Below are 72,089 nucleotides of genomic sequence, written 5' to 3' on the forward strand. Positions count from 1 at the left end.
GCTTTTCGTCAGGCCACATAGCCCAACTTCTTCAGATAATTAGACAACATAGGGCATACACTATATAGGAAGTGAAAAGGAAGTGAAAAGTCAGCTGGTTCCTGAATCAGCAGGAATCAGCTGTTCTTAAAGTGACAACCATTTTCATTCATTACCTAAAATATATAGCTTAAACAGCTCTCATCTAACACATTGTTTTAAAACAATATTTTAAAATAATAGATGAATAGTGTAAAAAAATCTAAAACCAATAATTATCTATTATGAAATATTAATGCAGTTAAAATTAAAATTAACAGTGTATGTATGTATGTATTTATATTTTTGTTTTTATGTTCGAGTATAATAAACCTTAAAAGCATGTAAATAAAAACATGTAAGTAAAAAACAGCAAAACCTGACTTCAGAAGCTGAAAGTCAAATACACTCTAAGACAATAGCATGCATAGACCATTTCAAACACAGCATAATAGTCAACACCTAACCAAATTTTTAAGTTGTAGAATGCACTTAATTGAATACATTTCGTTAATGCCCGGAGGGTAACATGCAAAGGTCCATAATTGCCAATTCAATTCTAATTTCTCTAAGAGTAAGGAAAGAGGCCCTCCTCTAGGGTCATAGGCAATACAATCTATAGCCCTAAAAGTAAAACCATGGGAGGGTGCTTTCATAATGTGCCTGGCCAATGCGTTCTCTGATTTGTTAGACCTAATAGCGTATGTGTGTTCATAGACCCCGTCCCTAAGCCTTCTATCAGTTTTGCCGATATAGAATGCAGGACAGGTGTGACATTTAGCCAGGTATACCACTCCCTTGGAGTTACAATCAAATTTGTACTTAGTGTTGTATTCAAAACCTCTTCTACTAAATTTTATTCCCTGCTCCATATATTTACAATAGGGGCATGACAGACACTTGTTCATACCTACATGGTTAAATGTAGCAAAGTTTGAGTACTGAGTTTCCACTAGATTCTTTAAGTTTTTTCCTTTTCTATAAACTATTCTAGGGAAGTCAATAGGACCTCTTGGTAAATGTGTATCCATGTTTATCAAGTCCCAATTTTTCCTTAAAATATTTATAAAGTCATAACTGTGTATACAATATGTAATAAGTCTGTTTTCATTTTCATTTAGTGTCCCATCCTGTAATGTACAACTGTTTGTTTCTAAACTCTGGTTACTTGATAATATTGCTTTGTAAAAGCCCACTTCTCTTTTATTTTTCACTTCCTGACAAATTTCTTGTAGGAGTGAAATAGGATAACCTCTCTTTTTAAACATGTCCATAAGTGTTGAGCATTCTTCAATGAACTGGTTGTCATCCATAACCATTCGAGCTGCCCTTACAAATTGGCCCTTAACAACCGAACGTTTTTGATGGGCCGGATGGCAGCTACTATAGTGAAGAAATGCATTTGAGTATGTTTCCTTTCTATAAATCCTGGCTTTAAAACATTGATTTTGTCTATCCTTACTTAAATCAACATCCAAATAAGCAATTCTATCCTGTGAAAAATTATATGTGAATTTTAAGAATGTACTAGTGTTGTTTGAATAAGTTAAAAAGTTAGAAGCCTCCTGTTGGTTACCCTGGAACAGGATAACTATATCACCCAGGAAACGTATATAATATTTAATCTTACTTGTGTATGTAGTTACACCAAAGACATGTTCATGTTCCCAGCAGGCCATTACTAAATTTGCAAATCACCACTCCTATTTTGTGTAAGTAGTATCTGTTGTTAAAAGTGATGTAATTGTTGGAAAGAACTGTGTCCAATAATTCAGCCATCAATTTTATTTCATTCTGGGGGGCACCCATATCATGTAATAATAAACTCACCCATTCAATTCCCTCTGTGTGGGGAATTGATGAATACAAGTCTTTCACATTTATTGTAAGAAAGTTTAAATCATCTTGGTATTGTAGTTGGCTTATGTTGTCCAAAAATGTCCAAGAATCTTTACAAATGTACTTTTGTTGAGATACATATTTCTTTAAAGTGTGGTCAATAAATTTAGAGCAAGCATAAGTAATACTTGCTCTAGCGTCAACCAATGGTCTCATGGGTGGATTGTCTATGCTTTTAGGTATTTTTGGTACTCCAAAAATAGTAGGTATCCTTGGGGCCAACATATGTAAATAATTTGCTACAGTCATATCTATCCTTGCTTCAATGAATAATTCTTCAAGAAATACCTTAACTCTTCTATAAGCTGTGTTTAATTCATTCTTTGATACCTCCTCATAAATGTCATTTTCTAAAATGGTCTGAATTTTATTGTTATAATCATCCAAACTGAAAATAACTATGCCCCCTCCTTTGTCTGGTTTCATAGTCCTGACGTGTGCTTGTTGCAGATACATAAGTACTTGTTTTTCTTCCTTGGTGATGTTATAGTTAAAATTAGTGATGTATTCATTATTCATCTTATTTATTTTATGAAAAATATCTAACATACATATTTTTTCAAACAAAGCCATGTCTGGATGGGGATGGGGGCAAAATGTACTAGTAATATAAAATGGTGTGATAGAGGATGGTGCCTCTCCCAGTAATAAGTTTAAATTCAGCTTCCTAATGAATAATTTAAGATCAATAATAAACTCTGCTATGTTGGTTCTACATGAAGGAACAAAAGTGAAACATTTTGCTAATAAATTAGCTAAAGTAGTATCAACATGAACGTCAGAGTAATTAAAAATCTTAAAGTCCCCAGTGGAATTGTATACAATAGTAACAAGTGGTTTGTCTAAAAGTACATTCTCTTCATCTGGTTTCTCCTGCTGCGTCGATTCTGCAATGGAAAGATCTGTAGTGTCCACATTAGTATGTTCACTAGTTACTGGTTTGAATGATAGGAGGTTTTCTTCGTGCCTTGCCTAAGGTTGTACCCCGAGACAGAAACTTGAAAATCCTGATTGCAAAAGCCATTTTGGCTTCTTGGACCATAGTGGGCATTGTGGAAGTTATTACCCTGGTTAGCTGCATTAAGTCTATTGATTTGAACCCCATTTAAATTAGTCTTGTTTTTTATGTTGCTGTTGTTGTTATTACCTTTCTTTTTGGGTATTTGTGTCCAGCTCTCTTCAAATTGGTTCAATTCATGCACGTCCGTAGCTCCGCCAACTCCCCCTGCTGTCGTACCCTGACTTTGGTCCCTAATGTTACCAAAGTTCGTCTGGGACAAGGGAGGTGCTGGATATGCCAAGCCCTTATCATAGGCTTCCATGTCATGATTTAGTTTTTTGACTTTGCTGTTTTTTTAATTTCTCAAGGTAATGGTCAATAGTAGAAAACGATCTTTCATATTCATACTTATAATGAATATATGGGTTCCTTCCTACCTGACTCTGGTGACACCCCTATAGGTCCAACACACCAAGGTGGCAAGAATGACAGATTTTATTCTAGGTGACATCTAGGCAATAGCACAACCACAAACAAATTATTTCAACAGGGCACCAGTTAGCAATAAGGCAAGGTGAGATATGCATGCAGTAAAAACATACATTCACCCCTTTCCTGAGAACTCAACAGAAAAAGGTCTTGACCGTCAAGCATTTATTTTATTTATTTGTAATTTGATTACCGCGGAAGTCCACTGGACCGAATTGACCCATTTTCAGTGGGGGCCTGGGGAGAAAAGCTCCAAGATGCATTATACAATTTAGATACAACTGATAGTTAATATTAAAGATATTATGTAGAATAGTTACTCATAAATGCAGTCAATAACATGGATAGTTAACAAATTAATTTAGCTTGAAGGTAGGGATCATACAGTTTTATTTGAGGAAAACGGATATGTGTTAGGTGTGGAAACAGTTTACATACAAACCTTTTAAGAAAATGTAAATATGCTTTACATACACACATCAACAGTAGAATGCTATTTACAAGGTTTACAATGTTGGGCTGTGTGAGGGTAGCTGTAGGAGGTGTTGAGAGCTTAGAGAGAAGCTATAGAAATTGTTGAGAGCTTAGACAGGCTCATAGGAAAATAACTATGAGAGTTGTAGAGCTTGGGAACCAGAGAGAGAACCCCCTTTGATTAGGCTGGGTGAAGGTAGGTACATTTCCATTTAATGGACAGGTGTTTGAATAGTTGGGTTTTGAAGTTTTTTGAGTTTGGTATGGTTCTTAGTGTGGAGGGAAGGGAATTCCATGTTTTGCCTAGTGAGAAAGATAGGAGAAGTTGGCCAGCAGGATGTTTAGGTTTATGGATAGTAATTAAGTTCTGATATTCAGATCTGAGAGCTCTGTTGGGTGCATAAGGGGGAAGGATATTAGTTAGAGTGGGACATTTTGTTGGGTGAAATATGAGTCTATGTGCAGTAGTGAGTTGGAGAGTCTAGGTAGTTTGGGAGTTCAAGCCAGTTCAGGGATTTTAGGGTTAAGCAGTGATGGGTGGCATTTTTAGATTTAGAGGCAAATTTAGAAATTTTGTTGTAGCAGTTTTCTAGTTTAGAGGTGATAGAGGAGGACAGGTTGGTTAGGAGAGGGGCTCCATATAATAAGGAAGGAAGAAGATAAGTCGAGGCCAGAGTTTGCCTGGTAGAGTTGAAGAGAAAATGATTATTCCTATACAACATACCTAGCTTTTGGTGGGTTTTCTTAATATTTTGTTGAATATGAATATCAAACTTGAGGTGTTCATCTACAGTAATGCCAAGTAGTTTGGCAGAGGGGACCACTTCTATAGGTGAGTTGGTTTGACTATAGACTTTGAAGTTGTTTTTATTGTAGGATAGGGTCTTTGTGGGAAGGAATAGTAGAATCTTTGATTTATTTGCATTGAGAGAGAGGTGGTTTTGGCACATCCAGTTTTCAGCTGTTGAGAAGGCAGTTTGGGTTTTAGTCAGCAATTCAGAGAGGTCTGAGGCAGAGCAGACTAAGGTTGAATCATCTGTGTATTGAATGATTTTAGCATCAGGAATAGCAGTGTGAAAGTTATTGATGAAGATGTTAAAAAGCATTGGCCCAATGATGGATCCCTGTGGTATGCCAGTTGGATTGTGGAGATTGGTAAGAGCAAAGCAATGGGATGAAAGTTTGAGATGCTGGTATTTTTGCCTCCATTATGAAGAGGAAGAATATAAGCTGAGCGCCAGAGTTTGGGGACGTAAGATTCTTTTATGGATCGGTTGATAATGATGCTGATTGGGAGAACAATGTCATCAGCAGCACATTTTAGGAAGGAAGAGGGAATATTGTCAGGAGCGTTAGAGCAAGGTTTAAGTTTGGACAAAAGTTTTTTTATAAAGATAGTGGAAATGGATTTGAGTTCAAACAGATGAGGTGAGTTAGAAAGGGGAGAGTGAAGAGCAGTTGAGTTATTATTGGGAAATGTCTTGGTGAGGGTAGTAATAGTTTCTATGAAAACTGAGTTAAATTCAGAGTCTAGTTCAAGGTCAGATTTACTTGGATCAAGACAGAGATTATTCTTGGAGCCTGGATTGAGGAGTGAGTTTATTGAGTTCCAGAATTTTTGGGGGGTTTTATTGTTATTGGACTGAAGTTTGATATAGTAGGATTTTTGTCTTTGGTGATTAGACATTTTGCACAATTGTGGAGCTGTTTATATTGGAGCAAGGTATTGGCCAGTTTATTCTTTTGGTAAAGCTTCCATAGTTTGTCTCTGTGGTACATAATCTGTTTTGTCCCTTTGGATAGCCAAGGAGCAGTTTTAGTTTTTATCCTTTTGTTTCTTAGTGGGGCGAGTGAGTTTAAAGTATCAAGGAAGATAGAGTCAAAGCATTCTATAGCCTTGTCAAGAAGAAGGATGTTTAGAATTTGCCAGTTCATTTGTTTGAAAGTATTTGAGAAAGCAGTTGGGTTGAAGCTACTGAGGTTACGAGTTTGAATGCATCAATACTGGTTTGGGGAGGAACTAGTTGAGCGATGCATAAAGGCTGGGAGGTATTCACTAAAGGTATCAGGAATTGTGCTAGAATTGGTTATTTTATTTGGATCTGAGACTAGGATTCAATCTATAGTGGATCCGGGAGGGTTTATTTTGTTAGGTTGAGTGATGGAGAGGATTATTTGAGTGAAGTTATAGAGGTTAGTGGATAGACAGGGAGAGGGGCAATTGATTTTATTCCAGTCAATATTCACATCACCAAGGATATAAGTTTCATAGTTAATTTCAGTAGAGGCCCATAGGAGAATATTTTTGAGTGTAGAGATATTGTTACTAGGTGAGATATATAGAACAATGATGCCGATATTTTTATGTTTATTTAGTTTTAGAATTCCAGCAGTTAGTTCAGTGTTCTGGAATTGAGGAATTGGAATTTGGAGGGGAATTAAGGTAAGAAGGTTGGAGTACACTAGGGCAGTGCCTCCACCTTTTTTATTTAGTCAGTCATTTCTGAGACAATGAAATCCTGGGGGCAGAATCTCAGAGTTGGAGATAAATGGCTTGAGACAGGTTTCAGATATGGCTAAGATATCTGGTTGGTTATGGCTTCACCAGGCTTGAAATTGGTGCACTTTGTTGTTTAGACTTTGTGCATTAATTGTAAAAATCTTTAGAGTGTTGGGATAGGAGGAAGAGGGTAAGGGATGAGTGTTGTTAAAATAAAGGATGTAGGACCAGGGTTAGGATGGATATCACCAGCTTGGACTAGGTTGCTGAAGGAGATATTCTTTAGCCATATTGGTCTGCCAGGCATGAATTTTGGTAGACTGGAGCAGGTGACAGTGTCTTGACTTTAGAGGAGAAGAGTTTAGGGTGAAATAGGTGCAGAGGGTTGGGCTGAATGAGAGAGGAGGAGATAGAGTGGAAATGGGAGTAAGAGTAAGGGAGAAGGTGGCTTTGTATGGTAGTTATCTTTGTAGGTGGTATTGGACAAGCATATGTGGAATATGAGGTAGCATAGTATAAGGGAAGTAGGACCATAAAGAGGAGGCTGGGGGACTGGAGGGACTGGAGGGTGTGATAACTTGAGGAGAGCATGCTGGAGCAAAGAGAGAGTGGTATGAGTGATTAGGAAAATAGAGAAGGCTATGAATAAGAAAGGGTTTAAAAAGTGATGGAGGCATTCTAGAGAATTAAGGAATGAGGAAGGGAATATAATTATTGGGTGGAGTACAGATTACAGAGTTTAAGAAGGATGGCTATGGGTGGGAGGAGTAATGAGGGGGAGCTGGTGTTGGGTAATTAGGGTGAGAGGGTGGAGTAAGATAGGAATAAAGCTAGGAGTACTGGAGGCGGGTGGTAATTGGGGGTAGGGTAGGGGAGAGGAGTGAGCCCATACGGCGAATGGAGTGGGAAAGAACACTACTGTCATGCCTGCCTGGGCCACATAATCTGACAGTTCCATCACATCTCTTTTCATATGGTCTAGGGAGATACATCTGAGGTCATTCACACCCACATGAACAACGAGTCATAGTTGTAGTTGTCATGGAGTGACCTGAGTGCATATGATGTGGCGGATCCTGGCACCTGATAGACAGCTGACTGCCACCTTCTCCTTGCAAAGCTGAGTGAGTGGAACATCAGTGCTACTCATGATTGAGTTTCTTATGATTTAGTAAATTGGTCAACGTCTTTTGCCGTAAGAGTTTTGGTTGAGGGGCAAACTGTGGTGGTTAGCTATGGATTCTGGGGTTGGTGTTGTGTAGTGGCGGTAGTGTGTTTCTGTCTTGGGTCGCTTGTTTGGGTAAATTTTTATTGTGTGCCTCCAAAGGTGTGTGTATGGTTTGTGTTTGTACGTGAGGGGTTGTGATGGTTTTTGGAGGGCTGGGTGTTCTATGCAGTGAGTTACAGGTGTTGACCTTCTCCTGCTGACCAGCTAGTCACTACATTATTAGCTTTTTAAGGCACTGCTTAACCTTGTTGTATACATAATCTCCATCATTCTAAGGTGAAACTGTATGTCTGGATGCCATTGTCTGCATGTATCAAGATAGCCAGCTGGCTGTACTGATGGTATTAATTGTTTTGTCTATCCACTGTGCATGAGCAGTGCACCATATCATGTTTGTGTCTTTACCAGGGCCAATTATGTTTGCTATACCTTTCAGACCTATTGAGGTTTAGAATATTGATGCACTTTATCCTAGGCTCGGTCTGTATTACCTGTCATGTACAAGTCTTGGTTGTTATTGGACACAGTTCCTGGAAGCACGGAAACATATTATCAAATAATCACACACAATTACTCATTGTTTGGCCCAGAGGGGCTTACAAGCATAGCCAGGTGATTAGCCCAAGGTCAGACATGTCAGCTCCTGGATGACCCTGTCCATCATGGACACAGGTGGAATGCCAGGTATGTATTGCTTCCAATCCAGTTTTCCAGCAAGCACTTTCAGAGGGAGAATACCCAACGGGGCTTGAGGTGTAGTGATTGTGTTGCCAACCTTCTCAGTGCCAGTAATACTGTCATGAGAGGAAAGAGCAAAGACTATAGCTTCTTAATGTTACTGCATGCCTCACAAGTTGTGTTCCTAGGTGGTAGTAGAGGGTTGTCTGGCTCATGAGGCAAATGTTCCACAGTCTCACAATGGCCATAGCAACCAGACATGCAGGGGAGACCATCGTAAAATGTCCACCCATATTTCACAGAATCTGAGAGAGTGGCCACAGGGAGCTAAAGGGATACATGGGCTGAAGGTCCGACAGAAGTACTAGTCTGTTCGCACACAACGCCTAATGGGGAAAGTATTTTGCTGGAATCAGATTCTAGTAAAAGAAATATAGCCAATCTTGCCATCTCCTGTTCACATTACACATTGTATAGCACCTTGTGTGAAACCCAAGTGCTTGAATCAAAACTCTGAAGCTTTGAATGGCAGTTGCACTTTAAACAGGCTACTAGCAAGCATTAATAAAGGACTAAGAATATATGTAATTGTACTGGTATGAGAAATTAAGTGTTACTCCTACCATGTTTGATAGACTTGTCTTGGCAGTTGAAAATATGGGCTTCTTGCAGCAGTAGTAATGCATACTTGATTTGTTTAGTCTCAGTCATTCTCTCCGACATCCATTTGTCTCTCTTGAATGATCACTTTTTGATTGTCTTAGTTGAAGGGACCTTCATACTAAATGGGAGTGGAAAACATGGTGCAGGCAGCCTGGCTTAAATGTAGGTCATGGCTATGCTAAACCACTACTGGAATGAGGCTTGGTGGCCATGGTTCCTTGGGTGCTGCAGTACTTCCATACTGCCTTGCAGACGATGAAATTAACAGGAAGCATATACAGTTTTGTGGATTACTGTGCAAAGTTCTATTTGCAATCTGTACCTGCATTGCTTGTCAGCTTTGTTAGCACACTTAAGACAGTGCCTCAGCACATGACATTAGAACCATACATGAGTGGTTTAATGTATTGAGGAGCAGTATACCTGCAGTGGTGTGCTGGTACTCAATATTGGATGGGCTCACTTGTGTCCAATTCAAAGTTTTTTGAGTCATTGAATGTGTGAAGGTTATCTGTAAAGTCAATTCCAGCAACAGAAGTGATTAGCTGCCACACAGTCTAATGAAACCATGTTGACTAGGGTGCTTGATGCTTATTATGGTAGCCAGCAGCAGATGGGGATGTAGACATGTAGGACACAATGCAGGAGGTGAAACATTTTCATTCTTTGGATGACCAATTATGACAAGTTTTTCTGGTTGTATTCTCTCCCATAGTACAACTGGCCCCATGAGTTCTCAAGGAAAGAGTTCACGACAAGGATATCAGTTTGAGCTGACATATGGTCCGGGAGGGCCAAAGAAGAAGCGTCATAGAACCGCCAACAGTGATACAGAGCAGGAGTCAGTGGAGCCTGATGTGTCTAATCTGTCAGACATGACATGGTGCTTGTGTGACCAATGCAAATTAATGAACACATCACTTGAATGCCAATGTTGTGTGTCTTCACAGCGTACTTTCCAGAAAAGGAGAGAGATAAGCTCAGAATCAACAAATCCATGTATTACTATGCATCCACAGTTCCAAACGCATGCTTATTACCTCACGTGCTGCAGATGATATTCAAGCATCAGTATATACTTAGATAAGCACAGTGGAGCAACAGGTATGACTGTGATTGTATGACTCCACTGTTCAGTGGGTGGCCAACCTAATGACCTCCCATTGTTAGTTTAAGATTTCTGTGAAAATATAGGTGGCAGAAGATAATGATGGAAAGAATAGTGCCTTACTTGTGTGCCAGTAACTCAGGGCATGTAGATGTGCAAAAGTTGTATGGTAGCAGTGACTTCCAATGTTGAAGGTGATGTGGCATGGCAGCTGTGGTCTATCAAAGACTATAGACAGTGCTCAGGAGGTGTTGGCTAAGAATGGACAGGTGTACCAAGGTGTTCCACTGGTAGCTGTGTATTGACATTCATTTTTGTTGTTTCAGGTTGTACCGTTTGGTGGCATATAGAGCCTATGTTCTGTGAGTATACAACAATTGCAAGCTTGGCTTCAGCAACAGAGTCGTCCTCCCCGTTTGTGTGGTGTCATATGTATGAAAAAACTTTCCATCCAAAGACATAGATGAGGGTTACACTGGGTTTCTTCCTTTTGAGGGACTGTGGGTTTTTAATGAGGGCTGAACTTACATTCCCCAAATGTAAAGTTGTACAGCAAAACTGAGTGGCTTCAAAGTGAATAAGAGAACACTTCACATTGTAGTGCTTCTATGCCATTCGTTATTGTGATTTTGGATGAGTATTAATAAATTGGTTGAATCATTATCTGACTCAGATTTGTGAGTACATGCTTAATTTCAACACTCTATGCATGAATACCCTGTCTCCAAAGGTCAACCTTGTGTATACTTTAAACAGTTTAGTATTTTTACAGCTACCACCATGTGCAGAAGACTGGAATGATAGTTTCATGACTGCAACCGGTATTTGGACACCATTCAGCCTTACAGGGAATGAAATGCACATGTAGATACAGGTAAAGGCTTACTTCTTGTCATAAGGAAAATAAGTATTACACAGGTACTGCTGTTGCACAGGCCGGTTATGCAGTCAGCGTGTAATGCTGCGAGGAAGGAGTCCATAGTTCATGGTGTGCTTAACTCCACGGGCTTTCAGTGGCATCTGAGAAAGGTGTGATAAGGTGTGAGACTGACCATCAGGAAACACGCAAGTGTCTGTGAGTGTCCCAAGATGGGTAGAATTACCATTGGAAGATATGTAAGTGGAGATTAGCTACAGTTGATGATGTCCTGGCAAACATGTATATGTAATGCTAAGTATTGGGTGATGTAGCTTATTTATCGATGTATCTCTGTTGTGCTTGGTTAAAAATTAGAAGTTATGTACTCACCATAACGTTCCATCTGAGTAGGTGTATTCATTTGTCTGCAACCTGTGGGTTATGGATCCGATATCGGATCCGAACCGGCATGGTTTTCCAGCTATGGATCCAAGCTCTCAGCTCCTCCCCTCACCCATAATGCCCTGCTCTACCCTCATGACCTCAGATCGAGTTTGCCAAAGCAACAATACCCTAAAAAGGGTAACAAGGAATATGCAGGAAACTGAAAGGCCAGGGGGATAGGAGGGCGGGATGGTTGCAGACAAATGAATACACCTACTCAGATGGAACGTTATGGTGAGTACATAACTTCTAAATCTGAAGTAGGATATTCATTTGTCTGCAACCTGTGGGACAGAGTCCCCAGCTACCTGAATCTTGGGCGGCCATCATGGAAGGATATTCCGGAGCACCGCTGAGCCAAAGGATGCTCTACCCCTAGATGCAAGATCCAACTTATAGTGGGAAATAAATGTATGAGATGAAGCCCACGTGGCTGCTGCACAAATATCATCTAGAGGAATCCTAGCCTTGAAGGCTGCCGAGGTAGATACTGACCGGGTTGAATGGGCATGAACACCCCCGGTGCGGGCCTTCCTGACGCTTGATAAGCCAATAAAATGCACTGTGAAATCCAGCGGGACAGAGAAACTTTAGAAATTGGCTTGCCCAAATTGAATTTTGCAAAGGAAATAAACAGCTGGTCGGATTGCCTATGACCAGCTGTCCTGTTGAGATAAAATCTAAGTTGCCTGTGAACATCTAGTGAGTGTAGCTTATATTCACCTTTGTTTTCATACTTAGGGAAGAAAACAGGGAGGTTAATGGATTGATTGATGTTTGCTTCAGAAGCGATTTTAGGAAGGAAGGACGGGTTGGTCCTGAGGAGACACGGTCCGGATGAAATACCAAGTAAGGAGGTTTAGCTGATAAAGCTTGAAGTTCAGAAACTCTCTTGGCTGATGTAATGGCTACCAAAAAGGCTGTCTTGTAGGACAAAAATTTGAGATCCACCGTAGCCGCTGGCTCGAAAGGGGGAGCGGTCAAGGCCTGTAGGACCAAAGAAAGGTCCCAAGGAGGAACTGCTTGTTTTATAGGGGCCTGAGAAGGAAAGTACCTTTAAGAAATGTTTTACACAATTTGGCTGACATAAGAGGATTAGAATCTTGACCAATGTGATAGTGAGAAATTGCCGCCAGTTGAACTTTGACTGTGGAACTGCTGGCACCATCATTAAAGAGAGAGGTTAGAAAATCAAGCACTACAGGGAGAGGAACCGTGAAGGGATTCAGGCCTTGCCGCTCCGCCCACACAGAGAAACGTTTCCATTTGCTTCGTAAACCTTTCTAGTGGATGGTTTATGAGCCGCCACCAAAATAGCCTTTACCGTGAAGAAATACCGGAGTCCTTATCAAGAGTGGAACTGGAGCAGCCAAGCGGTCAGCTTCAGGTTGTCCAGGTTCGGAGGAGGAATGCAGGATGGATGGGATATCAGATCCGGGATGGGATCTAGAATCCAAGGAGGATTCACCGAGTGAGACCTTAGGAAGGGGAACCAGATCTGTCGAGGCCAGAATGGAGCAATGAGAATCATTCTGCAACCCACCCGAGAAGCTTTCTGAAGAACTTGCAGCATCAGAGGCAAGGGTGGATAGGCATACAGAAGACCGGGTGGCCAAGCATGCACCAGAGCGTCTCTTGGGGTACCTCCGGGAGGAGGTATTAGAGCGAAAAAACTGTCGCACTTGGTGTTTGAGGGAGAAGCAAAAAGATCGCATGAAGGGGTTCCCCACCGTGCGAATATGCGTTCCGCTACTTAACAATTGAGAGACCACTCGTAAGGGGTCAGAATGGTGCGACTGAGCTTGTCCGCTAGGATGTTGGACCGACCCGGAATGTGCGTTGCTATGAGAAAGCGATTGGTGGAGATTGCCCATTCCCAAACTCTCATGGCCTCTCGACAAAGAGGGTAAGACCTTGTTCCCCTTGCTTGTTGATGTACCAGACAACAGACATATTGTCCGATTGAATCGCAATTGTTCCCAAGGGAAGAAAGTCCTGAAGTGCTAGCAATGCTAAGAGCACTGCTCTCATCTCTAGAACATTGATATGCAGTAAGGTCTCTGAATCGCTCCACGTGCCTTGGACTGTCCGGCCCAAGTGCCCCCACCCGAGGCGGAGGCGTCCGTGGTCACCGTGGCGAGGGGAGAAGCACAAAAAGGGCGGCCTTTGTGGAGATCCGGGGAGTGGAGCCACCACAAGAGGGACCGCTTGCAAGCCTTGCTGATCGCTATGGGATGATGCATGGGGAGAGCAAGGTATGACCACTGTACTAAGAGCGTCCACTGTAGAATGCGCATATTGAGCCTGGCAAGAGGAAGAAGTGCTATAGCCGATGCCATGGACCCTAGAGCCCTCAGGACCAACTCCGCTGGAACAGAATTTGAATGGAGAATGGCCCGCACCTGGAGCTGCAGATTTAGAACTCTGTCCGCAGTGAGAAAGGCTTGTAAACTCCTTGTGTCTAGTCTGGCCCCTATGAAATCTAAGAGCTGTGTGGGCGCCAGGTTGGACTTTTTTGTATTTATTGTGATGCCCAGAAATGGAGCAAGATGGAGAAAGGAGTCTCGCGCCAAGAGAAGTAGATGCCTTGTTGGGGCGGTAAGGAGCCAGTCGTCCAGGTAGGGAAAGACCTGCACCCCCTGAAGCCTCAGGTGGGCCACTACCACTGCTAGTACTTTGGTAAACACCCTGGGGCTGTGGTGAGACCAAAGGGAAGGACCCGGAACTGGTAGTGACTGGCTCCCAGCCGAAGCGGAGAAACCTCCTGGAGCGCCTGTCCATCAGGATGTGGTAGTACGCGTCCTTGAGATCTATCGAGCACATCCAGTGATTTTCTCCCAGAAGGGGGAGAATAGATTGCAGAGTGACCATTCGGAATTTTTCTTTGGGGACTGCCAGATTCAAGAGAGAGAGGTCTAGGATTGGTCTTAGTTCCCCGTCTTTTGGCACTAAAAAGAATCTGGAGTAGAACCCTGATCCGATCTGGGGGAACGGGCTGGATGGCTCTTTTCTTTAGCAGATGGCCAATTTCTGCCAAAGCGGCCTCCCGTTGACCGGGTGGGATGTCTGGGAGGGACTTTAACTTTGGAAGGTGAAGGAAAGGAATGCAATATCCCCTGGATATGATTTGGAGAACCCAGCGGTCCGATGTTATGGACTCCCATGCCGCTAGGTGCCCCGAACGTCCCCGACTGCCTCCAGAGTAGAGCAGTCGGGCAACCCTCAGGGTTGCTGCGGGCCGTTCAGAGAAAGGTTCCCTGGACCCGAAGTTTCTGGGAGCCCCTCTGCCTCTAGGGCGGCGTCCTCCCTGTCCTCCTCTGCCACGGAAGGACTGGTTGTCCGGAGCAGGCTGGGACTGCTGCGACTTCGAACCACATCTTCTTCTGACCCTTTTGGTTCCTAGAATAGGGCCTCTGGGGTGCAGAGAAGCGGATTCGACGGCAGACAGCGTCTTCCGTCCTTCTCGCTCTGGGTCAACGCTCGCGAACGGTCTTGCCAAACAGAGCAGAACCATCAAAGGGGCGTTCGCAAACGACGCCTTGAAGGGCTCAGAAAAATCGCAGGACGGAGCCAGGCCTGACGCCTAGTGACCAGTCCTGTCCCGCAGCTCTAGCGGCGCCTCCGCTGCATGGGAGAGTAGCCGCATAGAAGTATTTGTAACTGACCTAAGAGTGGCCATTTTGGTGGAGTGCAGAACTCTGTCCTCCTCCGAAATGGACTCAGGGGGGGATGCAGCGTATTCCTTAATAAGATCTCGCTGCATCCGAATAACATGTGCCAAATAGTTCAGCGCCCTTACCGAGAAGGTCGCCGAACTGAACATCCGCTTCCCAAGCGGTCCATCATCCGAGACTCCTTGCTCGGTGGGTGGACTGAGGACTCTCCTGAGCCAGTTCCCTCTTTGTGGCCGCCGCCATCAACATGGCATCTACAGGAGGCCCCTTACTCCAATGGGTCCTGTCGGAGGGCGGACTAAGGATCCTATCCGGTCTTTTGGGAATTGGCTCCACGGTGTCCGGTTCCTTCCACGCCCTGGTGGTAATAAGGTCCACCAGGGGTCGGCAGGGGGGGACACCCAAGAGGTAGACGGGCCCGTTTCAAATGCCTCCAAGAACACGGACTCGTCCGAGGAAGACTTGGGGGCAGACCACCCCCCCCTAATACGGAGTATTTCCATGATGTCTCCATAGGAGACATCCTCGGGGTGACCGTGGGAGCCTTCCCTTCCTCCAAGTCCGTGTCTTCCATGAGAGACTCGGGAGTCAATGTGCCTCCTTAGACGTATGCTTGCGAGGGCCTCCTCTGGGGGCTGTCAGAGGAGTCCTCGCAGCAGCAATTTGCTCCATAGGAGCAACTTGGGGCACAGAAACGGGCTGTCCCAGGGGCCGGATGGTGGAAGCCTGGCCCAGTGCAGAGGGAGCGGACGGAGCCGAAGCAAGTGCCGGGGTCCGGAGACCCTCAACAGAGCCCTCTCCACTACATCAAAAGCCGGGGAGCCGACCTCGACCAAAGGATCCGACAATCGGCTCCCTCGATCCGAAGAGTGGATCGGAGCCGGCGCGGCACTCGGATCCGGCGACAGTGCGCCCGACACAGACGGCGCCAAGGAGCACTGATCCCCGGATCCGGCTCGGATCCAGGCTCCGAGATCGGGTCCGACGCACTCGAGGGCAGGGTCGGGTCCGGTACCAAGTACTATCGGCTCCGACCTTCCCCGCCCGAAGCTGCTCGGCTCCAGTTGCTCCGAACCCGGATAGCGGGTCGGAGAAGGAGCAATAGGCTTAAAAAAGGGTGTTGAGCTCCCCCCCGGAGGGGGGGGAGGCAAGAGCACTCCCATCTGCATCTGGGCCTGGATGAACCTTCTCATCATCCGGTCCAGATCAGCATCAGAAAGGCTATGGGTAGATCTCGAAGAGGCTACCAAGGTAGGCCTGGAGTGCCTCCTCGATAGCCTCAACGGAGATCGGGTCTCCTCCTCCTCAGGACCCGGAGAGAAGCACACAGGGGACCGGAGCCGAGAAGGAGGAGACCGAACCGACAACGGAGCCGGGGGAGAAGCCCGCTTGGCTGGCGGGGCCGAAACAGAGGTCTCGGCCCGCCAGGTGCTTCTCCCTCCGGTCCTTTTTGGCAGCATCCCTCTCCTCTCCAGAAGCGGGAGTTTGAGTCCCAGGAGCAGGAGGGGGTGCCACAGGGGGAACAACTGCAGGAACAGTAGTCCCCGAAGGAGCGGAGGCCGGAGCCGAGTCCGGCGGTAAAAGACCCGCCAAGACCAGCTTGGACCTCCGCTCCCTCAGTGCCCTGGGGTTGAACCCTGCACAAATGGAACAACCAGATGTGAGGTGTTCAACCCCAAGACACTACACCGAGTGTGGCCATCAGCCGAGAGAGCTTATGGCCACACTCGAGCATTTCAAAATATAGATTTAGGCTGGTCAGCCATAATCTATAATACCTAAAGTTACAGAAAGTAACTTAAACAACAAAAAACACACACAGGCCTACACACACACTCTACGTACAGCGAGGGGAGGGAATAAAAATTATTTACTTTAACTTAAAATAAACTCAAAATAGTCTATATTAAAGGGAAACCTAATACTTTCACACAAATTTAGTCAAAGAATCAAAAAATTTTCTATTTTTAAACAAGAAAAGAGTTCACTTAGCTGAGAGCTATGTACCCACATCCAGTTACCAGCGCGGCAAACAAGATCTGAGGTCATGAGGGTAGAGCAGGGCATTATGGGTGAGGGGAGGAGCTGAGAGCTTGGATCCATAGCTGGAAAACCATGCCGGTTCGGATCCGATATCGGATCCATAACCCACAGGTTGCAGACAAATGAATATCCTACTTCAGATCGTGTATTGAATATGAGTTGATCCTGTACTGTTTTTTTTTCTTCAGGTGAGTGCCACCATGCCAACGTGTTTCGCCTATGCCTGCCATATTCGCCGAGACAGTCTGCCATCGCTTTCAGCGTGACATTAAACTAAGTACACGATGGGTGATTAACTGTGGGACAGATGTCGGAAACATAGGCAGGTTTGTGAAAGAAGCGATCAGTGGTTCAAAGCCATGTCATTTCCTGTGCTCAAAACATTTTGTGGAGAACCAACCTGAGCTGGACTTCAAGAGTCAGCTACTTCCAGATCACATGAAGCCAAGGCATCCAGACCATCAACTAATTGCAGAAGCTGTACTGACACTGATACTGATTTTACTTTTTCAACTACAAATCCTAGAAAATCTTCAGAACAGCGGCTGCAGTGCAAACAGCATGAAACTGTAAGAATAGTGGCCTATATTACTTTGTTTTGGATAGTTGCATTTGCTTAGCGTGACATGTAGAGTATGTTATAATGCTTCTGGTGTATCACTCAGTAATGCCTTTACTATCCCCTGCAGCTTATTGAGGAACTTCTCAGTACAACCAACCCTACTTTGCCAGATGTTGTGAATGAACAACTGTATGGGCAATGCAAGGCAAATTTAATTTCATTTTCTGGTCTACATATATCTGGCTGTGATAACATCCATGGTCAGTGTTATAATGTTACGGTTGCCTGTTTTGCTTGTCACAGACAAAGAGCCAAGTCCAGAGGCTGAATGAAATTGAGACAGTAGATGAGGAAGTAGAGCCTGCTGTGGCTGAAGATCACCTGGAAGAGCATCCTGTGATAGCAGAACCTGTAGAGGTAAGTATGGATGAAGACCTGTGCTATATGAACTGGTGACAAAGCATTTGTGTACTGTTCAGATTATGGCTGTTGCAGTAGGCAGGAGAATTTAGTTTTGAGATAAAGATGTGTAGTGCTGCAGTACACATTGTGTGTACTGTGTGGAGACAGGTGAAGAATGTGTATTTGCTGTAGTGTCCTTCAAGGTAGAGGATAATACCATGTGTAGTGTGAACTACTGTAACTGTTTAGGGGATTGATCATCACTGAAGGACTTTGAGTACTGCAGCAGTGTTAACAGTGGTGGTACACAGTCCTATGCCATTTCCAGAAGGTGTTCTATTGGAATGATGGATTGAGCTGCCCTAATGAGCACACTACCTGTTTATAGTTGCTAGAGAGTTACATGTAGTAATGATTACAAGTAATACAATGCTAATGGTCATAGTAATACATCCGACTATGTCACTGACAGTGACATTGTGAAGGATGCAATTGTGAATTGAGGAGCATCCTTGGAAAACAATACTGGTAAATGCATTGATGTCCAGAATCAGTTGGTAATAGTAGTTGTGCTTATTTTATTTAGCTTATGATAGCCTGCAATGAAGTGTGCATTCCATGTGATTTTCTTCTCTTTGCAGGTACAAGTATATGAAGAGGTAGTGGAAGCCATCAAAATGATTGGAGTGGAAAGGAAGACAGTAGCATGCCAAACAAAGTTACATAAAAATAAAGGCTGCAGTGTAGGAGTTCAAGCAAAGTTGCTGGAACAGAATACAAGACCAGTGAAGCTGCAGGATGCAGCTGTACAGTTTCCAGAGGTTGGAGTGTCACTGTTGTGTTGATGGACCACACATACAGCTGCAAATCACAAGTTGTTCAGACTAAAATGACAGAGTCTGGACCACCACAAGATCATAGTTTTAAGGATGAGGGCACCTGTAGCACAAGTCTCAACCCATGTCGTCAATAAGAGGATACTTGTAGTGAAGCAGCCACATGTAGCTCAAGTGCCTACATGTCTCTTCAGCTGCAGGCTTGAAGCAATCCAGTCAAGCTCACACCAGAAATACATAACAGCAGCATGCTGAGTGACTTCTCAGATTCTCTGTGGACAAATGATATGGAAAAGGATCCAAATTGGAGCTACCCTTCTGACAGCATGACTACCAATGAGATGGAAGACACAGTAGTGGAAGAGGACAAAGATGAAAAGATGATAAGTGAACGAAAGATCATTGTTTTTTGAGTCTTGCCTTGATTTACTGCTGTTAAAGCTGACCTGCCCGGAATGCCAAAGTCCTGTCGTGGAAGTGGAAAAAAAACTAAGTTGGGGGTCATATGTACCTGTGAAGGTGTCCTTCATTAGTGGACATGAAGTTCTTCAATGACAAAGTCAACCATTAATAGGCCGAATGCCTGCTGGCAACTTACTACTCGCATCGTCAATTTTGTTTAGTGGAAGTACATATGCCCATATTGCACAATTCTGTGCATGCTTCGGCCTAGAGTTTATTAGTGAGATGACCTTGTATGCCATTCAAAGACAATATTTGTTCCCAGTACTGCAGCATAGTTGGAGAGACATCAGAATCGTCCACTGGCAGATACAGAGGGAAAGAAAATAAGGTTAGGTGCTGACAGGCGGTGTGATAGTCCAGGATATTCAGCCAAATACTGCTGCTATAGCATGATGGACCTGGATTCTGGATTCATCATTGATTTTGCACTTGAGCAGGTATGCACAGGAGTATATTCAGTGGCACTGGAGAAGAAAGTTTTCAAGAAGTGTCTGTCTAACTTGCTGTCAAGAATCTTAAGGTAAGTCTTGTGGCAACAGACCAACATCCAGGGATAAGATTTTTGATGCGCAAGGAACTCCCAGCAATGGATCACCAGTTTGATGTGTGGCATACGGCCAAAAGCTTGACCAAGAAAATTGCAGAAGCTGGCAAAAGGTGAGGAACAAGAGAATTGCTGCAGTGGTGCCACAGTATTTCCAATCACCTGTGATGGTGTGCTGAAACGTGCAAAGGCGATGAAGTTGTACTACAGGATAAATGGTTGTCGTTGCTCTACCATGTAACAGACCAACACAGCTGGAGTGGCACAAAGAAGGTTTCATGTTGCAGTCATGAGATGCCAGTTGTCGACGGAGCTGAGAAAAAGTGGCTGGATGAAGTTGATGCATGCTACAGTGCATTGAAGAGGATTGTTTTAAATCGAGTTTTTATTAAAGATTTAAAGCAGGTTACCAAGTTCTGCCACACCGGCAACCTGGAGGTATTCCATGCATTACTGTGCAAGTACTGCCCAAAGTTTGAGCATTTCAGTTTTGCAGGAATGAAGGCACAAATCGTTTTGGCCATCCTGGATCACAATGAAAACCTCCATCATGAACAAGCTGTGGTCAGATTCCTTAACCGAAAGTCAGCAGCAAAGGGAGAGCTTAGATACAACGTGTTGTATCAGATGGCAAAGCAAGAATGGGTAGCAAAACCAATTTTTGAGAAACAAAAGTTTGACTACATCTATAACCTGATGATGGAGGCCATAAAAGCCAAAAGAGGCATACTGGAAACTCAACCCATGTCAGTCCTCACAATTCCGAGGAATATTGCTCGGTGCGAACGTCCAGAGAAGACGTGTGATTGAAAGACATATTTCTAGATTTGGGAAAAGTAAGGAAGATCCTGGGTAATAGACTAAATGTGCAAGTACAAACTGGGTAAGTACAGTTTGAATCATCATTTTTTCTACTCTACATCTGTTTTACTCATTTGAGTTTACTCGTATACATTTTTACCTGGATTTTGAGTGCATATTCTAGATGGTTTAAATGTGTCTGAGTCATGTGTCACCATTAAACAGTCAGACCAGGGTTTGTTACCAGTGTAGTGTAATGAATTACTATGATCCAATGTAATGTCCATAACGGCCTTACAATCATATAATCATAAGCTATTGTCCCCGTCCAGGCGATATTTGTTGGATCATCCCAAGGTTAAGTTACCATTACCCATCCAATTGTATGAATTGCAGGTAAAGCTGTAGAAGGAGGTGCTCAGACATTCTGATTTCTGGTGGCCAGGTGGTGTACTCTCAGTGGGACACCAAAGTTCATCTGGCAGGTTATAGTATTGTCACATACCAAGGGAAGGTCTTTACAGCATGAAGACAAGGTGCCTTCAGACTTAGAGGCAAGGCAGAATTCATGTATGACTTCTGAGTATAAAACAGAAGTGACAGTGATTTGATCAGATACATATAGGACAGATGAAGGTCTTTATTCAGAGGTTGTCTTCTGCCAGCCTGGGCATCCACAGGACCCCACTATTTGACTTTTACTTTATGAGAAATAGCAGCAAGCAGAAGAGGTCCGAGGCATGCTCCCTGTGGAAGACCTCTGGTTATTGGTCTGCTGGTGAAGGTGCATTGCCCTAGTTGTCCTTTGGGTGTAGCAACGAGACAGTTTGCAACCTACCACACTATTGCAGGCTTACCTGGCTGGGTGAGTTTGTCAATGATGTCAGGGTGATGACTAATGTCAAAAGGTCTGCAAAGATGCATGTAGGATGTACACAGTGCAGTCTATGAGTTTCTCCATGGGCTTGCAAATAAGGTTAATCAAGGAAAAAAGGTATAGCCCCTTGGGTGAGTAGATTCAACTATCTTTGTTGAAGGGGACAAAGACCATCTTTCAGTCAGCTGTGATGAAGCCATTGCTTACACTATTACTGCACAAAGTTGGTACTAATTCTGGTTGGAGCCAATATATGACTCAGCTGGGTGTGTTGTCTGGTCACACCGTTGCTATGTATTTGTGCTTATAGAGGGGGATTTGAGATCTGCTCTGCAGAGATACAATTTGGGGGATAGATATGGATGTCATGTCATACATGTCATGGCAACAGGGGTTTGAGGTTCTCATGTGACCAGTCAGCTCAGGAGGTTAACTATATCCACTACCCTTAGTGTATGTGGTAGCAATTGTAGTTACATGATCGCAATAGTGTGCCTTTCATTACCAGTAAGTGTTGAAAGTAAAAAACAACTTCTTGTTCATACTTGAGGAATCAAAATCGAGTTTGGAGTCTTTGTTTTGTAGAACTTCACAATGTATGTGCATGGTAAAGCTGTAAGAGGGAGCGTTGCCAGTTTAGCACACACTGACTGTTGCTATGAAGACATTATTTCTTCATCGTATGGTAAACAGTGAGAATGCCACGTGTCCACCTGGCAGGCTGGCTCATCCTTGAGCTTATTATGTTCCCATCAGTTATGACAGGGTCAGTACAGGTAAACAGGTGATGGCATAAAGCATCCGTGTAGATATGTGGCTAGTTACCATGCCCAACTGAGGGGAGATGTGTATGTGAAGGTCTTGTAAGTCCCTGACACTACACCCTTACTGGGCTGCATGTAGACTCTGGTGTTGTCTTGCTGATTTGTAGGTGACCTATGGCTATTGAGTGTGTTTACTGTCATGTTAATTGTAACGTGCTTATGTATTATGCTGTATTGTGATATGTCAGTTAACATTGTTCAATAGTCTAGTCCACTTTAACAGGGCATGTGGAAGAAACACCCAGTGCAATACCGAACATTTCAACACGTTCTAATGGTAATATTAACAATGGCCAAAAAAGTAATACACTTGCCAATAGGCTTCTTGTGCCTTCGTTAAATGATTTTATCAAAATTCCATTTCAATTCGGCTCTGGTGATTCGAGTAATAACAGAGTTGAGCAAACCTTAATGATTAACATTGTTTCTCACTTAACAGAATTTGACAGTAAACTACTCAAATATAAAAAAAATTGCAGATTGAAATCCTTTATTTTAAGGAGTGTATCAAATATAAACTGTTTCCGAAAGGTTTAAGGCAGTGGAAGTATCCTTCCGGTCTTATTAAGAACTCTGAATTTCATTTACAATTGTTGGGTACGTTTAACAAATAGGGTCTCTAATTTCTTGAAATTCTTATTACTAACTATGACAAACAAATGACTGAATTGAAGGCACAATTAGAAAAGCTTGAAAATGACATTAAGACTGATCCTGAGTTTAACAGATACGAGTATGATTTTAGGAGAATTTTTTCAATCATAGATTCACTTATGGCTAAGATTATGGATACAAAAACCTGTAAATTAAACAGGGACAGGGCTGCATATGATCAGAACATCGCTTATCCTGAGCCCACTTCTAATCTCAATAAAGCTCTACACAATTCTGTGGTTACCTTGGAAACTGACAACCAGACATTGGCTCATTTTGATGACAGCATTAACACCAGTTACATCAATAATAATCAGGGTAATTCACCAGTCTGGCGTAGTGAGAGAATTAAAAACAACCAACAACGCCAGTATGGTGGACAGTCCAATGGCTCTAACTCTCACAACGCTGATGGACAGTTTCTTCCCCAAGACGGCAACAGAACGACCAACAGGGTGGGATATATCAACCGCAATCCCAAACAACAGAGGAGAAGAAACAATCGCCGAAAGAGGTAGTTCATGGAGATCAGCCAGATCACTTAACTATTTACAAAAGTATTCAAAGTGACTTTAACATCTATAATTTTAGTTCAATCAGTATTCCACAATGCATGGTTGAATTTTTAGGAAAAGGCTTTAATTTTGTGCCGAGCTTTAAACCTAATTTAGCTAAAACTATTTGCGATTTATGTGCACAAAATGAATTTAAATGTCATGTTTGATAACAACACTAGCATAACAACAAATGAGCGAGTATCTAGTGTATTTAATCCCCCATTACAGGGGACTTTAGCCCTGTTTGAAAGAATGACTGAGATGCATTTTAGAGCTCTTTTTAATAATAATAATTGTTTAAGTCAAAATTGTAATATTTCAAAGGCGGAAAGGGAATTCATTGCTTATGTAAAAGTGCATAATGTTCGAGTAATACAGCCCGATAAAGGTGGGGGCATCATTTTTATGGACGAGGCAGAATATAGTAGAAGAATGCATAATGTTGGTTAGTGCTAACTATGAAAAAGTTTCTTTGAATGAACTGAATCAAGCATACCAACGTATTAGAACATATTTGAGTGATTTGTTCATAGAAGCCTCTATTTCCATAGATACTTATTAGTATCTAAGTATGCCAGCACCTTTAATACCGGTTATGTTTGGTACACCTAAATTGCACAAATATTTAAGTGATCCACCCCTTAGCCTCATCATTGATGGACGTAAGTCCATCACTTATGCTTGTGCTAAGTGGGTGGATTCTAAACTGAAGTTGCCTTTGCAGACAGAATCACAAATTTGTCGTGATTTTTGGCATTTTTTGGAAAACCTGAATAAATTGGCATTTGATTCATCTTATAGTTTCTTGACTGTCGATATTAAAGATCTATACACTGTCATTCCTCAAGATATTGGTGTGGAGTGGGTGAGAAAATTCCTTCTACTTAAACAAGTAGGAGGTGATGAAATAGATCTTATCATTGCATTACTAGTATTTGTCCTAAGCAACAATTTCTTTATGTTTAAAGGAGGATATTTTCTCCAAAAATCAGGGGTAGCCATGGGATCCCTGTGTTGCAGCAGATTTGCTAATGCCATCATGGCATTTTGGGAGAGAACATTTCTATTTCATAATTCCATCTTTAAAGAAAAAGTTGCATGGTACACTAAATACCAGGACGATATGTTTTTCATCCTGAAGGGGGATGCAAGTGATGCAGACCATTTAGTTCAGATCATGAAATCTTTTACGAATTTTCTGGAATTTACTTTTCAGTTTAATTGTTTGAACATTACATTTCTAGATATTAACCTTAGTAAGGATGTAATGTTTAATAGGTTTGTAAAACAGATTTATAGGAAACCCACATATAGCAATACCTTTCTACATTTTCAAAGTAATCATCCATACCACCGAAAGAGAGCGGTGGTTAAAGGTCAGTTAGTTAGAGCTTCTAGAATGACATCTTGTGATGATGACTTTTTGTGGGAATGTCAGATTTTGAAAACAATGTTTATCAACTGTGGTTATCCAGTATCTCTTATTGACCACCTTATTGATGAGGTTCAATTAAAGAGGAAAGTAGGGCACTTTAAACCTATTTTGTTAAGAGGTTATATTTCTGACAGTGAAATTTCTAGATCATTAGGGGTATTATCAAATGACCAAAATATACAGGAGAAAGACAGCCATAACTATATTACTAGCTTCTTGACCCAATATACAGCTAAGGCATTTGAACTTCGGAACACCTTGACTAATAATTGGGATATCATTTTAGAGGGCCATGCAATTATGAATCTGGTGGGCACGAGACCCTTGGTAACTTTTAAATGGGGCCCAAATTTGAAAATGCTGTTTGAAGCCCCTAGTACTAAGTATAGACATGCTCAGGGGATGTTTAAATGTGGATGCTGCAATTATTGTAAGCACATCCAGATAGGGACATCTGTATGTATTAGAGGGACCAAATATTCCATTAAGGGAGGATTTACTTGTGACAGCCAAGGAATAGTTTATTTTGCTTTTTGTAGATACTGCTCCACTTTTTATTTAGGTAAAACTGAGCATCCATTTAAACAATGGATATATGAACATCTTTATAGTATTGCTAGGAATATCAGTACAAATGCCCTAGCTTGACACATAATGGAGTTTAAAACACACAGTTTTCAATTTACTATAGTGGACTGTGTTTGTAAATATCTTTGAGGTGGTCCTTGGAAACTTAAGCTTGAAGAATGTGAATTAATGTGGCAATTGCAGACAAATGCATATATTTATCCTGGACTGAATGAAGCATGTTCTATTAAGTGCTTATTAAAATTGAAAGCATTGGACAGGTAAAAAAACAATGTATGTATTGATGTTTAGGTGGTTATATGAGTATGTTAGCTTTGTAAAGATAATATTTTTAATAAGTATGCTTTTGGTTGATGGTAGAAATTTAATAATTATTGTAAAGCACTATAATAATTTTTCTTGAACAGTATGATATGAAGAGAATTAATAGGATAGAGTGTTTTAATGTTAATTTATGTGTTGCTGTATTGTTTATTAACTAGGGAATATTCCTTTAATAGTGTTGGATTTATGATTGATTCTGTTAATGAGCAACTGATTTGTTTAATTGGTTTAATTACTGATCCTTTTTAAACCATGTTTAGCTGGGTAACATTGTCTGAAGAAGTGCATGAGAATATCTGTACGAAAGCGCTAACAATAAACGGTCTGTGTGGTTTTACCTTCTTGCTATTATTTTTGTTTTCTTGGTTTGAGTTTCAGTTACATTGTTCAGTAGTTGTGCATTAGTATTCAACAGGGACAATTGTTCTTGATAGTTGAAACTGGAATAAATGAGTAATCAGTGAAAAGCATAATTGTATTAATCCTATGTTATGAATGGGGTGGCCATTGTTAACAGCAGCCACATGGAAAGGATTATTTTTTTGTTGGAACGTGACTAATAACTGTATGTTTGGCTTTCTTTACACAGTGCCCTTGCCATGTGACAGTCATAAAACAATGACATGGGTTTTGGCAGAAGTGGCAGAGTGAGTCGCGCTTGTCTTGTATTGCGAGTGGTGAAAGAGCAGCTGAACAATTAATGAAATATATGTTACTATGTTCCTATACGAGTTTTCTTTTCAGCATTTGTCAATAGTTATATTGGTAATATATACCTGTAGGCTGTCTTGTACTGAGGGCATCTGCTATTGAAAAAACTAAATGGTAACTGCTGCTAAAAATAAATATATGTCCAGAAACGTAACATTCTAGGTGTGAGGTTGATTACAAATGACAAATGTCCATTTCAGTTTAGTGATGTGTAATGCACTTGTGTGAGGGGTTACCGTACTCAAATGTAGTTTGTCAAGGTTGAAAATACCGCATCATGCAAGCAGGCCACATGTAAAGCTTAATTTAAATATTTTTCTATGTGTGTAATTTGTGTGAAGGGAGTTAGCGTGCACATTCGCATCCTTGTGTTACATGCTGTGTATGGGATGTGTTTACTGGCAAGTAATGTTTGTTGTGGATGAGTAGCGTCACTGATGTATGTTCATACACTTTGATCATAATTATGTACAGTAGAGTCTGACTGGGTAAAGGGATGGTTGGTGATGAGCTTGTCTGAAAAGGATTATAACTGACAAATGTGGAAAAGAATGCTAGCAGCCTTATCACAAGTAATGGCACATTAACAGGGGTGGATAATGGCGGCATTGATAAAAGATTGTGCGTGGAGACAGTGGGTGCTGGCCAGTTCACAACCCCAGTAATGAAAGGGTTGTACAACTGCCATGAGCAACCAGAAATGTCTGAAGATGTAGCAATTCTGTATATAACCATCTGTGTAGTACTGTCTAGAATTGTACTGTCAAGTGTTTTTCACCACAGCACCTGCTTGCAAATAGTGCTTAGCGGAGCTATGTAAGTACCGTTTTTTGACTGGTATATACAGTGGATATAAAAAGCTTACACACCCCTGTTAAAATGGAAGGTTTTTGTGATGTAAAAAAAAAATACCACAATAAATCATTTGAAGTTTTCCCACCTTTAATGTGACCTATAACCTATACAATTCAATTGAAAAACAAACAAATCTGTGGTTGCATAACTGTGCACAGCCTTAAAGTAATACTTTGTTGAAGCACCTTTTCATTTAATTACAGCATTTAATTTTCTTGGGTAGGAGTCTATTAGCATGGCACATGTTGACTTGGCAATATTGGCCCACTCTCCCTTGCAAAAGCTCTCCAAATCTGTCAGATTGTGAGGGCATCTTTTGTGCACACCCCACATATTTTCTATTGGATTTTGGTATGGGATATGGCTGGGCCATTCCAAAACTCTAATTTTCTTCTGGTGAAGCCATTCTTTTGTTTACTTGGATGTATGCCTGGGGTCATTGCCATGTTGAAAGGTGAAATTCCTTTTCATCTTCAGCTTTCTAGCAGATGCCTGAAGCTTTTGGGACAAAAGTGACTGGTATATGGAAGTGTTCATAATTCCCACCACCTTGAGTAAAGCCCCAAGTTCCAGCTGAAGAAAAGCAAGCCCAAAGCATGATAATGCCACCACCATGCTTCACTATGGGGATGGTGTTCTTTCGGTGATGCAAAGTGTTTTTAAGCAAAACGTACCTTTTGAAATTTTGGCCAAAAAGTTCAACCTTGGTCTTATCAGAGCATAACACAATTTCCCACATGCTTTTGGGCAACTTGATGCATTGTTCAGCATAAAAGAATTAAAAAATGGCGTAAGCTGTTCTCTTTTTAGTTAAACACTGGACTGACATCCAGGGCAAGGGACAGGAGTTTGGACCCACTCTGGGAATGCTCGAACACTCTGAAAGTCAGACACTGTGGGTGAATATCTGTCTACATCTAATTCAAATGAATAATAAACATTACTGAAGTAGAGATCCTAAGATCTTAAGAGTTTGGATCCTAAACTAATCTATGGGGGCAGTGAAAGCTAACACATTCTGGCTAGGCTTATAAATGCCTTCAGGCAGATAGCCTAGTACCTACCTATGAACTTATGAACCTATGAACAAATCAGGCAAACTTCCAGTTCTGCATCCATGATGACATACCCAGAGGTCATTCCAGTAGTCAGACCAGCAAGAAGAGTTCCAATAGCTATGCAGGATAAAGCTAAGACTCAGATGGATAAAATGGTGCAGCAAAGTGTAATTTATCCAGTTACAGAAGGTTTATGGCAACAGTTCATAAAAAAGGCACAGACGAAACCAGAATATGTATTTACCCAAGAGATTTGAACAATGCATTGAAGAGACCACATCAGCCAATGTGCACAGTCGAAGAGGTCACAGCCCTAATACTGAATGCCACTGTTGTTTTCTGTCTTGGATGCAAAAAGTTCATTTTGGCAAGTGATGCTTGATCTCAGATTCTCATTACTAACTACTTTTGGTACCCCATTTGGCAGATACAAATTCCTAAGGATGCCATTTGGAATAAATTCTACAAGTGAAGTCTTTCAGCAAGCAGTGGAGCAATTTTTTTTCAAGTTATCCTTGTACCATAATAGTAGATGATTTACTAGTTGGAACAATGGTGAAGCAGAGCATGACAGAAACCTAAAGTGAGTTCTAGATAGAGCACGTGAAGTAAACTTGAAGCTCAATCCTCTGAAGTTAAAATTCATACTACCAGAAGTTACATATGTAGGTCATTTATTTACCAGTACTGGCTTGAGATCAGACCCGACCAAACAAGCAGCTATCTTTGAGATGTCAGCACCAGGCAATATTCAAGCTCTACAGAGTTACCTAGGCATGGTCAACTATTTTAGGCAAGTTTATACCAGACCTCAGTAAGTTGACAGCACCTTTAATAGAGCTGATGCACAAAAATGTTGCATGGTCATGGTTAGAGCAGCACTAGAAGGCATTTGAAGACCTTAAGCAGAATAGTGCCCCCCCCACCTACATTAAGATACTATGATGTCAATACACCAGTCACTCTTTTCTGTGATGCTTCAAAATTTGTTCTTGGCACAGTTATACTTTGAGAGGACAGACCAGTAGCCTTTGCATCTAGAACACTTACCCAAACTAAGATGCAGTATGCTCAAATCGAGAAAGAACTTTTGGCAATAGTATTTACATGTTCCAAGTTTCATGATTATATTTATGGTCGAGCTATTCAGATTGAAACTGACCACCAACCTCTAGTTACTATTCTAAAGAGGCCTATGCATTCAGCTCCAGTGAGATTGCATAACTGATGCTCAAATTGCAAAAGTGCAACTTCAAAATGGTCTATATGAAAATAAACTACTCTATCTGGCTGATACCTTATCCAGATCACTCAGAAATACAACAGAACAGCTTGACGCAGAGAATTTTGACTTTGACATGATTGCAGTGTGTAATTTTTCTACCACTAGACTTGATGAGTTAAGAGATCACACCAAGACTGATCCAATTTTGCAAAATCTCAATCACGACATTAATGTTGGATTGCTGTCAAAGCAATCTAGTTTACTACCTGAAGTGCAGACCTATTTTCCTTGCAGAGATGAAATGTTGATGGAAGATGGCATTATTTTCAAAGGTCCTAAAATTATTGTTCCTGCTTCCTTACAACAAGAATATATCCATATTTTGCATCGTGGTCACTCAGGTTCCATATCTACTAAGAGAGAGCGAGAGAATTAATATTTTGGCCTTCATTACCGAAGGACATTGATAAAGTACTTTCTTCTTGTTCAGTATGCAATAATACTAGACCACATTTGCAAAGAGAATGACTTCAGCTAAGTCTAGTTCCTGAACTAGCTTGGTCAACAGTAAACACTGATATCTTCGAGTGGGACAAGCAACCCTACTTAGTATTGATAGACTCTTTATCAAACTGGTTTGAGACTAATCTACCACCTAACCTAACAAACGCTGCTGTTATTGCTAAGTGGAAACATCATTTCTCAGTCCATGGTAGTCCACACAAAGTTATCTTTAACAATGGTACTCAATTTACTAGTCAGTTGTTAAAGAAATTTGCAAGAGAATGAAACTTTGTACATGTTACTAGCAGTCCTGAATATCCACAGTCAAATGGTCTAGCTGAACGTGCAATGCAAAGCAATTACTTGAAAGGTCAAAGTGTGACAATACTGATGTCTTTTTGAATTTACTTAATCTCAGAAACATACCCGGTGACGATATTCTTGGCTCACCTGCTCAAAGACTTCTATCCAGGCAAACCAGAATGATGCTACCTATTAGTTCCAGTTTATTGAAGCCTAAAGCTAAGAACAATAGAACCATAAAGGCTCAATTATTCAAGAAGAGTTCTATCCAGAAGGCAGTTATGATAAATCGAGTGGATTTCTTCATCTGTTGAGGGAAGGAGAGACAGTGAGAATACAAACAGCGAAAGGTTTCAACCAGATTGGTCAAGTTACAGGTATATAAAAGCTAGTTATGAAAATAAAATTGCCAACGATTCCAAAAACAACCACAAGGCATTCTATAGTTATGTCAAAAATCTAAATTGCAATGCTCAGATCTGCTCTGAGCTACAACAGAATGGCATTAAATATACTGATCCCAAGGATATTGCCAATATCCTGGCAGATCGATTTAGTGCCAACTTCACCCCACTCTCACCCCCCTAAAGGGCCCATCTCAATACCAAAAGATTGCCAAATTCCGATAATCACAGCCACACAGGTAGAAACAACACTCTCCAAAGCTAAGAATACAGCATCCATGGGACCAGATGACATCCCAGGCTGTGTACTACATGAACTACAAAAATGAACTGGCACCCCACCTAAGTGTCCTGTTTAATCACAGCCTCACCTCAGGCTTAATGCCTACTGAGTGGCACACAGCTACAGTTATCCCGCTCCACAAGGGAGGATCCACCTTGGGTCCTGGGAACTACTGTCCCATCAGTCAAACAAGCCTGATCTGCAAGGGCATGGAACGCATTTTCGTGTAACTTATAAACAAAGACATTGGCAACCTTCAAACACTGGATCCCACCCGGTTTGGGTTTGTGATGGGCCGATCTTGTCTCCTGAATCTGACTGACTTCTTTGAATCAGTCTCCAGAGCTGTGGATGAGGGTAAGGTGGTCCACACAGCCTATCTGTACTTCACCAAGGCCTTCGACACCATCCCCCACTCTGGAATCAAAGATAAACTTAGTAAGCTGGGCATAAATCCCTACATCACTCGATGGGTTGCCAACTGGCTTACTGACAGAACCCAGACTGTAAAAGTAGCAGACTCTGAATCCAGCTCCAGACAAGTGACAAGTGGAGTACCTCAGGGTTCAGTCCTGGGACCACTCTTGTTTGGCATCTACTTATCTGAAGTACAAGCCAACACTAAGGGACTCTGGCTAACAAAGTTTGCAGATGACTGCAAACTGGGAGCCATTATAGAATCCCCAAATTATGTGGATATTCTACAAAAGGGCCTTACAGAAACAGATGCCTGGTGCCAGAGCCATGGGCTCAAGCTTAATGCCAAGAAATGTGTAGTTATGCTCTTTTGAAAAAAAGATGTACCCATGAACTACCACATAGGTGGCAGGACACTAAACATTGAAAGTGTGATGAGAGACTTAGGGACACAAGTGGACTGTGGTCTCACTTTCAATAACCACATTGCCACAACAGTCAGGAAATCCTTCTATGTGGCACACCCCATCAATAAGGGCTTTTCATCCAGAAAAAAGAGGTCATTGTCCCATTGTACTCATCCCTCATTAGACCCATTATAGAGTATAATAAGAAGTTATGTACCTACCATAACGTTCCATGTTAGTTGTCTTCTTCTCACCTTCTTTCTTGCTGGATGGGTTCGGAGCCAATCCTCGGCTCCGACTCAGCCAGTACTAAAGCTCGAGAGCTAATTCCACCGGCTCGAGGCTCCCCTATATCCCACAATGCTAGGTGGTAACTACTCAGATCTCGTTTGATAGCTATACCAAGCAACCCTAGTCTCCATAGAATGGAGTAGGGAAACCCACCTCAAAACAATCTGTGTAAAAGGTATCGCAGACCTCAGAAAGGATAAAAGAGGTGGAAGAACGTGTGGGAATGATGACTTCCAGAGGAAGAACACAAACTGAATTCCTGTCAGTCTGTCCAGGCTTGGGGGAAGGAGGGTGGGATGCAAGAAAGAAGGTGAGAAGAAGACAACTAACATGGAACGTTATGGTAGGTACATAACTTCTTAATGTTAAGTTGTCAATCTCGCCTTCATTCTTGCTGGATGGGACCGCGTCCCTAGCACCTTATCCCGGGTGGCCTATCGGAACAGACTCTTGAGAACAGTGGAACCAAAACTGGCACGGCTTCTGGAAACCATGTCCAATTTGTAATGTGAAATGAATGTATGAGGAGAAGCCCAAGTGGCTGCTGCACAAATGGAATCTATTGGCAGTCTATCCTGAAAAGCTACAGATGTAGCTAATGCCCTAGTTGAATGAGCTCTAGGTCTTGAAGGTAGTTTTTTGATGTCTGATCTCATAGATGAAGGTAATTGTAGAGGTGAGCCATCTAGAGAGGGATACTTTAGTAACTGGAAGGCCCAATTTCCCTTCCGCATATGACAGAAACAATTGATTAGATATCCTGAATTGTTTAGTCCTGTCTAGGTAATATCTAAGTTGGCGATGAACATCCAAAAAATGTAGCTTTTGTTCCGACCTGTTTGAATAGTTAGGGAAAAAAACGGGAGATCAATAATTTGGTTTAGGTTTGTTTGAGAGGAAACTTTAGGCAAAAAGGATGGATTAGTACGGAGGGATACCCTATCTTTGTGAAAAACTAAGTAAGGAGGATGACTGCACAGAGCATGGAGTTCAGATACCCTTCTCGCTGAAGTTATAGCTACCAGAAAAAGTGTCTTCCAAGAAAGCAACTTCAGAGAACATGAAGCTGCCGGTTCGAAGGGGGGAAGGTTTAAGGATGCCAGAACCAAGTTCAAATCCCATTGAGGCGGGGGGTCTTTGATTGGAGGTTTGAGAAGAAATACGCCCCTTAAAAAGGCCTTACAGAGTTTGTGAGCCATGATACTAGACTCTGAAACACCAACATGAAAATTTGATATGGCAGCCAATTGAACTCTAATGGTAGATGCAGAAGATCCTAAATGAAAGAGTTCTGCTAGAAAGTCTAGAATAGACTGGATAGGTGCAGTAAAGGGATCTATGTTTTTGATGTTGCCCAAAAAGAGGAGCGTTTCCATTTGCTACTATAAATCATCCGGGTAGAAGATTTATGAGAGGCTATCAAGATATCTCGGACCGAGCGAGATATTGAGGGAAGCCTGGCTAAGGTTGGAATCGGAGAAACCACGCTGTGAGGTTTAGAGAAGGCAGAGATTGGTGCAGCTGACCCGATTGGTGGGTTATCAGATCTGGTACTGGGTCCAGATGCCAAGGTTGCTCCAAAAGGTAACGATGAAGAAAGGGAAACCATATCTATCGAGGCCAGTAAGGGGCAATGAGAATCATTGTCACTCTCAAGGCGATGGCTTTCTGAATTAGTTGAGATATCAGTGGAAAGGGGGGAAAGGCATATAGAAGTCCCTGGGGCCAATCGTGGACTAGAGCGTCTCTGGTGGGATGGCCTGGTAATGGGAAAAGAGTGAAGAAGTCGTGACACTTGCTGTTTTGGGGAGTAGCAAAAAGATCGCAGCAAGGCTGGCCCCATCTTAGGAATACTTCTTCTAGAACTGATTTCTTTAGAGACCACTTGTGGGGCATGAGAATTGCTCTGCTCAATTTGTCTGCAATAACGTTGGATTTCCCGGGAATGTGCATTGCTATCAGAAAACGCTGAGAAGAGATCGCCCATTGCCAAAGTCTGAGTGCCTCTCGACATAAAGGGTATGATCTGGTTCTGCCTTGTTTGTTGATGTACCACACTACGGACATGTTGTCCGTTTGAATTGCAATAATCCCAGTGGGAAGAGAGTCGTGAAGGGCTTGCAACGCTAAAAGCACTGCTCTCATCTCTAAGACGTTTATGTGCAAGTGGCACTCGAAAGGTTGCCACGTGCCCTGGACTGTCCTGCCCTGATAATGCCCCCCCACCCAATCAGGGAGGCGTCTGTTGTCAACGTGGCGACTGGGGGGGGGAGTGAAGGGTCTTCCTCGGAGAAGTTGAGGTGATGTGATCCACCAAGACAGTTGATTCTTGCATGATTGAGTTATCAATATGGTATGGGACATCGAGAGCGGTTGAAAGGACCATTGAGTAAACAGCATCCATTGGAGGATCCTCATGTGAAAGCGAGCTAAGGGGAGAAGGGGAATAGCTGCTGCCATGAGTCCTAACACCTTCAAAACTAGTCTGGCTTTGACTTTGTTGCATTGTAAGAGAAGGGAAACTTGGTTCCGAATGTCTGACACTCTCTGCTCTGTGAGTCTGGCTGAAAGATTGAGCGTGTCTAAGATGGCGCCTATAAAGGTAATAGATTGACAAGGCGACAAGGCAGATTTTTCGAAATTTATTGAAATGCCTAGAGCTTGGCAAGATTGGATGGTGAAGTCCCTGGATAGAAGAAGCTGATGTCTGGTGGTGGCGGTAAGGAGCCAGTCATCTAAATATGGAAACACCTGGAATCCTTGACGTCTCAAGTGAGCCGCGACCACTGCCATGCATTTGGTAAACACACGGGGGGCTGTAGTGAGACCAAAGGGCAGGGCCCTGAACTGGTAGTGACTGGCTCCCAGCCTGAAGCGGAGATATCTCCTGGAGCATCTGTTCATCTTGATGTGGTAGTACATGTCCTGAAGATCTATCGAGCATATCCAATTGTCCTGACCCAAGAAGGGTAGAATGGACTGTAGCGTGACCATCCGGAATTTTGTTTTCCTGACATACTTGTTTAAGTAGCTGAGATCCAGTATGAGTCTCCAGTCCCCTGTTTTTTTTTGGTACCAAAAAGAATTTGGAGTAGATTCCGGATCCTTGCTGGTCTGCTGGGACTGATTGGATAGCTCTTTTTGATAGCAGCTTTGAAATTTCTAATGCTGTTTGTTCCCTTAGACCGGGTGGAATGTCTGGAAGGGATCTTTTGGGTTGGGATGGGATGTGTACAAAGGGAATTTTGTAACCCTCGGATATGATCGACTATACCCATTTGTCTTGAGTAAGGGAAAGCCAGGCTTTTGGGTACAGGGATAATCTTCCCCCGACTGCCTCCAAAGGTGGACAGCCGGGCAGCCCCTCAGGGATGCTGAAAGGGTTTGTCAGAGAACATTTCTCTGTTACCCTGGTTTTGCGGACCTCCTCTGCCTCTAGGGCGGTGTCTATTATTATTCCCCCCTCTGCCTCTAGAGGGGAATTGGCCTTGTGCGTCAGATGAGACTCCCTGGGATTGTATGCGGAACCACATCTTTCCTCCCCTCTGACCTTTGGGATAGGGTCTAGAAAGGGTAGAAAAACGGACTCCTATGGCAGAGAGAGTCTTACCTTCTACCTCGCACCTGGTCAATGTATCCTTCACCTGTGGACCAAACAAGGATGCTCCATCAAAGGGAGAATTGGTGAAGGACGCCTTGAAAGGGTCCACAAAGTTACATAGCCGCATCCAGGTGTGACGTTGTAAGGCAACACCTGTGCCTGCGGCTCTACTCGCCCCATCTGCAGCATATGAGACCAGCCGCATGGATTAGTTAACGATGGAATTCAGGGTTGCCAACTGGGAGTTCATTGTGTCTTTGAACCCCTCAGCTGTAGGATCCTTTATCAGTTCACCCATATCCTTGAGTAAATCTCTCTGGAGACGAGTGAAGTGGCATAAGTAATTCAGCGAACGCATTGAAAAGGTCGCTGATGAGAACATCCGCTTGCTGTACCTGTCCATGGTCGTAGATTCCTTATTAGGAGGATGGACAGGAACTGAAGGATCAGCTAACTCCTTCTTAGTGGCCGCAGCCACCACCATGGCATCAACAGGGACACCTTTGGATAAAAAATCTTTATCTCTAGGAGACAGTAATAAATTTAGATGGTCTCCTCGGGGTGGGTTTCACTGAATCAGGAGCCGTCCAAGCCTTCCTTGCCACCACTTCCATAAGGGGGTCAAAGGGAGGGGACACCCAGGAGGTAGAAGGGCAAGAGCCTAACACCTCAAGATACACTGACTCATCCTCCGAAGGGTTAAGGGCTGGCCAATTCCCCCTCTGTTTCAGGATCTCAAGGATGTCAGCAAAGGAGACATCCTCAGAGGGGGATCGAGGGGAACCTTCGGATTCCTCTAAGTCAGTGTCAGAGGTGATAGACTCAGGGGAGTCAATTTGCTTCCTCTTGCACTGCCTCTTCCTTGGGGGATCTCCTGCCAGGTCAGGAGAGGTCTCGGAAGAGGAGGAAATTCCCAATGGGGAAACTTGAGGAGTTGGCTCTCTGTGGTCTAAGACAAGGGGGTGAGTATAAATCACCGCAGGCACTGTGGATGGGGGGGCTGAAGGAGCCGACTGTGGGGCAGAACCTGGTTCTAGCACGCTCCGCATGACCTTGAAGGCACCCCTGTCAGGCAAGGCCAGAGGCCCCCGCTCTGAAGAGACAAGGACATCCCCCGGCACCAACAGGGACGGCTCCGAAGCCGATGTTGGAGCTGAACTTACCAGCGCCGAAGCCCCGAGAGAGACAGCGGGGTCAGACAAGGGTCCGATGCCACTCACCCCCGCGGAGCCGACGAGGGAAGCTCGGCGCCAAGATCCATCCAAGAAGGAGATCAGAGCAGACGACGGAGCTGAAAGGGAAGGTATCGGATCCGACGCACCGACAGTCATGGCTCCGACAAGCCCTGGCTCCGAACTCAAGGGAGTCGGAGGGGGAATGTATTGGGGAACGGAAATAGCACTGACTGGTGAGTTGGGCTATGCAGCATTTGGGCCAGTGCCTCGGACTTGAGAAGTCTACTCACTACCCTTTGCAAATCATGGTCAGATAACCTGGAAGACCGTGAGGAATGAGTTTTATGGCTCCGTTCAGAAAGAAGAGGGGATCCTGGCTCCGAATGCACAGAGCCAATAGAGGGGGATCTGGACCTCTTCCTAGACTGTGGCTCTGATAAGAGTATCGGAGCCAACGGAGTTTTATCAGCCTCGGCTCCAGCTGGAGCCGAGGTAACAGTATGAGGCTTAAAAGTAGAAGCTCGTGCTATGCTTAATCCCAGCAACAGTCAAAATGTATAATCCACAGTAAACAGAAAAAAATGTTGCTGGAAACTGCTGATTTGAAAACTGGAGTTTAATAACAACACAACACAATACAACTCGTAGTTAGCGCTTTCGGGTCAAAACCCTTCTTCAGACTAAGAACATACAAACACAAACATATTTAAAACATTCCTCAACCAATCAAAATTCAATAAAAAGCCCGCCTTTTTTAAGGGCTGGCTTTAGGGGCACTACTTCATTTAATCCTGGGAACCTGTGTGCAGATAGCTCTAGGATCCATTTAGACTCCACCCATTCAGTGGTTTGCTTGATGTCACCACCTCTACTGATCAGAACTACATTCTGTATTACCCTAAAACTAAATTGATGTGTAGAATGATTCTGTACATGTCTATATAGGGCATTACGTTCATCCAAATTTCTAATTGATGACATATGTTGTAAAATTCTGACCTTGAGCATGTTATTAGTCTTGCCCACATAATAACTCGGACAGGAGTCACAGTTCGCCAAATACACAACATCTGTTGTCCTGCAAGTTGCTCTCCCTTTTAACTGGAATTTCCTCCCACTTACAGGATGAGTGAAAACCACATCTCTGTTAATATGGGCGCAAGCCTTACAATGACCACATGGTACCGTACCCATGGTTAATGGCAGAGCTTTAGGGATGTTGGCTACCCTCTCTTTGCACAGCATGTCCTTTAAATTTCTGTTCCTCCTGTATCCAAACTGTGGGTTACTACCTACAATGTCCCTCAGGCAATCATCACTGGTGATGATATTCCAGTTCTGGTTGATTATGTCGCAAACACCCTTTACATTACTTCCATAGGTTAACATAAACCTCTGTCTTGTTCGTGTACATACAGCAGATGTATCTTTCCTCTCATTCTGCCTAGTCACATTAATCCAAGGTTTATATTTATCCCTTCTATATGTCCTACCCTTCTTCACCACCCTTTGTTGTAAAATTTTGACCTTGAGCATGTTATTAGTCTTGCCCACATAATAACTCGGACAGGAGTCACAGTTCGCCAAATACACAACATCTGTTGTCCTGCAAGTTGCTCTCCCTTTTAACTGGAATTTCCTCCCACTTACAGGATGAGTAAAAACCACATCTCTGTTAATATGGGCGCAAGCCTTGCAATGACCACATGGTACCGTACCCATGGTTAATGGCAGAGCTTTAGGGATGTTGGCTACCCTCTCTTTGCACAGCATGTCCTTTAAATTTCTGTTCCTCCTGTATCCAAACTGTGGGTTACTACCTACAATGTCCCTCAGGCAATCATCACTGGTGATGATATTCCGGTTCTGGTTGATTATGTCGCAAATACCCTTTACATTACTTCCATAGGTTAACATAAACCTCTGTCTTGTTTGTGTACATACAGCAGATGTATCTTTCCTCTCATTCTGCCTCGTTTCATGTTCCCCAACATAGTACAAGGTCAGGTCAGTAGGACCTCTAGGTTGAGTATGGAAGATGAACAGTTTGATCAAGAGTTGATAAATTTGAGAAAAAATTTTCAGGATAGGGGTTATAATGATGGATTGATAGAAAGGGTGGTGAAGAAGGGTAGGACATATAGAAGGGATAAATATAAGCCTTGGATTAATTTGACTAGGCAGAATGAGAGGAAAGATACATCTGCTGTATGTACACGAACAAGACAGAGGTTTATGTTAACCTATGGAAGTAATGTAAAGGGTGTTTGCGACATAATCAACCAGAACTGGAATATCATCACCAGTGATGATTGCCTGAGGGACATTGTAGGTAGTAACCCACAGTTTGGATACAGGAGGAACAGAAATTTAAAGGACATGCTGTGCAAAGAGGGTAGCCAACATCCCTAAAGCTCTGCCATTAACCATGGGTACGGTACCATGTAGTCATTGCAAGGCTTGCGCCCATATTAGCAGAGATGTGGTTTTTACTCATCCTGTAAGTGGGAGGAAATTCCAGTTAAAAGGGAGAGCAACTTGCAGGACAACAGATGTTGTGTATTTGGCGAACTGTGACTCCTGTCCGAGTTATTATGTGGGCAAGACTAATAACATGCTCAAGGTCAGAATTTTACAACATATGTCATCAATTAGAAATTTGGATGAACGTAATGCCCTATATAGACATGTACAGAATCATTCTACACATCAATTTAGTTTTAGGGTAATACAGAATGTAGTTCTGAACAGTAGAGGTGGTGACATCAAGCAAACCACTGAATGGGTGGAGTCTAAATGGATCCTAGAGCTATCTGCACACAGGTTCCCAGGATTAAATGAAGTAGTGCCCCTAAAGCCAGCCCTTAAAAAAAGGCGGGCTTTTTATTGAATTTTGATTGGTTGAGGAGTGTTTTAAATATGTTTGTGTTTGCATGTTCTTAGTCTGAAGAAGGGTTTTGACCCGAAAGCGCTAACTACGAGCTGTATTGTGTTGTGTTGTTATTAAACTCCAGTTTTCAAATCAGCAGTTTCCAGCAATGTTTTTTCTGTTTAGTATGAGGCTTGGAAACATCAGCTCCAGCCGGAGCCGATGTCGAAGCCGACTTAGTCTTTCCAGCAGTCGACTCTGAAACCGGAGCTGACTGTTTGGAAGTTTTAGAAGGCTTCCCCAACACAGACTGAGTCGGGGGGCCTTCAGGCTTTAATAAGCCGCTCAAGATTAATTTGTTCTTGCGTTCCTGCAGGACTCTAGGGCTAAAACCATGACAAACAGCACAAGAGTCCTGCAGGTGCAAAGGTCCCAGGCAATACACACAAGAAGTGTGACCATCTGTCAGAGACATTTTCTGACAGCACGAGTCACACTTCTTGAAGCCTGAGACCTTAGAGTCTTTTGACATCGTAAAGAAGTGCCTGACAACAACACAAACACACTACAGACACACCCTCTACTGAAAAAATTATTAAATTATTAAGGCTAACAAGTCACAAATATACACACACACACACACACACACACACACACACACACACACACACACACACACACACACACACACACACACACACAAGCCCTTAACTAAAAAACAACTAATTCAGTCACACTAAAGGACTGGGGGAAGGGAGGGGCCGAAGGCCTATAAGATAAGGGAAGAAAGGAAGGGAATATAGACCCGAAAAAACAGGGGTCGATTCATCTAACTATTAAATTAAACTAAAAGGTTATGGTGTGAGACAAAAAGGGGTTAAGAAATACCTAATATGTAATAACTCTAACTCACCTGCCTGAGCCGGTAGAAAAGCACCTCGTCAGCTATAGCGGCAAACGAGATCTGAGTAGTTACCGCCTAGCATTGTGGGATATAGGGGAGCCTCGAGCCGGTGGAATTAGCTCTCGAGCTTTAGTATTGGCTGAGTCGGAGCCGAGGATCGGCTCCGAACCCATCCAGCAAGAATGAAGGCGAGATTGACAACTTAACATTGCCCCATTTAGTATGTACCTCACAAGACATCTGCAACAGCTGGAAAGGCCACAGAAATACCACAGTAAAAGAATCACAGGCCTAAAACCGATGCCATATGCTGACCATCTAAAAAAACTCCAGCTATACTCTGTGGCATATCGTCTACTCAGAGGTGATCTCTGCTTAACATACAAGGCCATGTCAAACCCTGAGCTGTTGGACATGCTCCACTTAAAGAAATCCCAATCCCTCAGAGCCACATGCTCCAGGGATCTAAACCTTATCATCACAATGAACAAAACATGCTGGAGGGATAGGTTCCTGACCCAGAGACTCCTCATACTCTGGAATAGACTGCCCATACATGTCAAGCAGAGTGCCTCATTGGTCCTCTTCAAAATGAACCTTGATGATTGGATGGGAGATAGGAAATTTAGCCCGGGGATCATGTCAGTCGCCCTGCTAGACAGGGGCCCAGAGAAGTAAATATTGTGGGAAGAAATTTCCAGGGAATTGTTATGGCTAGGCTTGTATAGGCCTTAGGGCTGATAGCCTAGTACCAACCTATGAACCTATGAACCTATATGTGCCGAGCTGAGATCCTACCTTGTAGAATCTGAGGGTGTGAAGTGCAGGAAAAATCGCAGACATCTTCTTCCTGTACCAGAATCATCATTGCAGCATTGTTCCTGTGATACATATTCTAGATGTCAGAGCAAACCGAGTGTGTTTCAAACTCTGATTCTGTTCCTGAAGATATTCCAAATACTTCCAAGGTTGAGCATTTTGTAGAGACAGCTCCATTTGCTAAACCCAATTCCCAGTTTTATGTCTCATGATATGGTTGAGTATCCAGGCCCAGTGTGAAATACGCAGTAACATGGACTTAACTGTGTGTGTGTGTATATATATATATATATATATATATATATATATATATATATATATATATATATATATATATATATGTATACCTAGTCTTGTGTAAATGTATGATAAAAAACTATCTGTGATATCTGTATGCCAAATACATACCAAGTACTCTAAGCTTCAAAACTGACACAAGTCAGATCCCAAAAAGTTCTGGAATAGTATCACTTCCCTCCTCAATCCTGACCAGAAAAATAATCCCTGCCCTGACTCTAGCTCTCCTGACCACATTATAGCCTCCAAATTCAACTCCTTCTTCATAGACTCTATTGCCAAACCCACCACATCTTTCCCTCCAAACGCCATCAATCCTTCCACTCCTATTACCCACAACTTACCCTGTACTCCCTACCTCCCACCCTCTCTCTTCTCCTTCAAAACCATCCCAGTCCCCACAATAAAAAAAACTCCTCCAAAAACTAAAACCATGTTCTAGCACTCCTGATAACCTTCCTTCTAACTTCCTTAAGCTAGCTGCAGATGGTATCACACTCCCCATTAGTATACTAATAAACCGTTCCATACAAGATTCTTATGTACCCCTCCTTTGGAAAAAGCCTTTATCATTCCCCTACACAAAGGAGGTAATAACACTGACATTTCCAATTTCCGTCCCATTGCCATCCTCTCCCCTCTCTCAAAAAGTCTTGAAAAATGTATTCATCTTCAACTTCTACCCTACCTACTTGATGACCACTTACTTACACCATCACAACATGGTTTTAGACAAAGACACAGCACCACCTCAGCCCTACTATCCTTTCTTGAAAGTACCAACCACCCCCGTGATTCTGGTAATATCGTATCCACTCTCCTCTTATACCTTTCTAAGACCTTTGATACAATATCCCACAGCCTACTTCTTTCTAAGCTCTCCCAGCTTCAACTCTCTCCCTCCTCTTTAAAATGGTTTTTCACTTATCTTTTAGATTGACAGCAAACTACCAAATGGAATAATTCCATCTACCCCTACATTAACATTCAGATCAGTATCCCCCAGGGATCCATCGGGGGTCCACTTTTATTCAATATCTTCATAAATGACTGCCACCAGTGCCTACCCAATGCCAAACTAGTACAATATGCTGACAACTCAACCATTATTTGCTCTGCAGAATCCCTTCCTAAGCTTATAGAACTAACACAATCCACATTCAACAGCACCAAGTTATGGATGTAAAATAATCATTTAGCTCTTAATGCATCAAAAACCAAAATCATGGCCTTTACCCCTTCTAAAAATACCAAAAATAGCTATAAACACCTTCACTATAGTCAGCCTAAATAAAACTCCCCTTGAAATAGTCTCCCTAACTAAGCTTTTAGGCATTCTTATTGATGACCAGTTAAAATTTGAACTTCACCTCCAAACCAACATTAAGAAAACACACCAAAAACTAGGAATGCTCTACCACCACAGTCACTACCGCACACCCTCAACTAGGTTTACCCTCTTTACCACCTACCTCCTCCCCTCCCTTATGTACAGTGCTCCTCTCCTTACCAACCTGCAAGCAACCCTCAAAGCTAAACTAGCATTCTGTTACAATAAAATTGCCAAATTTGCTACCAGATCAAATGCTCTTCCCATCACTGTGACTCCTTATACTCTTTGAACTGGCTAGAGCTCCCTAACTATCTATCCTTCATCCAACTCACCACTGCCCACAAGCTTATTTTCAACCCTTCTCAATGCTTCTCACTATCCTCCATCTTCACTATGCATCTTCCTCACTGAACCCTCAGATCTAATACCTAAAATCTTCTTACTGTGCATAAACCGTCACCCGCCTCTGGGCAACTTCTTCTATCCTTCTCCTTCGCACGAAAATGGAAATCACTTCCTCCCCACATCTGTATTACACAAAATCAGTCCTCCTCAAAAGGCATTTCTCCTTTCCCATCTCTCTTCTACTTGGGAATGCTCCTGCTCTCACCCTAACTCTTCCTCCTACTATACCTTCTGCACCTTCTCCTACTGCCTTCTCTGTATCAGTTATGTAACCTGCCTCTTATACTTTATACTAAGTACACCCCCCTCATTAGGTTCTACACTACTGATGTAACAATGACCTTTATCGAATCATAATATGTTTGACTACTGTATTTTTCTTTTTCTTTTTTTCAAGTTTCTTTTCTACTGACGTAACAGTGACTTTTATTGTACCATATTTTGATTACTGCTTATCTGCTTATTTGCTTCCCGCATTACCTCTAGTATATCTCTTTTACCACTGATGTAACAATGACTTTTATTGTATTCATATTTGACTACTGCATATCTGCTAATTTGCTTTGTGCATTAATCTCTTGTATATCTCCTTTTTGTATATACAATCAAACTATTACTGTATTGATTTTTTATTACTATTTCTTGTTGATTCTTGTTCATATTCATTGTGGAGCTTTTCTCCCCAGGCCTCCATTGAAAAAGGGCTCATCTTGGCCCAGTGGACTTTCCCAGTTAACAAACTGTAAATAAATAAATAAAGTAAATACATAGATTCATAATGTTGCATGATCTACTTTTCAAAGAGGGAGGATTTAGATCAGGGTGTATGTGCTGTATCTTTAAGAAGCATATCAGGGACTGAACATGCACATATGAATACCAGACATGTGTTATTCCTAATGTCATTTTGAGAGTGCAACCAGAGAGTGAGCATGTATGATTGCAGTAGTTAGTTTGTATATAAGTTACTTAAGTTAAAGTCAGTAAACTCCTGTCGTGATATGTTTGTATAATATAAAGCTGATTGAACGGAATGCACAAAGACTTTTCTATTGTGCCCAAAGTAGGAGAGTGACAATGAGGTTCTCACTTCTCATCTAAGGATGTTTGAAATCCTTTCTGACTGGAAATGTACATTTCTGGGCCTTAGTATCTTCCTCTGGAGCCTCACCACTAGAACCAGGGAAATTCTACTGAAGATCCTTGGGCTACAAAACTATTTCAGCAGAAGTATCTGTCCCATAAAATGAGGTGGACAAACAAGTCTCCTCAAAACCCACTTTGGATAATCTTCTCTTTTTTTTTTACTTTAGGGGGGGAAGATCCATTTAAGAAGAGTCAGGACCCATAGTTATGCATGACAAAGGCTTAAGACATCAGTTCTCAAGAAAAAGTCTTCGAGAACTGAACACACTTGCAACCATTTTAGGTGTAAAGAACAATTAAGTATCACACAACCTTTCATCCTCATTTTCCCCTAAATAAAAAACACAGGCCAGGTCCTTATAAAGAACATGCCTTCTACACATTTGCCTTTCTGAACATACATATACTAAAAGGTGAAATAATTTCTACAGAAGAAAAGAGGTTCCCAATGGGATGCATTTCTGCCCAAAAACATTAGACAAAAGCTGATTGACAATATTGAAGCTGCTAAGTTGGTATAACATCTGAGTAAGCTTACCAACAGCAAGTAATGTTTAAATTTTGGTGCTCATATCCTTGTCCTGTATCAGCATGTTCACATGTTTGAACAGACTAATGGTGCACAAGGAAGATGGCCAAAGCTTTTGTAGACTTGCCAAACATCAAATATCCTTGATAGGATGCGATCCATATAGCTAGAGGCTACTTCAACAGTGATCTAATGACAATTAGAAGTTATGTACTCACCATAACATTCCATCTGAGTAGGTGTATTCATTTGTCTGCAACCTGTGGGTTATGGATCCGATATCGGATCCGAACCGGCATGGTTTACCAGCTATGGATCCAAGCTCTCAGCTCCTCCCCTCACCCATAATGCCCTGCTCTACCCTCATGACCTCAGATCAAGTTTGCCAACAGCAAAAAACACCCTGAAAAGGGTAACACACCATATGCAGGAAACTGAAAGGCCAGAGGGATAGGAGGGCGGGATGGTTGCAGACAAATGAATACACCTACTCAGATGGAACGTTATGGTGAGTACATAACTTCTAAATCTGAAGTAGGAGATTCATTTGTCTGCAACCTGTGGGACAGAGTCCCCAGCTACCTGAATCTTGGGCGGCCATCATGGAAGGATATTCCGGAGCACCGCGGAGCCAAATGATGCTCTACCCCTAGATGCAAGATCCAACTTATAGTGGGAAATAAAAGTATGAAATGAAGCCCACGTGGCTGCTGCACAAATATCATCTAGAGGAATCCTAGCCTTAAAGGCTGCCGAGGTAGAAACTGACCGGGTTGAATGAGCATGTACACTCTCCGGTGCGGGCCTTCCTGAAGCTTGATAAGCCAATAAGATACATTGTGTAATCCAGCGAGACAGAGAAACTTTAGAAATTGGCTTGCCCAAATTAAATTTAGCAAAGGAAATGAACAACTGGTCGGATTGCCTATGACCAGCCGTCCTGTTTAGATAAAATCTAAGTTGCCTGTGAACATCTAAGGAGTGAAGCTTATATTCACCTTTGTTTTCATATTTAGGGAAGAAAACAGGGAGGTTAATGGATTGATTAATGTTTGCTTCAGAAGCTACTTTAGGAAGAAAGGACGGGTTGGTCCTGAGGTAAACACGGTCCGGATGAAAGACCAAGTAAGGAGGTTTAGCTGATAATGCTTGGAGCTCTGAAACTCTCTTGGCCGAAGTAATGGCTACTAAGAAGGCAGTCTTGAACGACAAGAATTTGAGATCTACCGTAGCCGCCGGTTCAAAGGGGGGGGCGGTCAAGGCCTGGAGAACTAAGGAAAGGTCCCAGGGAGGAACCGCTTGTTTTACAGGGGGCCTGAGAAGGCAAGTACCTTTAAGGAAAATTTTACACAACTTGGCTGACATAAGTGGATTGGAGTCATGACCAATGTGATAATGTGAAATTGCCGCAAGTTGTACTTTGACCGTGGAACTGCTGGCACCATCGTTAAAAAGAGTGGTTAAGAAATCAAGCACTAAAGGGAGAGGAGCTGTGAAGGGGTTCAGGCCTTGCCGCTCCGCCCACACAGAAAACCGTTTCCACTTGCTACGGTAGACTTTCCTAGTGGACGGTTTATGAGCTGCCACCAGGATCGCCTTAACAGGGGACGAAATACCGGGAGTCCTGATCAAGAGTGGAACTGGAGCAGCCAAGCGGTCAGCTTCAGGTTGTCCAGGTTCGGAGGAGATAGGCGGGATGGATGAGATATCAGATCCGGAATGGGATCTAGAATCCAAGGGGGATTCACCGAGTGAGACCTTAGGAAGGGGAACCAGATCTGTCGAGGCCAAAATGGAGCAATGAGAATCATTCTGCACCCCACCCGAGAGGCTTTCTGAAGAACTTGGAGCATCAGAGGCAAGGGGGGATAAGCATACAGAAGACCGGGTGGCCAAGCATGCACCAGAGCATCTCTTGGGGAACCTCCTGGAGGAGGTATCAGAGCGAAAAAACTGTCGCACTTGGTGTTTGAGGGAGAGGCAAAAAGATCGCAAGAAGGAGTTCCCCACCGTGCGAATATGCGTTCCGCTACTTGAGTATTGAGAGACCACTCGTAAGGTGTCAGAATGGTGCGACTGAGCTTGTCCGCCAGGATGTTGGACCGACCCGGAATGTGCGTTGCTATGAGAAAGCGGTTGGTGGAGATTGCCCATTCCCAAACTCTCATGGCTTCTCGACAAAGAGGGTAAGACCTGGTTCCTCCTTGCTTGTTGATATACCAGACAACCAACATGTTGTCCGATTGAATCGCAATTGTTCCCAAGGGAAGAAAGTCTTGAAGTGCTAGCAACGCTAAGAGCACCGCTCTCATCTCTAGAACGTTGATATGCAGTAAGGTCTCTGAATCGTTCCACGTGCCTTGGACGGTCCGGCCTGCAAAATGCCCCCCCCCACCCGAGGCGGGAGGCGTCCGTGGTCACCGTGGCGAGAGGGGGAGAAGCACAAAATAGGCGGCCTCTGTGGAGATCTGGAGAGTGAAGCCACCACAGGAGGGACCGCTTGCAAGCCTTGCTGATCGCAAGGGGATGATGCATAGGAAGAGCAAGGTAAGACCACTGTACTAAGAGAATCCACTGGAGGATGCGCATATTGAGCCTGGCAAGAGGAAGAAGTGCTATAGCAGACTCCATGGACCCTAGAGCCCTCAGGACCAAGTCCGCCGGAACTGAACTTGAGTGGAGAATGGCCCGCACCTGGAGCTGCAGATTTTGAACTCTGTCCGCAGTGAGGAAGGCTTTTAAACTCCTTGTGTCTAACCTGGCCCCTATAAAATCTATGAACTGTGAAGGTGCTAGGTTGGATTTTTTTGTATTTATAGTGATGCCCAGACTGGGAGCAAGATGGAGAAAGGAGTCTCGCGCCAATAGAAGTAGATGCCTTGTTGGGGCGGTAAGGAGCCAGTCGTCCAGGTAGGGAAAGACCTGCACCCCCTGAAGCCTCAGGTGGGCCGCTACCACTGCTAATACTTTGGTGAACACCCTGGGGGCTGTGGTGAGACCAAAGGGAAGGACCCGGAATTGGTAGTGACTGGCTCCCAGCCGGAAGCGGAGAAACCTCCTGGAGCGCCTGTCCATTAGAATGTGGTAGTACGCATCCTTGAGGTCTATGGAGCACATCCAGTGATTTTCTCCCAGAAGGGGGAGAATAGATTGCAGAGTGACCATTCGGAACTTCTCCTTGGGAACTGCCAGGTTCAAGAGAGAAAGGTCTAAAATTGGTCTTAGATCCCCCGTCTTTTTTGGCACTAAGAAGAACCTGGAGTAGAACCCTGATCCGATCTAGTCTGGGGGGACGGGCTGGATGGCTATTTTCTTTAGCAGATGGCCAATTTCTGCCAAAGCGGCCTCCCTTTGACCGGGTGGAACGTCTGGGAGGGACTTCAAATTTGGTAGGTGACGAAATGGGATGTGGTATCCTCTGGATATGATCTGGAGAACCCAGCGGTCTGATGTTATGGACTCCCATGCCGCTAGGTGCTCTGAAAAACGTCCCCCGACTGCCTCCAGAGTGGAGCAGCCGGGCAACCCCTCAGGGTTGCTGCGCGGGCCGTTCAGAGAAGGGTTCTCTGGACCCGAAGTTCCTGGGAGCCCCTCTGCCTCTAGGGCGGCGTCCTCCCTGTCCTCCTCTGCCACGGAAGGACTGGTTGTCCGGAGCAGGCTGGGATTGCTGCGACTTCCGGAACCACATCTTCTTCTGACCCTTTTGGTTCCTAGAATAGGGCCTCTGGGGTGCAGAGAAGCGGATTCCGACGGCAGACAGCATCTTCCCGTCCTTCTCGCTCTGGGTCAAAGTGTCGCGAACGGTTTTGCCAAAGAGGGCAGAACCATCAAAGGGGGCGTTCGCAAATGACGCTTTGAAGGGCTCTGAGAAATCGCAATGACGGAGCCAGGCCTGACGTCTAGTGACTAGACCTGCCCCTGCGGCTCTAGCGGCGCCTTCCGTAGCATGGGAGAGAAGCCGCATAGAGGTATTGGTAACTGATCTAAGAGTGGCCATGCGGGTGGAGTGCAGCACTTTGTCCTCCTCCGACATGGACTCTGGGGGAGATGCAGCGTATTCTTTAATAAGATCGCGCTGCATCCTAATCACGTGTGCCAAATAGTTCAGCGCCCTTACCGAGAAGGTCGCTGAACTAAACATCCGCTTCCCCAAGCGGTCCATCATCCGAGACTCCTTGCTCGGGGGATGTACTGAGGGACTCTCCTGAGCAAGTTCCCTCTTGGTGGCCGCCGCCGTCAACATGGCATCTACCGGAGGCCCCTTACTCCAATGGGCACGGTCAGCCGGTGGACTGAGGATCCGGTCGGGCCTCTTAGGGATTGGCTCCACGGTGTCCGGTTCCTTCCACGCCCTGGTGGTAATGAGGTCCACCAGGGGGTCAGCAGGAGGGGACACCCAAGAGGTAGACGGGCCTGCTTCAAATGCCTCCAAGAACACGGACTCGTCCGAGGAAGACTTGGGGGCAGACCACCCCCCCTTATCCATGATGTCTCCAAATGAGACATCCTCGGGGGGTGACCATGGGGAGCCTTCCCCTTCCTCCAAATCCGTGTCTTCCGTGAGAGACTCGGGGGAGTCAATGTGCCTCCTTTTGCACGTATGCTTGCGGGGAACATCCTCTGGGGGGCTGTCAGAGGACTCCTCGCAAGCAGTAACCTGTTCCAGGGGAACAGCTTGGGGCACAGAAGTGGGCTGTCCCAAAGGCCGGATGGTGGAAGCCTGACCCAGTGCAGAGGGAGCGCGGGACGGAGCCGAAACAAGTGCCGGGGGTCCGGAGACCCTCAACAGGGCCCTCTCCACTACATCAAAAGCCGAAGGGGAGCCGACCTCGACCAAAGGATCCGACAATCGGCTCCCCCTCGGATCCGAAGAGTGGATCGGAGCCGGCGCCGAAGCGCTCGGATCCAAAGAGGCAGTGCGCTCCGACACAGACGGCGCCGAAGGAGCACTGATCCCCCGGATCCGAAGCTCGGATCCAGGCTCCGAGAGGTCGGATCCGATGCACTCGAGGGCAGGGTTGGATCCGAAGTACCAAGTACTATCGGCGCTGACCCACCCCGGCCCGGCTGCTCGGCTCCAACTGCTCCGAACCCGGGTAGCGGATCGGAGAAGGAGCAATTGGCTTGAAAAGGGGTCGAGCTCCCCAGAGGGGAGGCAAGAGCACTCCCATCTGCATCTGGGCCTGGATGAACCTTCTCATCATCCGGTCCAGATCAGCGTCCGACAGGCTATAAGTTGATCTCGAAGAGGCTACCGAGGTAGGCCTTGAGTGCCTCCTCGATAGCCTCGACGGAGATCGGGTCTCCTCCTCCTCAGGTCCCGGTGAAAAACACACTGGAGACCGGAGCCGAGGAGGGGGAGAGCCAGCAGACAAGGAGGCCGGGGGAGAAGCCCGCTTGGCTGGCAGGGCCGAAACAGAGGTCTCGGCCCGCCGCTTATGGTGCTTCTCCCTCCGGTCCTTTTTCCTAGCTTCCCTCTCCTCTGAACCAGAAACGGGAGGTTGAGTCCCAGGAGGAGGAGGGGGAGCCGGAGAGGGAACAACCGTGGAAACCGTTACCCCCGAAGGAGCGGAGGCCAGAGCCGAGTCCGGCGGCAAAAGACCCGCCAAAACAAGCTTGGACCTCCACTCCTTCAATGCCCTGGGGTTGAACCCTGCACAAATGGAACATCCAGATGTGAGGTGTTCAACCCCCAGGCATCTAACACACCGAGTGTGGCCATCAGCTGGGGAAAGCTTATGGCCACACTCGGAGCATTTAGAAAAAATAGCTTTTGGCTGTTCAGACATCCCAAAAACTAACAAACCAGTTACTAGAACTAAAAAGTAAAAGTAACAAAAAACCACTCACAGGCCCAAACACACACTACGCTACCAGCGAGGGGAGGGATATAAATTTAAGTTTAAAACTCTAAAAAAAGTAATAATACAGGAGGGAAACCTACACTTTCACACAAATTTAACCAAAGAATACAAATTTGAAGTATTTTAGAACACTAATATAACACTTAGCTGGAGAGCTGGAAAAACACAATCTGGTCACCATGCGCGGCAAACGAGATCTGAGGTCATGAGGGTAGAGCAGGGCATTATGGGTGAGGGGAGGAGCTGAGAGCTTGGATCCATAGCTGGTAAACCATGCCGGTTCGGATCCGATATCGGTTCCATAACCCACAGGTTGCAGACAAATGAATCTCCTACTTCAGATTTCAATATTTATTATGTTTAATAAATGTGTTTGTACATACTTTACACTGAGATGCTGTCCAGGTACTTCCTGATTTTATGTCATTTGCTGGCAAATTTCAATGATATCATTATGAGGCATAGAGTTTGTAATATGTAGGCATGTTTTCTGTGCTTTGCAGCAGATTTCAGCTCATAAAGTAACACAGAATGTAGCATAATCAGTCAAAATAAGGCAATAAGACAAGAAATAGGTAATAAACTAAATGTAATTATATTCAAGCAGAAGGCTACAAAAATAAAATGGAATAGTATAAGATTCCTAGAAAACTGTGCATAGTGCCTAGTAATATCTCCCATTTTGTTTTTGCTACCTGTTATATCAATACACATTCAGTTAATTATTGGTTTATTATCTCACTGAATGAGTGAGTGATTGTTATGTAATGTGCATCACTTTATATAGTGAAATCTGTTCTTTTTTTTTTTTTGTTCAAATAATTTTATTCAATTTTTTTTAAAAACAAAATATAATAAATTTTGCAGATCAAATAGGAATAAGTTAAATGAACTATTTACAGAATGTACAATGGCCTCAGGTCAAATGAAAACAAAGGGAGTACAATCATTGTTACACAGACAGTACACATTTTTAAACAATGACTAAAATAAAATAAAAGGTTGACATTTTGCTTTCACTCTTCTTATGTAGGTAAAGTTGTGACCATTTTAAGTGTCTCAGTTAGAGAGAGAACTTTCTCCCAAGGATTGTTGATCCATTCCCTAGAAAAGATTCTCATTTCCTTGACTTTGATTTCCAATAATGCTACCTCTTTCAATAGAGTTAGAAAATCCTCAAGTGTTTGGCTGATAGAGGAGTTCCATTTCCTTGTGATGCATTTTTTGAAACTGCCATTGTAGTCTAAAGTAGATAACGGTCCTTTCTTTTCATAACAGTGTTTTCATATATATTCAGTATAATTAATAACTTTGACAAAGTAAAAGAATCAGTAAAAGTGGCTTGCAAAAATTCATCAATATCTTCCCAGAATTTCTTTATATGAGAACATTCATACATAATATGAGACCAATCAGCATTAGATTTCAAAGAACACCTCCAGCATATATTTCATTAGAATTTTTAAATCTAGCTATTTTGTTAGGAGTATAATAGACTCTATGTAGAAACTTCCATGCAAAGATTTTCTAACTTTGTATTTTTCAGGTTAACTTAATATAATATAATACATCTATTTTGGTCTCATTTGATAACAATAATTAATAATCTTTAGTGATAAAATTCCAGAATTTTTGGTTAGATTTTGTTTTATAATTAGTGATAATTTTATATAACTTTGAAGTTAAATTTGTCCAGTTAAAGTCCCTACATATTACTTCATATAAATAAAGTATACATTTATGTATGGATTTAAAAGAAGAATTATCTATTGTTCTACATAGATCTTTTGCATAAGATATTAGACTATTAAGAACTAACCAGTCAATGTTTGATAAATTAAATGTGTTGATTAACTGATTTACATTTAAGGCTATCATATTTTCCATACATTGTTACAAACGTGTGAAATTGTTTCCTTTCCAAGAGTTAAGAGTATCTATGGGAATGTTATTGAAAAAGTTTTTTGTAGTTTTAAAGGGAATTAATAACTGAAGCCATCATTTAATGTTGATATTATTATTTACAAAACTGTGAAAGGTGTTGTAAATGTAATTTATGTAATTTATATTAGTAGGTTTGGTAGAATTGTATTGCAAGTTAATGCAAATAATATGCCTGAGTTTATTATTCTATTCATTGAGTTGTATATTTATTGCTAATTTACTTTCTTCTTGAAAACATAGCAGTATGTAATGTTTTCCATGCTGAAGAAAATTTTGGATCTATCCAATTTATTACTGTTTTGAATATGGATGCTTTGATATAAGATTCTAAATCAGGGAAGTTGATACCTCCCATTTCCCAGGGCCTAATATGGTTTAAAAAGGCTATCCTGTTTTTTTGGGGGGTACCAAAGGAAACTTTAAAATGTTTTACTAAGAATTATAGGGATAGCTATTGTAATGTAATTTGCCTTTGGAAGAAGGACCATCTTTATTAGCTGCAATCTATCTTCAAATGTTAAATACAATTTATTCCATTTTCCTGTTAGTGATTTGAGGGTTTTCAGGATATTATTGTAGTTTGTAGATAGAGTTAATCCTAACTTTTCATATAAAACAACCCCTAAATAATTTAAAGAGGAAACCTGTTTACCAATTATTCATGCTAGTAGAGTTATTTTTATTATTTAACAATATATGGTTCGATTTAGAAGCATTAATTTTAAACCTGAAATCTGATGACACTTTTCAGCTATTGAATTTAATTCACATAGTGACTCATTTGAGTTTGATAAGGTGACTAGAATATCATCGGCAAAGAGCATTATTTTGGAGTTAAATTGATTATAAATGTCAATGCCCTTAATTTTAGGGTTTGACCGCATTGCAGAGGAAAAAAAGTTCAATTGCTAGTGCAAATAATATTGGGGACATGGGGCATCCTTGTTTGGTACCCTTAGTAATTTTATTTGCTTCTGAGGTGAATGGGCCTAATTTTACATATGCCAAATTGTCTCTATAAATATTATTTATTAAAGTAGTGAATTGTGTGGGGAAATTATAAATTTGTAGAATTTTGAAAAGGTAATTCCCATTTAGTGAATCTAATGCTTTTTCATTATCTAATGTGACTATTAGAGCTTCAGTTTTGTCTTTGTTTAAAAGATCTACAGTGGTTAGAATTCTTTGTATGTTATCATGGGTGTGTCTATTGTGAATAAAACCCATTTGATCATCACTAATGACTTGAGTTTAAGATTTTTTGATCCTATTGACCAGAATAGACATGAGGATTTTCTAGTTGTTATTAAGAAGTGAAATAGGTCTATATGAACTACATGAACTGGGATTTTTGTTTTCCTTTAAAATAGGTGTAAAAATGAATATCTCCATGAAGGTGTAATTGTGCCTTGTGAATATGTTTCATTTAGTGCTTTTTGTAGTATTGTTATGACAGATGTTGGAAATAATTTGTAAATTTCTATAATAATTCCATCTATGCGTGGGGCTTTGTTATTTTTACCTTCTTTAATTTTTTCATTAATTTCTTTGAGTGTAATTTGTTTTTGAATGTTTATGCTTACACTCTCAGGTATTTTATTTAAATTTGGGTAATCTAGGCATATGTTTATAATGTTATGAAGAGAATCATTATTATTGTAGTGTTTTGTAAAATGAAATTTAAAAGCTTCCAATATGTCACTTATATCTGAAACATTTTTCTTGTTTTCTCCTTCATGAATTATATTTGTAATATTGTTTCCATTAAAAAGTCTTTTTAATCTCATTGCTAGATTATGCATATATTTAAGGGAGACTAAGAATTTAATTTTAATTTTGCTATAAGGCCAAATTGGTTTTATGCATTAAGATATCATTGTATTTTTTATTTAATTCTCCAATTTCCTTTTTTACAACAGGATCTTCCACAACCTTTAGGTTAGTTTCTATGATTTGTTTTTGGATATTAGCTATTTCTGATTCCCATTCCTTTGCATTATTGTTATACCAAGAAATAATTTTACCATAAAGATATTCCTTTAGAGAATCCCATAAAATAATTATATTTATGTCACTAGTATAGTTTGTATCCAAAAAAGTATTTTATTTCCAAATCTAGCCATGGTTTAAACTCTTTTAATTGAGTGAAGTATGCTGAAATTATCTTGGTAAATGTCAGTCTCCTAAAATCCATTTGAATTTTAAGGATGAGTGAGTTATGGTCAGATAGGGGGCAGGGGATTATAGAAGAGTGTGATATTTTCATTTTTAAATCTTGTGATACATATATTTTATCAATTTTTGTTTGGGTGTTGAATCTATAGTCACTATGAAAAAATAGTAATGAATTTTCATTTTTAAGACTAAATGAGTCTAATAACTGCAAATTATCTATCCATTTTTAAGAGTTCTCCCTGTAGATGTAATATGGAAAGGTTTTGTGTTAGTGGTTTCCTTACTATCTAAGATACAATTAAAATCCCCTCCCAAAATTAAGTTACCTTTTGAAGTCCTGTTAATAAGTTATATGTGCTTTATAATAGTTCCTACACCTATCCCCGGAAACCAATATAAGTTCACCAATGTCCAAATTCTATTACTATAGCTTATTATTACTATTAAACTAATAAACGAAAAACAAGCAAACTAAATAAATTAAAAAAGCCAATGCACCATGTCTCCTCAGCTACAAACCACGAATTTGAATGGTACAAATCAAGTGATACTTTAATAAAATAAAATAAACAATGTTAGCACTTTCGTTTAAATCTCTGTTAAACTTCCTCAGACATTTAAAATGTGTTACATCACTTCCTTTTATATCGCCACTTTGTTTTCCATTGGGCTCTCATTACCATAAATTAGCAAAGCATGTCAGTGAGTTTACTAGCCGTCAATTCTCTTTTATGGCTATAGACCATGTGAACATTGTGGAAAAGGAACCATGGGGGGGGGGGCATATCTAGAACTCAAAGAACTAAAATGGCAAATTAGAGTTCAAGCCGATAAATGGCCAGGAATTAATGAACGCACTTCCATAGCACCTGCATTAAAACTAAAAGCACTAAAAAGAAAGAGAATTAGTTAATGACATGTAATTTTTTAAGTTATTCTTTGTATGCTATTACAATTGTTCATTTATTAGTATCTATTTACATTGTCCTTGTCTAACATTGTTAGATGTAACATAAGTACACTTTATATATATATATATATATATATATATATATGTATGTATATATATATATATATATATATATATATATATATATATATATATATAAAATTTTATGATATTCTAAACATTTTTAAATTTTTTAATTTTAAATATTTTTAAATGTTAATTTAAAATATGCATGTAATATATATATATATATATATATATATATATATATATATATATATATATATATATTGACAATTTTTAGGTTATTTGTGAGCAAATCCACATTTTAGGTTGATATGAAATGATTAGAAAATTCAATGTGATTATTTATGTTTTGGTTTGATATTTATATGTTAATTTATGTTCATTCATGGTAATGAGAGCCCAATGGAAACAAAGTGGTGATATAAAAGGAAGTGATGTAACACATTTTAAATGTCTGAGGAAGTTTAACAGAGATTTAAATGAAAGCGCTAACATTGTTTATTTAATGAAAGTATCAATTTATTTGAACCATTCAATTTCATAGGTTCATAGGTTCATAGGTAGGTACTAGGCTATCGGCCCTGGGGCCTATACAAGCCCAGCCAAAAAGGTACCCTGGCTTTTGCCACCCAAGAAAATTATTTTCCTGTGCCACTGTCGAGCAGAGACACAGAGGTGATCCCCGGGGTGAATTTCTTATTTCCCATCCAATCATCAAGATTTTTCTTGAAGAGTGCTAATGAGGAGCTTTGTTTGATATAGATAGGTAGTTTATTCCAGAGTATGGGAAGTCTCTGGGACAGGAATCTATCCCTCCGGCATGTTCTGTTTATTGTGGTGACAAGGTTTAGGTCCCTAGAGCTTGTAGCTCGGAGGGATTGGGATTTCTTTAAGTGGAGCATGTCCAACAGCTCTGGGTTTGACATAGCTTTGTATGTTAGGTAGAGATCACCTCTGAGAAGGCGATATGCGATGGAGTAAAGCTGGAGTTTTTTGAGATGGTCTGCGTAGGGCATATGTTTGAGGCTAGTAATCCTCTTTGTGAGGTATTTCTGTGGCCTTTCCAGCTCTTGTAGATGTCTTGTGAGGTACATACCAAAGGGGCGTTGTACTCTATAATGGGTCTAATGAGTGATGAGTAGAGGGGAACAATGACCTCTTTTTTTCTGGATGAGAAACGTTTTGTGATGAGGTGTGCCACATAGAAGGATTTCCTGACTACTGTGGTGATGTGATTATCAAAGGAGAGACTACTGTCCACCTGTGTCCCAAGGTCTCTTATCAAACTTTCGGTGTTAAGTATACCACCGCCTATGTTGTAGTTCATGGGTACAGAGTTTTTACCAAAGGGGATGACAATGCACTTTTTGGCATTGAGCTTAAGGCCATGGCTTTGACACCAGGCATCTGTCTCAGTGAGGCCCTTTTGTAGGATGTCCACATCATTAGGAATTTCGATTATGGTTCTTAGTTTGCAGTCATCTGCAAACTTCGTTAGCCAAAGACCTTCTGTGTTAGCCTGTACTTCAGAAAAGTAGATACCAAACAGGAGAGGACCCAGGACTGAACTCTGTGATACTCCACTTGTCACTGGTCTGAAGACGGATTTGAAGTCTGCTACTTTCACAGTGTGGGTTCTGTCAGTGAGCCAGTTGACAACCCATCTTGTAACATAGGGATTTATACCTAGTTTAGTGAGTTTATCTATAATTCCAGAGTGGAGGATGGTGTCGAAAGCCTTGGCAAGATCTAGATAGGCTGTGTGAACCACCTTACCCTTATCTATGGCTTTGGTGACTGCTTCAAAGAAGTCTATCAGGTTTAGGAGACATGATCTGCCTTTTGCAAACCCGAACTGGGTGGGATCCAGAGTTTGGAGATTACCAATGTCTTTGTTTATAAGTATCATGATGATACGTTCCATGCCCTTGCAGACCAGGCTCGTCAGGCTAACGGGGCAGTGGCTCCCCCCTTGTGGAGTGGGATAACTGTTTCTGTGTGCCATTCAGCAGGCACAAAGCCTGAGGTGAGGCTATGATTGAACATGATACTTATGTGGGGTGCCAGTTCGTTTTGTAGTTCATGTAGAATGCAGCCTGGGATGTTGTCTGGTCCCATGGATGCTGTTTTCATGGCTTTGGAGAGTGTGGGTTTTACCTGTGCAGCCGTGATTACAGGAATTTTGCATTCTTCCGGTATAGAGATGGGCTCTTTAGGGGGTGAGAGGGGGGGTAAAGTTAGCACTGAACATATCTGCCAGGATGTTGGCAATATCAGTTGGGTCTGTATATTTAGTGCCATTGTGCTGTAACTCGGAGCAGATCTGAGTGTTGCCATTGAGATTCTTGACATAGCTATAGAATGCTTTGTGGTTGTCTTTAGAATCAGTGGCGATTTTGTTTTCATAGCTAGCTTTGGAGGATTTTATCAGGGATCGCAGCTTCTTACTGAGGCTGACCAGGGAGCTCCTCCACTCATGGGATTTTACTCTCTTTTTTGCAAGAGTTTCTTCCTTCTGTTGTACAGTTTGTTTATGGCAGGGGACCACCAGATTGGCTTCCTTTTTTTGGAGGATAGCGTCTTGGTTCTGTTTGGGATAGCACGATCCATGCACTCATGTAAGTGCTTATAAAGTGCAATTGTGTAGGATTCAGTAGTCGTAACTGTATTGTCCATCTGCATGGGTGTCATGAAGTTCACCACTTCTGTCTTAAGAAGCATGAATTTGGCTTTGGAGAAATTTTTTACCATGGTTTCCTTAATGGGGGGGGGGTGGAGGCAGGATGTGGATATCTAATCAATGTGGGTAATTAGCTTATGGTTGGATCGGACTAATGAGGCATTGACTTCAGGTGTGGAACATCGGTCACTCATATTGGTGATGACTAGATCTAGGATATTGTTGCCCCTGGTGGGGGCATGGATAAGTTGATCCAGGGCATTGGACTTAATGAATTCCAGAAAGTGTTAAGCGAAGGAGTTGGTACATGAGTAGTTTTCCCAGTTAATGGGGTAGTTGAAATCACCCATTATTAGGGTGTTTGGTTGAACCCTAATATTTTCCAGTACATCAAGAAAAGAGGAGTGGGAATCCTGGGGCATGGTGGGTGATCTGTAGCAAGCTACAATTTGGATTGCAGTTTTGCCCAGAGTTAGTTGCACTTGAATAACCTCGGCTGCATTATGCTGAGCAACTAGCCTGGAGGTGTGGATATCCTTAATGAATATGGACACACCTCTGCCTTTGGTGTTCTGGTCCAGGTTACATGGCCAAAAAGTGTGGTATGAGTTATAGCCTGGTAGTGCAGGATGCTCTCTGGAGCCTTGAACCAGGTCTCAGTCACTGCACAGATATCGATGTTCTCCATTTTAAGGAGTGCCTCAAGTGTGTGCATTTTGAGATTTAGACTTCTAGCATTGAGTAACACCAGCCTCAGTTTTTGCTTGCCTGTTCTTGTTATGGTGGTGAATTTGTCATTTGAACCTTGCCTAAAAAAGGCACTATAGGGGCGGCAAAAACCTTAGCCAGTATCCGGAATCCCAGGGGTGACAGGTGTAGGCCATCTCTGGCAAAGCATCGTGGTTTGTCTACCATGTCATCCCAGGCAGACAGATACTGGATCCCTTTAGAATGGCACCAGAAGCTTAGCCAATTGTTGGTCAATCATTTTGTCCTTGTACTGCGGCATCATTCTGGGTGATGGCAGAATGCTACTCAGGGCTAGGGTCATACCTGCCTGGGCTACAAGATTGGAGAGCTCTTCCATGTCTCTTTTCATGTCGTGGTTTGTAGCTGAGGAGACGTGGTGCATTGGCTTTTTTAAATTTATTTATTATTACTATTGATAAAAGACCATCCTTATCTTCATAGATATATAAAACTTGAGGAATGGTAACATTTTCCTTCCACAATATTAATACTCCTCTGTTTTTTTTACTATACGATGAGTTAGATAGCTTTAGGAAATCATTTGGGTTCCAAGTAAGGTTATCATTAGCTTTAAAGTGAGTTTCCTGCAAAAATACCACTTGTGCATTATTTACTTTTAAATATTTAAGTAAGTTGGATCTTTTCCTTGGGTTATTTAAACCATTTACATTTAATGAGAGTAGTACTATATCCATCTAGTTAATTTGTTATTGAAGAGATTTGATTGAAATAATGACAATATATTTTATTTATTTGTTGTGTAACTTCCATACATTTATTAAATCTAATGAAAGGACTATTACTTCCTTTTGAATTATGTAATTTAGAATCTAAAGGAGGCCAAAAGAGAAAACAAACAAATGCACAGTAGTTAGTCTTATATATGTGAATGAACAGATACTTAGAATAACCTTTTAACAAACATGGAATGAATAACATTCCCAGTCTGAGTGAACTAGAAGATTCAGTCAGATTAACCCTCATTGCTAAAAATGAACCAAACATTAATGAGAAGTTAGAGGCTCCATTGTATGTTATTCTGGAGTTTGCAATTAAATCAACCCAGACATATATAGCTAGTTTGATCAATGACACATTTAGATATGTGCTTGCTATATAAATACACTTGATCTAGGATTCAGGCATTACATTTTTGTCACAAATTACATTGTGTGTGATAAAAAGGTATGTTTCCATTTTAATCAAGAATTCATATAATATAAGTAAAATATCCTGTAATATATTTGATAATCCAGTTTCCTTTCATCATTTATGAGTTTCTATTTAATGACCATTCATTCCGTAACTGCCCTATAGAACATACTTTGGTCAGAGTTGTGAGAATTGTTCACACTAATAACAATTATAAACCCAGTGAATTATAACAATTTCTATAATCTACCTTCACTCTGATGGGTTGAGTACAAGAACTATATTATTCTGCATATATATAAACTTCAATGCATATACAAATGTTGCTCAGAGCTATGTTATACAATAAAGTTGCATATGTTTGTTACTTTACCCTGAACTGCAATAGAGAGCTCGTTTGTTATTAAATTGATGTGAACCTTAAATAGACTATTGCATGTGTTAAGACAAAAAAAATAAAAAATCTTGTTTAACATAGACAAAGTCATAGATTATTAGTTCACAGTCATACAATATCAATTAGCAAAAACAATACAATCCAAGGCTACATCACAATAACTGAGCATTGATAATAGATGTAAATTAAATTATTACAATTATTAAAAGGTAGATAGGATAGTCATTGTGTTAGATTCCTGGTAATGATGACTTTACAACCTAGTCTATTTCCAGCAAGAGACGTTCCATTAAAAGTGCAGTCTTGAAGCTTAGCATGTTTGTCTGAATTAAGTAACATGTTACAGGCTGTTCATTGTTTTGCACTCTACATCTTACTATATCAAGAAATAGTTTAATATAACAAATATGAAGTTTATCACAATATATATTTTTATAAAGACCCAGTATCAGCTAGTACCTTACACATTCTTTTTCGTATCCAGTCATGTAGTTATTTTTCAATTCTTAACATATCTTTCCTTGATACTTTATTAAGTTTGATAACATATAGGCATCCTAAGGCTTATTTTTATTTATTTGTTAACTAAGTTATGTACATTCATGAGAAACTTTAAGATATCTAAAAATGGGTCTAATGTTGAGTGTTTCAACTTTACTATCTATGTATAAATGTTTCCAGATGCATATAACTTGTTCATTTTATTTCTTTTTATCTAAATTTCCAAATTAATATATTTGTATATAATGAACAGTATTATATATGATGTCCATTAGTAGACTAAAACACATTCATAACTTGTAAAATGTCCTTGCTATCCCTTCCTTCATAAACAACATATATTAATTATTTATATTACTTAAGGGAAGTACTGTCTCTTTAAGGCCATAAAGAAGTGTGTTATGATTGTATATTAACGTTGTATACTTGTGTCTACATCAACCCATGCAGTAAGATAAATCAGGACTTTAATAGTGTTTTTTCGCTGATTGTAAAGTTATTCAGCAAGTAGACAGAGGGAGAGTCTATTCAACACAGCACGTTATGTTACACAAGTTTCTCAATGTATTTATAAAAATGGAAGATAAATGTTTAAACAAAACATCGTAATGTCCTTAAATTGTATTCCTATGTGCTTAGCCTGATTAGGAAACTATAACAGCTTAAGTGGGACACTTTGATTTGTATTTTTTATGTTCTAATGTTTAATTTCATCAAAGGGCATTCTGTCTTCACGCTAGTGCACATAGTATACTAAACAATCTCGCGAAGTGTGCAGTGAAGATTTTCCTGCATGTCTCACATATTGGAAGGGCTTCTCTTTCACTTTTTTGAAAAGAAAAGACGTTTAACTGGAACTCATGACAATGTTTGTTAGAATAACTTTTCAGAATCTATGCATTGTCTAAATTAAAGTCATGTTTCATTACAAATGACTCAACAGAGTCAAAAACACATTTAAAACTTGCATGTCACTTAGTGATCTTTGCTTATTGGATTCAAATTCATTTATGTATAGTCAGTACTGCACTACAAATTACAGTGTATATTGACTGTTTCTTTCCTCAAACATCATTTTTATACCCTTCTATTACAACTAAGATAAAATAATTGAAACAATTAAACTGTTGTTATTAAGCTGCAGCATATAAGTTAATCATTAAATCTGAAGTATGTAAGTGGAATATCCATATTATTAAGAGGTACTTTGTAAAATGCTTGAAATAATGAATAGACAATATTTATTTTGTTACCTTTAGTATGTATTTTTAGTTTTGGTTGATTCTTTGAGAGAAGCAATAGAAGGAATATGTTTAGAGTCAGTTCTTTGCTTTTTTTTTCTTTACATCAGTTCAATTATTTTTCTCAGGGGATCTTTTCAGTGATGTAAAGACCAGTCCATTTCCACTGGAACTGTCATTATATTGTTGTTTTTAATGAAAGTTATTGCTTCCTCAATGTCATTAAATGTCCTTATTTCATTTGCAGCAAAAATCCTTATTTTTGCAGGGTATGCTAGCTGTGCTTTTATTTTGTTCTGCTTGAGTAACTTCACCAGTGGCCATGCTTTCTTTCTCATTTCTAAAACTCTGGAGAAAAAGTCATTGCCAAATCTGATTAGATTTTGCATGTACTTTAGGGGGGATTTTCTCCAAACACATTTAAGAACAAGCTCTTTGTCTAGGTAAGAAAGAAATTTAACCACAACTGATCTGGATGTGGATATTGATAATGAAGGAATAGGTTTCCCAATGGCTCTGTGCACTCTTTCTATGCCATATAAGAATCCTTCTTTCAGATCTAGGATGTCAGGTAACCATGAATTAAGGAAAGAGATGATATCATCACCTTCAGACTTCTCTGGTAAATCAAAAATTCTCACATTTGTCCTCCTTTCTCTATTTTCCATATCATCCAACTTGTTAATAAGCCATTTATTCTGTTGCTGAAGAAATTCACCCTGGGTTTCCTCCTCTTTAAACCTTCTATCTATATCAGATATGGGCTCTTCGATGTTTAATGTTTTAGTTTGATGCTGCTGGAGTAGTTCTTTAAAGATTTCAGTTTGACTATGACAAATTTCTCTCAGATTTTCTAAGTTGTCTTTGAAACTGTCCATTTTGAGAGATAGTTCTTGTAGAGTTGAGGACATCAACTGAATTTCTTTCCTCAGAGTAGATTCTGCACGTGAATTCTTTGAGCCACTCATCTTTCCAGATCAGTTTTAAACTCCAGATATTTCTGACAGGTAATTTTTGAAGAATATATTCCAAAATTAGTATGACGATAGTAAAAATATTGAAGAACAAATTTTAACTATTTTTTCTAAAAATATATATATTTTCTTGTTATTTAAAGTAGTTTTAAGGAGCTCTAAAAAAGTGTTGCTTTCAGCTTGCCATCTAGACTCTGTCCGTGACATCTGTTCTTGATTACAATGTAACAACACAGATGAAACATTGTAATAAATTATCTACCATGGAATTATCTCCTTTAGGAAGAAAACCAAAGATATGTAAATTATCCCAATGATAATCATACTGTAAAATATCTTTCTGTGTTGTATAAATTGACTGGATTAGTGCAAGAATAAAAATTAAAAGTTTTGGAATAATCAGTCCATCTTCAAAGGTGATCATGTGATATAGATGTCATTGGCATGATGAGGGCAACAATAAATACATATATGAATAAGATGAAATTATGAAGAAGCAATGATGAAGAAGCAATTATGGAGAAAATGATGATTAAGCTGTGTTAAAGATGGTACAGAAGCAGATGACTAAGATGGGAAGAAGATTAAGCCATATTAAGAAGATGGCTGGATGTAATGAAGATGGTGATGAGGATGCACTGAAGATGATAATAAAGATTTGATGATGATAAAGATGTGATGAAAATGATGTGATGTGGATCAGGGATTAAAAAATGATGGTGATGATAAAGATAAGGATATTGATGAAGATGACAATGTTATTATGATTAAGCAGATGATAAAGATGAATATGTAATAGACATAATGAAATGATGCAATGAAGATAGTACAATTATGACAATGAAGATTTAAAAGTTAGTGAAAATGATAATGAAGATGATATGAAAACTGCTATATTCAGAACTGTGGAAATTAAAGTATGAATCAGGGGATATAGACCTACATTGACTAACTCAAAGCCCTGTCACTATACTCGGTATCCTACAGACTGCTAAGAGGTGACTTGTTTCTGGCATGCAAGGCATCCGCCAGCCCCTTTACTGATGGATTTACTGCACATCAGCAAGTCAAATAACATCAGAAATACCTAGTCTAGGGATCTAAACCTCTCCTGCAACATCAATAGAATGGGTTGGAGGAGCAGGTATATTTCACAGAAGATACTGCTGCTATGGAACAGACTCCCCATCCACATAAAAAAAGTTCATCCCTGTCCATTATCAAGTGCAACTTAGATCTATAGGAAACAGAAAATTTACCCCAGGACTTCCCTTTCTTCTACTAATGGACAGATGCAGCTCCTAACTGCTTTATCCTATGCATGGGTCCCCTTAAATTATTTATGGTATGATCCAAATTATTCTCATTAGGGATAATAATATATAAATCTGATGTCTATTTTTGCCTGTTCAACCAAATGAGGTTGTCGGATTTGACTGGATCAGACCTAATGCTGATCTCAAAGCTCTTCAGAACCAGAGATCTGACTCCTTCACTTCCCATAATTCCATAGACTGTACCTCATCTCATTTGCACTTGAACTTTTTGCATGTGAGGAGAACTCTTAGTGAATCAATAGGATTTTTCAATACTATAGTTACTGGACGTCTTCTACCGTGAGAGTTTATTCTCTCACTTATCCTATTAACTTATATCTTAGATATCTTTAAATTAACATTTTCTAGTTAAATATTTTGTCATTTGGTAGTTTGTCATAGTTAGGTAGTTGTTACTACAGTTAAGGCCTTAGATTTCTCTGTTAAATAATATATTTTTATACTTAGGATAAGATATAGTATAATGCTTGTTATTAGTTTTTTTTAGTGTTAGAAATTATAATATTCTAGGAATGTCGGAATTGATGGGATTCAAGAAATGCTTGGAATGTGGGCATAAAATACTACATTCACAGATAAGTCACCACAAAGGCTTAGAATACTCTGAAACACTTTATTAAAAAACAATCATGTGAATCGCTTTACGTCCGGTAGCTTTTCCGGACTTCTTCAGACAAGTTTTACAAAAAGCTACACAGTATAAAAACACTCCCATAAAGGTAATTAATTAATTAATCATCCAATTAACTGCACCCAATCAATTCCTATAAAATCCATCTATTACTAACTCATCCTATAATTACCTACTGTATATAAAAATATATATCTTAAATAATTACTATATACATAACTCATTAATCCTTTAATTTTAAATTTTAAACATGAATATAAATATAAATATAAATACAAATCCTGCACTCTTAATGAACCTTACATGTATACCACCTCTATCTTTCAAAAGTATAACATTTATGAATAATTAAATAAAAAAAAATTTTTTACGTAAAAATATATTTATAATTGTATTCACATTCAGTTGAATAATAAAAAAGTAGTTGATGAAGGAAATGTTTTAAAAAGTTTAAAACCTGAAAGTCACCTCCTGCTAAAAATTATATGCATATTTATCTATCTGTTGAGACTCCTTAATTTCAATATACTTGAGATGGACACTACCTCATTAAGACCTGGCCACCTACTAGCGTCTAAACATAATTGCCACAATACCTCATGTTTTTCCACAAGTAGACTGATAAACCCACCTCTGTCCTTACTATTTGGCCGATGACCCTAAATTTAAACGCATGTCCGTGATTGAGTATTACATGTCTAGCCAAAGCATTTTCACTTTTTGCTTTGGTGAAGCCCAGGATGTCTGATGTCTATTTTTGCCTGTTCAAACAAATGAGGTTGTCAGATCTGACTGGATCAGACCTAATGCTGATCTCAAAGCTCATCAGAACCAGAGATCTGACTCCTCCACTTCCCATAATTCCCTAGACTGTACCTCATCTCATTTGCACTTGAACTTTTTGCATGTGAGGAAAGCTCTTAATGAATTAGTAGGATTTTTCAATATTATAGTTACTAGACGTCTCCTACCATGAGAATTTATTCTCTTACTTCTCATATTAACTTATATCTTAGATATCTTTAAATTAACATTTGCTAGTTAGATATTCTGTCATTTGGTAGTTTTTCATAGTTAGGTAGTTGTTACTACAGTTAAGGCTTTATATTTCTCAGTTAATATATTTCTCTACTTAGGGTAAGATATAGTATAATGGTTGTTATTAGTATTTTTAGTGTTAGAAAACATATTATTCTAGGAATGTCGGAATCAATGGGATTCAAGAAATGCTTGGAATGTGGGCATAAAATGCCACATCAGGACCCACACTTCAAATGTTTTTATTGCTTCGGTGCCACTCACCTAGTATAGAGTGTCAGTTTTGTGCAGCCTTCAGTGCAAAGTCCCTCCAGACCAGAAGGGACAATCTCATATTAAAGGGGCTCCTTCCAGCATAGACAGGAGCTATCCCTTCACCTTTCTTACTTTCAAAGAAAGAAAAAATGAAGCCAAAGGGCCAGGATAAAGACAAAGAAGATAAGAGAGAAAAGGAAAGGAGCAAGTGTCCATCTAAATCTGTGAAGAAAAGGTCTCTGGAGCTGACAACCTCTACCAACCTCGACCCTGAAGTGTTCAGAAGATCATATATGACAACAGCTCTGGCCTGAACTCCATCTCTTTGAACCAGTTACTCACTGGGAGCAGTGAGTTCTAGACTTCAATCTCCTATTCTACAAGAGAGACAATATATTCAACCATCATCAGTAGCAGCTTCATTTCAATCATCGAGAACTGTCGCAGAACTCGACATCACCAGGATGATGATGAAATCCCTGAGAACGCAGCTAAAGTTTGGGGTTTTCCTAGCACCATCCCATGGAAGGTCTTGAGTGTTGGCCATCTTACCCTTCCTATGCAAGAACCTGCACCCACCCAACCTTCGGATTCGGTTTTACTGTAACGAATTATATCATGGTATCTTTATCTGTGACAGAGCTTCTTGCATCTTTGGCACCTGCTGTCTCCCAATCTCTCTCCCAACTTTGATGTTGTCAGATCATGATAAGACTAAGAGTTGAAGCTTCAGAACTGAGTTCTGAGGGGGTGAGTTGATGTTGAAATTGTCAGAACTGTCTCTTCTTCTTGGGGCTTTGGCCTTGGACAGCTCGGATCAAAGATGAACTGCAGAGCCAGGACTTGATGATGCCGATATTTCCCTTTCATTTTCAAAATGGAGGGAATCATCAGTTCGAGTAGTAGTCTTGGCCTTTGAGGCTTTTGAAAGGATTTTGGCAAATACCAAAGATGAGATAGCTTTAGCCACTTTGGTTCCACCCAAACTCCACCTGCAGTTTGCTTCTTTGCCTTTTGATCCAGCCATACAAGGACAGTTGGCACCAAGGGTTTCTGAGGAAGTCTGCTTTGTTAGCTCCCCTTCTGATTTTGGCCATTGTATTGCACCCCACGAAGGTGTCCCCAGAAAATGGATGTGCAAGCTACAGCACCTAAACTCATCATCAGAGTCTTTCACTGAACATACTGACTTAGAGGAAGAAGAGGATTCCCCTCACTCCCTCTCTGAAGATGACTCATGCAATGACATTCTAGAGTTAATGAAGCAGAGAGGTGGTTGTACATCCCATAACCTTTTTCTGGATGAGTCAGTATTCTTGGTGGCCTTTGGCTCCAGATCAACATCGTCCTGGGTGGTATCCCCATTGATGAACTTATCGACCTAATGGCTTAACAGGCAAGGAAGGGTCCTGATGTGGTAGAGCCCATGATGAAGAAATCTGGCTGTATGTTATCTGCACCAACAGATAAGCACTGGAGCAAGGGTCCACCTGTAGATGCTATTGTAGTGGCAGCAGCCACAAAGAAAAAAATTGCCTGTTCACCCACTTAGAGAATCTAGGGTGATGGACAGACTTGGGAAGCAGGCATATTCATCACAGACTTTCACCCTTAGATACCTGACCTACCTAGCCCATTTGACAAGGTTCCAGAGAGACTTGACTAAGGAGACTACTAAGTCACTCTCTGGGGTGATATTCCAAAAACAGTGAATTCCCAGCTGTCTACCCTTCAATCATTGTTTAATGTGGCCATGCATCATCTCTCTAATGCAGTAGATGGTACAACCAGAGCAGCAGGCACAGGCATAGCCATTCATTGCCAAACCTGGATCCAACTTTGTTACGTTGCAGAAGGCTTTAAATCATGCCTTATCAATGCTTCCTGTGATGGTATAACCTTCTTTGGACCAAAGGTGAAGGATACACTTACCAGGAACTAACAATATCTTAAAATTCTCTCTGCAGTGGAAGTGTGCTTTTCTACCCCATAAAGAACAGGAACCAGAGATCAGGGAAGAATTTGTTGTTCTCCAAATCACAGAGTTCTTTCCATGACTTCCAAGATGACAGTCCTCCTCATGGCAGAGTGGGAGTTAATTTTAATGGATGACACCCAAGAGGCAGAGGCAGACTGCATAATCAAGGCTTTTGCAGCCCATTCTCAGAGAAAGCCTTTCTATGCTTCTGAAAAGTTGCCTGACTGTTGCACTCTGGAGGCAGATGATGGCATCTCTCTTTGCACCCTCAAGTCTGGCACATGATAACATCAGATTCATGGTTGCTAAGAATAATGTCTAGAGGCTATTCAATTCCCTTTTCCTTCCCCCCACAGGTAAAGAAAAAAGTCCCTGATGTTCCACCCAGTCAGGAGGATTTATCAGACATAGAAATTTCAAAGCTGAGAGAAAAAAGAGTAATCCGACCAGTCCCCCTTTTAACAGTTGGAGTCCGGAGTGTACTCCAGTTTCTTTTTAGTACCAAAGAAAGCTGGGAATCTCAGACCTATTTTGGGTCTCAGTTATCTAAACCAATTTGTAAGAGACAAAATTCCTGATGGTCATGTTTCAGACCATTTTGCCTCTTCTGAGAAAAGATGATTCTCTATCCAGGATGTTTACTGCCATATCATGATAGTGAAGCACTCAGGGACATTTCATTTCCAGTTGGGAGCCAGTCACTTTCAATTCAGAGCACTGCCATTTAGTCTCACCATATTGAATGGATAAAAATAGACAACATTCAGTCTCACCTCATTGAACAGATGAAAATAGACAACACTGGATATGAAAGTTATGTACTTAACATGATGTTAAATCCATGTTGTCTGATTTTTGTCCACTTCAAAATCCCACCATTCCTTCCCCCCTCCAAGTTTTCCCCTATGGCTTTGAGATGATTGAGTAGATATTACTCTCTGCCTGTGCAGTCACACTAAACTGTAATTACCTTTTCATCAACCAGTTCACATCACCAAAGTCATAGACTTTATCTTGGAAAGGTTTATTTCCCCCTAGGTAGTTTTCTTCATATATTTTTCTATCTAGTAGTGGCAAACTCATTCTGTGGATCTGAAGTAAAACCTAGGGAATTATGGGTACAGAAGGAGTCAGCATTCTGGTTCTGATAATCTTTCAAATTGGCGCTGACGTCAGATCACATCAGCTCCTATAAACCTATCTATTAGAAGCAGACAAAAATCAAACATTGATCTAATGTTATACTAAGTACGTAACATTCATTTATCAACCATGGGATAGGTAAGATCAATCTATACCCAAATGAGATAAGTTATTTTGAGCACAAGAAGGGAAATTGGCAAGGTTTAAAATAGTACATACATATGAACCTATATACACTAAGTCCAAAAATGTGGTATCTAGGAATATTCTCCTTTCTCCTGTGTACAGATTTTAGGAGCTGCACGAAGGATGCTGAAAGGATTTAAAAGTGTGATGTGAGTAGTGAAATTCATTGCTTTTTCTTAGATTGTTTGACTTATGATTTATTTTCATAGCATTGAGATTCATAAAATTGTGTCTTGGATAGCATTATTAATTTAGCCTTAAGGATATACTGCAGTCTTTTTTTGTTTTGTTTTTGATGTAGGTGACTAGACATTTTATAAATGGAAAAGATCCCAATAAATAGGTTTGAACACAAAAAAAAAAGTGAATCCAAAAAGCTGTGGAGTAATAGTAATACAGAATTCACCTTAATCAACAGAAATTCCAAAGTGTTCTGATCACTGGCAAACATCAGAAGAGAATTGATCCCTCCCTACTTCGTATGTTATTGATTCAAATTCTTGGTACTCTCATTTTAAAAATTCCATATTATGGGGGGGTATGAAAAATAGCACAGAGGTTTTCTTTCCATTAGGGATAAAACCACAGTTAGTTTTGTACTTGACCTAAGTGCTTTAAATGTTAAAACAGCCCTTGGACTAGAGGGGTTTTCTCATATGCATGAAAGTTGAATTCAGAACACAAGAGACATTTCTTTGATCTGGGACACAAATGTATTTTTTTTTCTGAGCCCCTCCTGCTACTTGAATTTTAATAGTATCTCTTCTACATACTTAGCAAATTCTTATTCTGGACTACTTTTTAATCAAACATTTTAGGATAACAATCTGTGTGTCTTTTGCCACAGTTACAAATTTCATTTCCCTTGGTATACTAGAGACAGCTTTTTCAAGAAACATTATGGTAGTATATACAACACTATATATATATATATATATATATATATATATATATATATATATATATATATATATACACGCATACACACCCAACATACAAAATAAAGTGTCTTTAAAACAGATGGCAGTAAAGTGAAATAAGAAAGGGCTGCATACTAAGACCCATTCTCATGTGATACATATTCTACCCAAATCCATAATGTCCTTTGAGAAAATGTGGCATACCCAAATGATTTATTCTTATATTCCATTCTGAGGAAGAACTTCTTGAGGAGATCTCAGATTCTATAAAACATTTCTTCATCATGGGTGTGCAGATTGGGTAAAGATGGGTGAAGGCTGCCAGCCTAGCCAGATAGAATTTTGGAGATAATTCTGTCATCTGTAAATATTACTGTAAACCACAGGCTTGTGCTTGTTGCATTAAATGGTAAAAATAGTGCTACATGTGGAACTGGAAAATAATGTATCAACAGTGCACTCTAC

Source organism: Protopterus annectens, chromosome 10.part0 (assembly GCF_019279795.1).
Source record: "Protopterus annectens isolate FY-2018-M chromosome 10.part0, PAN1.0, whole genome shotgun sequence".
In the NCBI taxonomy this organism is placed as follows: domain Eukaryota; kingdom Metazoa; phylum Chordata; order Ceratodontiformes; family Protopteridae; genus Protopterus; species Protopterus annectens.